The sequence below is a fragment of the Salmo salar genome, chromosome 02, assembly GCF_965601325.2.
Source record: "Salmo salar chromosome 02, fSalSal1, whole genome shotgun sequence".
In the NCBI taxonomy this organism is placed as follows: Eukaryota; Metazoa; Chordata; class Actinopteri; order Salmoniformes; family Salmonidae; genus Salmo; species Salmo salar.
In genome coordinates, this window is record NC_138292.1 from 11,009,606 (window position 1) to 11,077,492 (window position 67,887).

Here is a 67,887-nt window from a genome sequence, read left to right on the forward strand (position 1 = left end):
CTTGAACGCACGAACAAAACGCCGCTATTTGGATATAACTATGGATTATTTGGGACCAAACCAACATTTGTTATTGAAGTAGAAGTCCTGGGAGTGCATTCTGACGAAGAACAGCAAAGGTAATAAAAATTTTCTTATAGTAAATCTGACTTTGGTGAGTGCTAAACTTGCTGGGTGTCTAAATAGCTAGCCCTGTGATGCCGGGCTATCTACTGAGAATATTGCAAAATGTGCTTTCACCGAAAAGCTATTTTAAAATCGGACATAGCGAGTGCATAGAGGAGGTCTGTATCTATAATTCTTAAAATAATTGTTATGTTTTTTGTGAACGTTTATCGTGAGTAATTTAGTAAATTCACCGGAAGTGTTCGGTGGGAATGCTAGTCACATGCTAGTCACATGCTAATGTAAAAAGCTGGTTTTTGATATAAATATGAACTTGATTGAACAAAACATGCATGTATTGTATAATATAATGTCCTAGGGTTGTCATCTGATGAAGATCATCAAAGGTTAGTGCTGCATTTAGCTGTGGTTTGGGTTTATGTGACATTATATGCTAGCTTGAAAAATGGGTGTCTGATTATTTCTGGCTGGGTACTCTGCTGACATAATCTAATGTTTTGCTTTCGTTGTAAAGCCTTTTTGAAATCAGACAGTGTGGTTAGATTAAAGAGAGTCTTGTCTTTAAAATGGTGTAAAATAGTCATATGTTTGAAAAATTGAAGTTTTTGCATTTTTGAGGTTTTTGAATAACGCGCCACGGGATTACACTGGCTGTTACGTAGGTGGGACGATTTGGTGCCACCTACCCTAGAGAGGTTAAACTGCACCATTTGGAAACACAGTTTTGCTCTCCTGCGTCTGACTTCTTTGCCGCCAGTATGCACTCCTTACACCCGCGAACATGACAGAGGAAAGAAATGTAAACTAATGATGTAATGGAATGATGCAAAATTGAAGGAAACTACCACTAAAGTTACCGTTATAATTGTAAGGAAACTAACAATAAAGTGACATTCATAAATGTAAGGAAAGTAACACTAAAGTTACAGTTATAAATCAATGTGGGTATAATTGATGGTTGTTACCGATAGTGGCTATTATTTAACACCATACAAATTCTAAAAAATACTATGAAAAGTCTGGGCATATAATGGAAACCTTCTAGAAATCACAAATCACGTCGGTAGGTTTGGCGCTATACTGTCATTTGCGCATGGCTACAGAAGCCTATAGCTTGGGTCTCCAAATGTTATCCCTGCAAGTTAATAAGGCCAGAATTTCAGAAACTGCACTGTGGAAAAGGTGATAGATATGTTGATATGCTTCAGTTAATCAGTTTGCTGCCATATTAGTGGTTTCACATTTGTCTCTAGCGATCATAAGGTAAAATAGATCTAAAACAATTGTAATTTATATTTACAACCCCCTTACCCAAACAGCTTACTTGTTTACCAAGCTCTTATCAATAGTTCTCATCAATCTGTAAATTACAGTGCATGGAGAATGCTGTTATTTCTATCGGAAAAGATAAAGTAGATGGGGTTCACCGTTTCAGGTGGTGGAATTATGAGGGAGTTAAGTTAAGGTCAGAATAGGGCGTATCTGTAGACACACCTCCGCCACACCTTCATTTATTTGATCTCCACCACACACGATTAGCGGGTGAATACCACGCTGTTCTCATGCTTTAATTCAAGGGTGTAATACACGTAGAGAGAAAAGTGCTTAAAAAGGGTCAGAATTCTGCCATCCCCAAGCCCTGGAGTATCCCTGTCTCTAAGAGACATAGAACAGGCAGGCAATTCACCATGAGCTAAGTATCCTTACTTTCCTGCATGTTGTGCATCCATCCTCTGAAAGCAGTGATGATTATGTACTCTACAGTATTTCACATTATTTAGTCTTTAGGAAAGGCCAAAGTATGAGACAAGGCTGAATATCATAGAGCTCATTATAAGAATTAAATATGTGTTTAATCATGTTCCCAATATGTGTGTGTTCAGATTGAGTTCATGTACATATGAGCTGGTGATATCCTGGCAAGGCATTCAACGCACATAGTTCAACTTTGAGTTTGAATTAAGTTATAAATTAATTACTCCCATCGTACAGGTGTTGACTATCATTATTTTCTGAGGTTAAATCAAACATTGAGTCTTGCCAAATGTGGGGCTCAAACAGAGTACAGCTGCACAAAGTATTTGCAGAGAAAATATCTCTCGTCATTATCATCATCATAGTTGCTATATGGGTCTAGTCCTGTTCAGTGTGAGAAAGCAGAAAGAAGCTTTGCAGGAACAGTGGTCTCCTGACAGAACACAGAACCAGAACCAGAACCTGACTCACTTCATGAATCCATCCAATCCACAGTCATTAGTCGGAGTCAGGAGCAGTGATGACAAACATTCTAGAATCAGTTGAAGAGGTTCTGGGCTCCACAGTCTCCTAAACCCGACCCTAGGCAAGAGTGGGAGAAAACCATCTGCCTAGGAAGACTATAGGAGCTCCAGCATCACTGTTGATCCAAGAGAACCTGGCTGGATCAGCTTGGATCTGGTTAGCCAGCCAAGCTGCAAGTTTATAGGAAATTACATAAATTACGTAAATGAGTAAAAACAGTGGTTCGGCTTAATTTGCTTGCATAACAGGACCTCAATGACCAAGGGGCTCGCACTGTTCCAAGATACCCATGTGGACGTTACTACAGTGGGCATGACTACTACTGGACACAACCATCACCCTGGTGCCATGGCCCTGCCAGTGTTTAAATCAAGTGTTCACCACTAATGTAAGGATGCATGACTTGCCTGGACTAGAATGTATGCCCCTACTCGAGCACTACACTACAAGTCTTGTTGGACAGGGCTTTGCTTTTGACGACCCTGGAAATCACCATATAACACGGAGGTTGGCTGCATCTTAATTGGAGAGGACTGGCTCGTGGTAATAGCTGGAGCGGGATTGGTGGAACGGTTAAAATACATTCAACACATCGTTTCCAGGTCTTTGATGCCATTCCATTCCATTCCGTTCCAGCCATTATTATGAGTTGTCCTCCCCTCAGCAGCCTCCACTAATATACAAGTATGGGGATTATCTGATTTAAATGCACAGGATGCCACACTGTGCTGCTGCAGCAGTTTTGATGTTCAGCTGGCACTGCCCACCTTATCTGGGCTGGTGGTAATCCTCCATGAACAGGCTTCACATTATGCTGAGAGCAGTGTGGAAGTAACTGCAGAACAGGTGGTCTAGTCTCTCTCTCTCTCTCTCTCTCTCTCTCTCCTCTCTCTCTCTCTCTCTCTCTCTCTATATATATATATATATATATATATATATATATATATAGAGTACCAGTCAAAAGTTTGGACACACCTACTTATCCAAGGGTTTTTCTTTATTTTACTATTTTCTACATTGATTACAGCTTTGCACACTCTTGACATTATCTCAACCAGCTTCATGAGGTGGTCACCTGGAATGCATTTCAATTAACAGGTGTGCCTTGTTATAAGTTAATTTGTGGAATGTATTTCCTTTTGAATCTGCTTGAGCCAATCAGTTGTGTTGTGACAAGGTAGGGGGGGTATACAGAAGATAGCCCAATCTGGTAAAAGACCAAGTCCATATTATGTCAAGAACAGGTCAAATAAGCAAAGAGAAATGACAGTCCATCATTACTTTAAGACATTAAGGTCAGTCAATCCAGAACATTTCAAGAACTTTGAAAGTTTCTTCAAGTGCAGTTGCAAAAACCATCAAGCTCTAAGATGAAACTGGCTCACATGAGGACCGCCAAAGGAAAAGAAGACCCAGAGTTACCTCTACTGCAGAGGATAAGTCTATTAGAGTTAACTGCACCTCAGAAATTGCAACCCAAATAAATGCTTCACAGAGTTCAACTAACAGACACATCTCAACATCAACTTTTCAGAGGAGACTGCGTGAATCAGGCCTTCATGGTCGAATTGCTGCAAAGAAACCACTACTAAAGGACACCAATAAGAAGAAAAGACTTGCTTGGGCCAAGAAACATGAGCAATGGACATTAGACCGGTGGAAATCTGTCCTTTGTTCTAATGAGTTCAGATTTGAGATTTTTGGTTCCAACCGCCATGTCTTACTGTGGCGGTCCTCATGAGAGCCAGTTTCATCATAACGCTTGATGGTTTTTGTGACTGCACTTGAAGAAACTTTCAAAGTTCTTGAAATTTTCCGGATTGACTGACCTTCATGTCAAAGTACAGAGAGTAGGTGAACGGGTGATCTCCACATGTGTGGTTCCCACCGTGAAGCATGGAGGAGGAGGTGTGATGGTGTGGGGGTGCTTTGCTGGTGACACTATCAGTAATTTATTTCAAATTCAAGGGACACTTAACCAGCATAGCTACCACAGCATTCTGCAGCAATACGCCATCCCATCTGGTTTGCGCTTAATGGGACTATCATTTGTTTTTCAACAGGACAACAACCCAAAACACACCTCCAGTGCTGCATCAGATGACCTGGCCTCCACAATCACCCGACCTCAACCCAATTGAGATGGTTTGGGATGAGTTGGACCGCAGAGTGAAGGAAAAGCAGCCAACAAGTGCTCAGCATATGTGAGAGCTCCTTCAAGACTGTTTGAAAAGCTATCCTCATGAAGCTGGTTGAGAGAATGCCAAGAGTGTGCAAAGCTGTCATCAAGGCAAAGGGTGGCTACTCTCAAATATGAAATATATTTGTTTAACTTTTTTGGTTACTACATAAATCCATATGTGTTATTTGATAGTTTTGATGTCTTCTCTATTATTCTCAATGTATAAAATAGTCAAAATAAAGAAAAACCCTTGACTGGTACTGTATATATATTATTCTCTGTCTCTCATTCTCTCTCTCTCTCTCTCTCTACTTCTTTCGCTTTCTCAATTCAATACAATTCAAAGGGCTTCATTGGGATGGGAAACATATGTTTACATTGCCAAAGCAAGTGAAATAGATAATAAACAAAACTGAAATAAACAATATAAAATGAACAGTAAACATTACACTCACACAAGTTCCAAAGGAATAAAGATATTTCAAATGTCATATTATGGCTATATATACAGTGTTGTAACGATGTGCAAATAGTTAAAGTACAAAAGGGAAAATACATAAACATGGGTTGTATTTACATTTTCTCTCTCTCATTCTCTCTCCTACCCCCCCACAATACTAACTCTATTTATGGTAATGAAAATTGTTTCTGAAAACATAATGAACAATTCTAAACATCCACATTCATCCTATGACAAGTTAGTAGTCTGGGAGGAAACCAGAACAATGTGCAGCAGTTGCTACCCAGAAAACCAAAGCTGGTTCTGGGAAAGTTCCCAGAACATTCATTATGTCACGGCAAGGTTCATCTTCATTCTTCAGAGGACACATATCTTTTAGTATTTTTACAGATTTTCTGCTACATATAAATATATTTTACATACACATTTTACATAGATTGTACTTTTATAAACAGTAATCACATAACAATAATACATTACCAAACATCAGCTCTTTAATCCCACCCCTCTGCCACTCTCAGCCCATCCCACCTATCACCATAGACCACCCTCGATTGGTTTCCATATATATCTCAATTGTTCTGTGATGTTTTAGATACATTTTTAACCTTTCTAATTGTTTAGTATCCCCAGATTGTGAGCTAAAGATGAAATCCTTTCCTACAAATATTTGTATATTATTGATTGACTGACTATGACTGTTTTTAGAATTGTTCATTCTGTTTTTAGATACTCTTTTCATTACCATACATATAGTTTGCACTGTTCTATGAAAATGGCATGATTCTTGCACCTGTCAAACGCATGATAGTAAAATATACTAACCTATTACATACATAATATGCATCTATTATAACATCCTTGGAGAGCATTTTGGGGATTTTCCCAATCTGGAAGTTGAGATTGCACAGACCTGTGGAGCTTGATCAACTCAGAATAACACACGTTCTTCTCTTACAGTAACGCTACCTGTGTTGAAGAGCACAAGGAGAACACAGATCTCTGACTGTTCTCTCTGATATTATTTACGTCTGTATATTCATGTCTGTAAGACAACAGAAGGATCTCCTTTGTAAAGATGTCGTCATCACGTCTTCAAAAGACCCTGCTGTCCACAGTTGTTATCATTTATAAAATTGGATGGAGCAGACGATGCAATTCCTTGGACTGAGGGAAAATCAATAACAGATTGTCTGCAAACCTTTCTCTGGCATCGAGGACTCTGACAAAGGATTGTAACACCTCACTACTGGCTGGTAAATGCAGCAGGAAGAGCTCATGTTCTGTGTGCTTGGATGAGGGCTAAGCCCTCTTACTGTGCAAGGTATCTTGAATTGGCTTCAGGTGGCACGCTGAGCACAACAGTAGACGATGTTTGCTTCTATTTGGGGTGGAACCCACTGTGAGACGTTGGCTTGGGTTTCTCCTGCCGCAGAGTCGCAGACTCTCAACCTAAAGAGTTCTTACAAGTCAAAAAGAAATGAACGGCCCTTCATTGTCCATAATATGGGACAGCTGAATGTAAACTCCATACTCTCAACAAATCTCATTTGGATTTATTCTAAGAGGATATGACACTACTGAGAGTAAACCAGAGCGCTGGCATTTCTGGGCCTCCTGCACTACTGCTGTGATATCGTGACTAGTCAGACCTCTCCCTCCATCTTTGTTTGGGTCCCAAATAGCACCATATTCATTATATAGTGCACTCCTTTTGACATATGGTGCACTCCTTTTGACATATAGTGCACTCCTTTTGACATATAGTGCAGTCCCTTTGACATATAGTGCACTCCTTTTGACATATAGTGCACTCCTTTTGACATATAGTGCAGTCCCTTTGACATATAGTGCACTCCTTTTGACATATAGTGCACTGCTTTTGACCAGGGCCTATAGGGTAGTGCACAATATAGGGAATAGGGTTCCATTTGAGATGCAGCCTGTCAGGTGTCAGTCAGCAACACCCAAGCCTCCTGGGGAGAGATGAGAGCTGAAACTCACTGATGCTGGGCTTGGAGCAAGATGAGAGGGTCTGGAGGAGAGGGAGGAGAGGTAGGGTCTGCTTTCCATAAAGTCCTGGCATCCTATATGAGATAGAACCACTTCACATGCATAAATCGTGTCAGCGAGAGTCAGCGCTTAGGGCATTTGTCAATATAACAACAGGAAAATTCCCAGAAATAAAAAATGGTCATATTTGGCATAGGAGTTGTTCTCAAAAGTATGAAATCAATCATATTCCCACTAGAATGTCTAAAGGGAAGAAATACAGCGCATCCCGATGTCTTGAAAGGTTTCCGTTTTCGTGTATAATAAGATAATTGAAGAACAGAAAACCTACACTAGTCAGCGCAAAGTTAAACACCAGTTCGGGTCTGGATATAAAAATGACAAAGAATTTCACCTGCTTAGAGGAACCTGTTGGAATAGGCATCCCTGTTATTTTGGCATGTTATTGATATTTGGCTCAGTACAGTGGGCCTACTGAGTAGATAGAGGAAAATGTGAGTTGTGATGACTGTCTGTTCCCCCTCCATGTGCTGTCTGTCTGTGATAGCTGGGGCCTAGTTTTTTACCTCTCTGGCCCTGGACCGCTGCGTGCAGAGAGCTGAGGTCCGTATGCAGCCCCTTTCTCTCTGACTCTGGCTGGATGTGTCCTAGCCAGCACCAGCCCATGTGTGTAATGCTGTTTGTAATGAGAAATCTAAACAGGGAACAGCAGTGAGGCATTACAGGAATGTGTTCCATTGGAGAGAGTCGCTCCGCCGGCGCAAGAAAAAGAAAAGAAAGAAGAAGTAGCAGGAGAAGGAAAGAAAAAGCTCAGAGTACAGTAAAGGAAGGCAGCTAGCAGAGAGAGAGAGAGAGAGAGATATGTCCAGAAGGAGCACTCACTGGGCCAAGGCGGAAGACTAATGTTATTGTACATTGGCTGTCACTTTGCCAGCCCTCCCTCACCAATTGGTTCCTCATGCCCCCTTACCCCTCTCCCCCCTCTACTCTGCCCCCCCCCCCCCCCCCCCCCCCCCCCTGGTTCCCCGGGACTCTCTTTGCTCAGGTGGACAGTGACATGGTTTTTAAATGAGCCCAAGTCGTCCTCTCTCACTGTCTTTGTCTCTGTCTCTGTCTATCTGACTCTCTGTCTCGCTCTCTCTCTCTCTCTCTCAATTCAATTCAATTCAATTCAATTCAATTCAAAGGGCTTTTACATTGCCAAAGCAAATTAAATAGATCATAAACAAAAGTGAAATAAACTATATAAAATTAACAGTAAGCATTACACTCACAAAAGATTAAAAGGAATAGAGACATTTCAAATGTCATATTATAGCTGTGTACAGTGTTGTAACGATGTGCAAATTGTTAACGTACAAAATGGAAAATAAATAAGCATAAATATGGGTTGAATTTACAATGGTGTTAGTTTTTTACTGATTGCCCTTTTCTTGTGGCAACAGGTCACAAATCTTGCTGCTGTGATGGCACACTGTGGTATTTCACCTAATAGATATGGGAGTTTCTCAAAATTAGATTTGTTTTTGAAATTTTGGGGGGTCTGTGTAATCTGAGGGAAATACGTGTCTATAATATGGTTATACCTTTGGCAGGAGGTTAGGAAGTGCAGCTCAGTTTCCACCTCATTTTGTGGGCAGGGTGCACATACTGTATAATCAACATCACAGGCCTTTTTGGGTTGGAGGGTTTGTATTTTGCCCTGTAGCTCATCCAATGTAAATGGAGAATCCAGTGGGTTCTGGTAGTCTTTAAAAGCTGATTCTAAGTTTTTCTAATGATTATGTATGTGTTTGTTCTTGGTTCTTTGTTAAGGGCCAAAAAGGTTGGAGAAGTGTTTTATCCATACATCTCTGTTTTGGATAGATAGCTCTTCGTGTTGTTGTTTGTTTAGTGTGTTCCAATTTTTCCAGAAGTGATTTACGTCTATGGATTCTTCTGATTTCTGACGTGCTGTTCCTTCTTTTTTCGTAGTGTATTTCTGTATTGTTTTAGTGTTTCACCATTGTGAAGGTGTACATTCTGGTTTTCTGGGTCTCTAGGTTTTTGCATTCTTCATCAAACCATTTCTCATTGTTGTTGGTTTAAAATGTTATATGATAGCTGATAGGTCAAATATACTGTTCAGGCTTCCTACTGCTAAGTTCACACCTTCACTATCGCAGGGAAACCTCCACCAATTTTTTCCAGGAAGTTGTATAGTAAGGATTGGATGTTTTGTTGGCCAATAGTTTTTTGGTAGGTTTCTACACTACCGTCCTTCTATCTATAGCATTTCTTAATAACATGCAGTTTGTTCAGCTTCAATGCCTCATGGTTGAGTGTTGCTCTGTTCAAATAGATTGTTATTTTGCTGTGGTCTGATAGGTGTGTCAGTGGGCTGACTGTGAGCGCTCTGAGAGACTCTGGGTTGAGGTCAGTGATAAAGTAGTACAGTACTACTGCCAAGGGATGAGCTGTAGGTGTACCGTAGGAGTCCCCTCCAAGCCTACCATTGACTATGTACGACAGAGCTGCAGGAGTTGTGACACATTTTTGTAGGTTGTTTTGTCGTAGTTGTGTCTAGGAGGCATATTTTGGAGAGAATGCTGTCACCTCCAAGTAGGTGCTTGTCCCCCTGTGTGCTGAAGGTGTCAGGTTATTGTGTCAGGTTCTTGTTCAGTTCTGGCGTTTAGGTCACCACAGACTAGTACATGCCTCTCTCTCATTGTATGCATGGCTGTGGACTGTGTCATCAAGTCGGCGTCTGGAGGAGAGGAGAGGAGGGGAGAGGTGAGAGGAGAGGACAGGAGAGGAGAGGAGAGGAGAGGAGAGGAGAGGAGAGGAGCGGAGAGGAGAGGAGAGGAGAGGAGAGGAGAGGAGAGGAGAGGAGAGGAGAGGGAGGGGGGAGGGGAGGGAGGAGGAGGGAGAGGAGAGGAGAGGGAGAGGAGAGGAGAGGAGAGGAGAGGAGAGGAGAGGAGAGGAGAGGAGAGGAGAGGAGAGGAGAGGAGAGGAGAGGAGAGAGCTGGAAGGAGGCTCCACTGTGGGGTGGGATCATGACAGGAAGCAGCAGGACAAACACAGAGAAGAAAGAACAAGCAAATGAAGGGGTGCATGGACAGAGAGGGGAGGGGAAAGGAGGAGGGAGAGAGAGAGGGGAAAGGGGATGGAGAGGGGAGGGGGAAAGGGGGAGAGAGAAAGGAGGGGAAAGGGGGAGAGAGAGAGGGGAGCTGAAATGGGGATAGAGACAGAGAGAGGGGAGGGGAAGGGGAGAGAGAGAGAGAGAGAGAGAGAGAGAGAGAGAGAGAGAGAGAGAGAGAGGAGAGGGGAGAGATAGAGGGAGAGAGAGAGAGAGAGAGTGAGAGAGAGAGAGAGAGAGAGAGAGAGAGAGAGAGAGGGAAAGGGGATGGAGAGGGGAGGGGAAAGGGGAGAGAGAAAGGAGGGGAAAGGGGGAGAGAGAGAGGGGAGCTGAAATGGGGATAGAGACAGAGAGAGGGGAGGGGAAAGGGAGAGAGAGAGAGAGAGAGAGAGAGAGAGAGAGAGAGAGAGAGAGAGAGAGAGAGAGAGAGAGAGAGAGAGAGAGGAAGGGGAGAGATAGAGGGAGAGAGAGAGAGAGAGAGTGAGAGAGAGAGAGAGAGAGAGAGAGAGAGAGAGAGAGAGAGGAAGGGGAGAGAGAGAGAGGTAGAGAGAGAGAGGGAGGGGAAGGGAAGGGGAGAGAGAGAGAGAGAGAGAGAGAGAGAGAGAGAGAGAGAGAGGGAGGGGAAGGGAAAGGGGAGAGAGAGAGAGGGGGGGAGGGAGAGAGAGAGAGGGGGGAAAGGGAGTGATAGAGAGCAAAGGGGAGCGAGAGAAGGGGGAGAGCTAGGGAAAGAAAGGGAGAGAGATATGGGGGAAAAGGGAGTGATAGAGAGCAAAGGGGAGCGAGAAAAAGAGGGAGCGCTAGGGAAAGAAAGGGAGAGAGATATGGGGGAAAAGGGGGAAGTGGACCACCCGTTCTGAAAATGAGTGGGGGGCAGTTATGGTCCATAGAGGTTGTCTTGGTTTATGGTCTGCACTGTCTTGAAACAGTGCAACTTGGAGTTTATTTTATCATGCCACGCAGTCTCTGAAACTCTGTCAGGAACTCTCATTCTGCAAAGACTAATTACAGTATAAACACTACATCCAAGTCCTCAGGCCACTTCAACTGTAGTATTTACCTTTTCTTCCAAACAATCTTGACATCCATCTAAAGATTTATTTGGTACAAAGAAATGTCTTTTTCCCTGATGTATATATGTTTTGAAAAGCAAATATATGCTAACGTGTCTAGATTGAGACTAGCATGCAATTAATGCTGAACAAGATGGATTCAGTTTGAAATGTATGAGCGTATGGATATTGTATTATTAATGTCTATGTAACGGCCCTCGGTCGGAATGAGTGGACCAAAGCGCAGCGTGGAAAGTGTTCATGATTTTATTAGATCAAAAAACACTCGAACAAAGTAACAAACCAAAAAGCCAACAGTTCTGTCAGGTAACAGAATACTAAACAGAAAACAACCTCCCACAAAACTCAGGTGGAAAACAGGCTGCCTAAGTATGATTCCCAATCAGAGACAACGATAGACAGCTGCCTCTGATTGGGAACCACACTCAGCTCAAAACAAAGAAATAGAAAACATAGACTTTCCCACCTGAGTCACACCATGACCTAACCAAACATAGAGAATAAATAAGATCTCTAAGGTCAGGGCGTGACAGCCTACCTGTGAAAGAACATGGATTCACACATGAACACAGAAAAAATCTAAGCGGACATTTGTCCTATTGTTGAACTAATCCTCATTAGAATATCACTCAATCAATTATTGACATTTGACAACACTGGGGGAAGTGGACCAAGAATGTCATCCACAAACCTGAGTCTGAAAGGCTCTCCTAGTTCTCAGAGTACCAGTTGTTCCCCAGAACTATATGGTTGCTTAGTACTGAGGGAGTCCGATCACTCTAGGCCAGAGCCATATCACCACCTCCACCATCACTCTAGTCCAGAGCCATATCCCCACCTCCACCATCACTCTAGTCCAGAGCCATATCACCACCTCCACCATCACTCTAGTCCAGAGCCATATCACCACCTCCACCATCACTCCAGTCCAGAGCCATATCACCACCTCCACCATCACTCTAGTCCAGAGCCATATCACCACCTCCACCATCACTCTAGTCCAGAGCCATATCACCACCTCCACCATCACTCTAGTCCACAGCCATATCACCACCTCCACCATCCCTCTAGTCCAGAGCCATATCACCACCTCCACCATCACTCTAGTCCAGAGCCATATCACCACCTTCACCATCACTCTAGTCCAGAGCCATATCACCACCTCCACCATCACTCTAGTCCAGAGCCATATCACCACCTCCACCATCACTCTAGTCCAGAGCCATATCACCACCTCCACCATCACTCTAGTCCAGAGCCATATCACCACCTCCACCATCACTCTAGTCCAGAGCCATATCACCACCTCCACCATCACTCTAGTCCAGAGCCATATCACCACCTCCACCATCACTCTAGTCCACAGCCATATCACCACCTCCACCATCCCTCTAGTCCAGAGCCATATCACCACCTCCACCATCACTCTAGTCCAGAGCCATATCACCACCTCCACCATCACTCTAGTCCAGAGCCATATCACCACCTCCACCATCACTTTAGCATTATTACCCTTATAACACCCTTATAACAACCCTATAGCACCCCTATAGCAACTCGCCTGGCGGGTAGGAGCGTTGGGCCGGTAACCGAAAGGTTTCTGGATCGAATCCCCAAGCTTACAAGGTAAAAATCTGTCATTCTGCCACTGAGCAAGGCAGTTAACCCACTGTTCCCTGGGCATCGACGACGTGGATGTCGAATAAGGCAGCCACCCACACCTCTCTGATTCAGAGGGGTTGGGTTAAATGCGGAAGACACATTTCAGTTGAATCCATTCAGTTGTATGACTGACTAGGTATCCCCCTTTTCTTTTCCCTTTCCCTATAACACCCATATGACACCCCTGTAGCACCCCTATAGCACCCCTATAACACCCCTTATAACACCCCCTATAACACCCCTATAACACCCCTATAAAACCCCTATAACACCCCTATAGCACCCCTATAGCACCCCTATAACAACCCTATAGCACCCCTATAAAACCCCTATAACACCCCTATAGCACCCCTATAGCACCCCTATAACAACCCTATAGCACCCCTATAAAACCCCTATAACACCCCTATAGCACCCCTGTAGCACCCCTATAACAACCCTATAACAGCCCTATAGCACCCCTATAGCACCCCTATAACAACCCTATAACAGCCCTATAGCACCCATACAACACCCATATAACACCCCTATAGCACCCCTATAACAACCCTATAACAGCCCTATAGCACCCCTATAGCACCCCTATAACAACCCTATAGCACCCCTATAAAACCCCTATAACACCCCTATAGCACCCCTATAGCACCCCTATAACAACCCTATAACAACCCTATAGCACCCCTATAGCACCCCTATAACAACCCTATAACAGCCCTATAGCACCCATACAACACCCATATAACACCCCTATAGCACCCCTATAGCACCCCTATAATACCCCATAACACCCCTATAGCACCCCTATAGCACCCCATAACACCCCTATAGCACCCATATAACACACCTATAGCACCAATAGAACACCACTATAGCACCCCATAACACCCCTATAGGACCCATATAACACCCCTATAACACCGCTATAGCACGCCTATAACACCCCTATAGCAGCCATATAACACCCCTATAATACCCCTATAGTACCCCATAACACCCATATAACACCCCTATAACACCTCTATAGCACCCCTACAGCACCCCTACAACACCCCTATAATAACCCTATAATAACCCTATAGCACCCCATAGCATCCCTATAACACCACTAAAACAACCCTATAACAACCATATAACAACCCTATAGCACCTCTATAACACCCCAATAACACCCATATAGCACCCCTATAACACCCCTATAGCACACCTATAACACCCCTATAACACCCCTATAGCACCCATATAACACCCCTATAGCACCCCTATAGCACCCCTATAACACCCCTATAGCACCCATATAACACCCCTAATACACCCCTATAACAACCCTATAGCACCCCTATAACACTCCTAATACACCCCTATAACACCCCTATAGCACCCCTATAACACCCCTATAACACCCATATAACACCCATATAACACCCCTAATACACCCCTATAACACCCCTATAACACCCATATAACACCCATATAACACCCCATAACACCCCTATAGCACCCCTATAAAACCCCGTAACACCCCTATAGCACCCCATAACACCCCTATAGCACCCATATAACACACCTATAGCACCCATAGAACACCCCTATAGCACCCCATAACACCCCTATAGGAGCCATATAACACCCCTATAACACCCCTATAGCACCCCATAACACCCCTATAACACCCCTATAGCACCCTTATAACCCCCCTAATACACCACTATAACACCCCTATAGCACCCATATAACACCCCTAATACACCCCTATAACACCCCTATAACACCCATATAACACCCCTAATACACCCCTATAACACCCCTATAGCACCCCATAACACCCCTACAACACCCCATAGCACCCATATAACACCCCTAATACACCCCTATAACAACCCTATAGCACCCCTATAACCCCCCTAATACACCCCTATAACACCCCTATAACACCCCTATAGCACCCATATAACACCCCTAATACACCCCATAACACCCCTATAACACCCATATAACACCCATATAACACCCCTAATACACCCTATAACACCCCTATAGCACCCCTATAACCCCCCTAATACACCCCTATAACACCCCTATAACACCCCTAATACACCCCTATAACACCCATATAACACCCCTATAACACCCCTATAACACCCCATAGCACCCATATAACACCCCTATAACACCCCTATAGCACCCCTATAACACCCCTAATACACCCCTATAACAACCCTATAGCACCCCTATAACCCCCCTAATACACCCCTATAACACCCCTATAACACCCCTAATACACCCCTATAACACCCATATAACACCCCTATAACACCCATATAACACCCCTATAACACCTCTATAACACCTCTATAACACCCCTATAACACCTCTATAACACCCATATAACACCCCTAATACACCCCTATAACACCCATATAACACCCCTATAACACCCCTATAACACCTCTATAACACCTCTATAACACCCCTATAACACCCCTAATACACCCCTATAACACCCCTATAACACCCCTATAACACCCCCAATACACCTCTATAACACCTCTATAACACCCCTATAACACCCCTTAGCCAACAACCCACCAACCCTGCAAACAGTAAACACGTTGTCACACTCATTCACTACACTCAGAAAAAAAAGGTGCTATGTAGAACCTAAAAGGGTTCTTCAGCTGTCCCCATAGGAGAACCCTTTGAAGAACCATTGTTGGTTACAGGTATAACTATTTTCATTGCAAGTAGAACCATTGTGGGTTCCATGTAGAACCCTTTCCACATAGGGTTCTACATGGAACCCAAAACGGTTCAACCTGGAAACAAAACGGGTTCTCATATGGTGACAGCAGAAGAACCCTTTTGGAACCATTTTTTTCTAAGAATGCACAAGTAAATCAGGAAACCTTTGACATTTCCCAGGTTCAGTCACACTTCCGTGGGCAGTTCAAACCGGTCAGCCCACTCTCAGCCTGAGTGTTGGTCACCTGCGAAGCCTGAGCCTCACAACTTAATAATGACTTCCACATGGACCAAGGAGCCGGAAGGAAAAAGCTTTCAAGGTAACCTGCCTGAGAGTTATAGCCTCCCAGATCATTTAGCATATAAAATAAACCCAAGAGTTGCTACTGCCTGTCTGTGTGTGTGTGTGTGTGTGTGTGTGTGTGTGTGTGTGTGTGTGTGTGTGTGTGTGTGTGTGTGTGTGTGTGTGTGTGTGTGTGTGTGTGTGTGTGTGTGTGTGTGTGTGTTTTTTTGCGTGTGCGTGCACTTTCGTTTGTGCGCGCGCGTGTATGTGTGCATGTGTGTGTACACAGATCTCTGCCCAGATTTGATTGATAAAAAATTTCAAAATAAAAATACATTCAAAAGCAAAAACATTTAAAAGTTGTTGAAAACAAACACTACTTCTGATATCTCTATATAGTGACTCTTAGACAATGATAAGCACAATGCATTAGCTGTACAAATCTCAGTAGAGCGCAACACAAGGCAAGCATTTCACAGGCATCCTAGATGCAAGTATTTTCCATTCTTCTCCAAGTAAGATCTGTTTTTAACCGTTGTTGTAACACTCAAAATGGACACCTGAGGAAAAGTTGGGGTGTTAATTTCCAGCCGGACACTTTATTTGCTCAGCAGTCTGCAGGAAGATGTAGTAGGTTGTTGCACAAAGCATTGCAGGCAGGAAATGAGCCCTGGTATCAAGCTCAAATCAGCCACATCTGGACTCAATTATTCATTTTGGTTGTTTTTGGCTGGTGATGAATTATTTAGTCAAACCAGTGATAGCATTTTCTACAGGACAACTACAAGTCCAGTCTGCCCTCAGGTCAACATGAGATACCCCTGGCTCGTCTGGAGATTGTGGATCAGTTCCAAACCATATATTTAGAATATATTTAGAATATAGGGTAACACTTTATTTGGATAGTCCATCTGTAGATGCTCTACAGACTATCCACAGACCAGTACCATTTCAACTATCTACTAACCCTATCCCTAACCCTAACCTTAACCCTAACCCTTATTCTAAACCTAACCCTAACCTTAACCCTAACCCTTATTCTAAACCTAACCCTAACCTTAACCCTAACCCTTATTCTAAACCTAACCCTAACCTTAACCCTAACCCTTATTCTAAACCTAACCCTAACCTTAACCCTAACCCTTATTCTAAACCTAACCCTAACCTTAACCCTAACCCTTATTCTAAACCTAACCCTAACCTTAACCCTAACCCTTATTCTAAACCTAACCCTAACCTTAACCCTAACCCTTATTCTAAACCTAACCCTAACCTTAACCCTAACCCTTATTCTAAACCTAACCCTAACCTTAACCCTAACCCTTATTCTAAACCTAACCCTAACCTTAACCCTAACCCTTATTCTAAACCTAACCCTAACCTTAACCCTAACCCTTATTCTAAACCTAACCCTAACCTTAACCCTAACCCTTATTCTAAACCTAACCCTAACGGTAACCTTAGCAAGCAGTTGCTTGTCAACAGATAGGTTGTTGATAGTAGGACCATCTGTAGAGCATCTACAGATGAACTATCCAGACTATCCAAATAAAGTGGGACCAAATATATAATATATAAAATACACTGCGTGCACAATTATTAGTCAAGTGAGTATTCTGATCTTATCATTGTTTCTATTCACATTTTCCAACTCCAAACCATATAAACTGGAATGCTTATTGGATTTAATCATTTTCAGGTGATATGTATTTGTGTAATGAGGGAGGGTGTGGCGAAAGTGAATAACACCTTATATCAAGGTGTGCATAATTATTAGGCAGCCTCATTACCTCAGGTAAAATGGGCCAAAAAAGAAATTTACCTGACACTGAAAAGCCAAAAATGTAAAATGCCTTTCAGACGGATGCGACACTCTTTAAATAGCTAAACTATTGACGTGTGACCACCGGACATTAACTGCAAAAGACTTGAGAAGAATTAAACGTCAAACTACCAGGAACCCATTATCCTCCAGTGCCACCGTATTCCAGAACTGCAACCTACCTGGTGTTCAGAAGTACAAGGTGTGAAGTGCTCAGAGACATGGCCAAGGTCAAGAAGACTGAAACAAGACCCCCACTGAATAAGATTCACAAGTTGAAGCGTCAAGATTGGGCAAAGAAATACCTGAAGACAGATTTTTCAAAGGTTTTATGGACAGATGAAATGAAAGTGACTCTTGATGGACCAAATGGATGGGCCCGTGGCTGGATCAGTAATGGACACAGGGCACCACTTTGAGTCAGGTGCCAGCAAGGTGAAGTAGGGGTACTGGTATGGGCTGCTATCATTGAGGATGAGGTAGTTGGACCTTTTCGGGTTGAAGATGGACTGAAACTCAACTCCCAAACCTACTGCCAGTTTCTGGAAGATTATTTCGTCAAACAGTGGTACAGGAAGAAGTCCTCAGCATTCTAGAAGGCCATGATCTTTATGCAGGACAATGCTCCATCACAGGCATCCAGTACTCCACTGCTTGGCTAGCCAGCAAGGGCCTCAAAGATGCCTGAATAATGACCTGGCCCTCTTCCTCACCTGACTTAAATCCTATTGAGAACTTGTGGGCCCTTCTCAAACGTGAGATTTACAGTGATGGAAGACAATACACCTTTTTGAACAGCATTTGGGAGGCTGTGGTTGCTGCTTCAGTGAAAATTGATCGTGAACAGATCAAGAAACTGACAGACTCCATGGATGGAAGGCTCATGGCAGTTATTGAAAATAAGGGTGGCTATTTTGGTCACTGAATATTTTTGAAAGGCCAAAAATGTTATATAATTGTCATTTTGTGTTACTTATCTGTTACACTTACTCTAAACATTGAGAATAAACAAGTGAGTTGAGAGAAATTATTTTTGTAATTTAGTTGCCTAATAATTCCGCACACTAATAGTTGCCTAATAATTGTGCACACTTATATATTTCCCTGAGAAAGACAAAACTCACTTTTCCTTTGTTAAACATTCAGGTTTGAGGTTCAATAACATTTTGGATTGACTGAGAGCATTATGTTTGTTCAACAATAAAATGAATCCCGAGGAATACAATTTGCCTAATAATTGTGCACGCAGTGTATATCATATATGATATTTATAGAATATATGGCTCTCTATCAGCTAAGAGTTGGAGGTGATGGATAGTAAGACGACCTGACTGTTACAGATTTCATACTACCTTTGACCTGAATTCTAAAGGTTTGTGCGATTCTCACATGGGCTATCAAAAGCAAGAAGAATTTTCAGTGAAATAGCTATCTTGGCTTGGTAAATAAAGGGTTAAGGTTTAGTAAATAAAGTTAAAGAAAGAAAGTTAAGTAAAGCTTGGTAAGTTTGGCTCGTTAGATAAAAGGTTACATGTGAACATGGATTAGAAATGGTATAATGAATCACTTTATCTGAGACAGCATTGTTTTTGTTGTTATGACAACATTTGTGTTTTCTGCATTTTCACTGTAACATTAAACAACAAAGAAAATACATTAATTAAATGGCCGTGCGTTTATTTTTGACACAATGTTGACTTTGAAAGGAGTGTTTTGTTGCACTTGTACTCAGGGTTTGAGAAAGCGAAAACATTTAAATAACTTTTTGGTCCAAATGAAAAAATTGGCATTTCTGTCTGGGGGCCAAAAGAGTGAGTTTAATAGCCCCGTGGAGGTTATGAACTGTTGACGGTTAATAAGTCATACAGTGTCTCCTTAAAAGAGGATGCTAGATTCCATCTGCAGCGGTGGTAGTGGACTGGGATCTCTCAATGACGGCTGGTGTGTAGTCTCTCTCCTGACCAGATCTCTAAAGGTTTCCTGATATCTGCTGGTGTGGAGTCTCTCTCCAGACCAGATCTCTAAAGGTTTCCTGATATCTGTTGGTGTGGAGTCTCTCTCCAGACCAGATCTCTAAAGGTTTCCTGATATCTGTTGGTGTGGAGTCTCTCTCCAGACCAGATCTCTAAAGGTTTCCTGATATCTGTTGGTGTGGAGTCTCTCTCCAGACTAGATCGCTAAAGGTTTCCTGATATCTGTTGGTGTGGAGTCTCTCTCCAGACCAGATCTCTAAAGGTTTCCTGATATCTGTTGGTGTGGAGTCTCTCTCCAGACCAGATCACTAAAGGTTTCCTGATATCTGCTGGTATGGAGTTTCTCTCCTGACCAGATCTCTAAAGGTTTCCTGATATCTGTTGGTGTTGAGTCTCTCTCCAGACCAGATCACTAAAGGTTTCCTGATATCTGTTGGTGTGGAGTCTCTCTCCAGACCAGATCTCTAAAGGTTTCCTGATATCTGTTGGTGTGGAGTCTCTCTCCAGACCAGATCACTAAAGGTTTCCTGATATCTGCTGGTATGGAGTCTCTCTCTAGACTAGATCCCTAAAGGTTTCCTGATATCTAGAGAAAAAAGATACCAAATTACTGGGTCATTTACCCGTAAAGTGCACACAGAATAAAATAAAAAATGATCTCTTTGTGGCGTGCATGTGGACAGGACTGGATAGAGGCAGGTAGGCATATTACAGCTAGCAAGGCAACTGACCATCACCTTGGTGATTACACTTCATATTATTGTACTTGTCATCTGTTTTCTTTGGTCTTCGTGGCAGTTGTCATGGTTACGGCACACAGTGGGCCCTACCGGCTGACCAAGCTGTCCTCTGCATTTCCCAGCATGCCCCATGATGAATGGATGCCTCTACGCACAGGATCACTTCCCCCTGATGAGGAGGGTTCTCAGTTTCCGCTCCAGGTCCCTGGCCCTGTGCCCCGCCCCCCCCTCCCTCCCCCCTCCGTGCCCCATCCTGCTCCTAGGGCATCCCTCCGTGATTAGGAATCCTATTTTCTGAGCTCTGTGACCAAGCTGCCAAATTATACCCCTGATTACCCAAATTGCCTTGTGGGACCCCTCTACCACCACCACATCTCTCTCCCACTCTCCCACCAAGTGCAACAGGCAGGAGGGGGAGTCTTCTCGGTCTGTCAGCGGCCGGCCCGAGAGCACTGCTTGACGTTTTGTTTGATGGTGCTTGCCAGAAAGCATGACCGGCCCATGTTATTTCTGGGCTGGTGTTCCCTGTCCCCCAGTGTGGAGGCAGAGCAGCGTGGGTGCAGGGCTGGCTGGGCTGGCTGGGCTGGGTGGCTGGCTGGCTGGCTGGCTGGGCTGGCTGGGCTAGCAGGGCTGGCTGGGCTGGCTGGGCTGCAGACTGTACTCACTGGCCGGGGTAGGCCGTCATTGTAAAATAAGAATTTGTTCTTAACTGACTTGTCTAGTTAAATAAGGTTAAGTAAAAAATGTATGAATAAAAAAAATACAATCACTGCTGCTCTCTCTGCTTGGACAGGTGGCCAGGCAGGCAGGCCACACCAACGGGACTGTAGACATGGACTATACAGCTTTACCTCCCAGCTCCTAGGTTTGGGTTCTGACTGGAGGTTTGGGTTCTGACTGGAGGTTTGGGTTCTGACTGGGAGTTTGGGTTCTGACTGGAGGTTTGGGTTCTGACTGGGGGTTTGGGTTCTGACTGGAGGTTTGGGTTCTGACTAGAGGTTTGGGTTCTGAGTGGGGGTTTGGGTTCTGACTGGAGGTTTGGGTTCTGACTGGGGGTTTGGGTTCTGACTGGAGGTTTGTGTTCTGACTGGGAGTTTGGGTTCTGACTGGAGGTTTGGGTTCTGACTAGAGGTTTGGGTTCTGAGTGGGGGTTTGGGTTCTGACTGGAGGTTTGGGTTCTGACTGGAGGTTTGGGTTCTGACTGGAGGTTTGTGTTCTGACTGGGAGTTTGGGTTCTGACTGGAGGTTTGGGTTCTGACTGGGAGTTTGGGTTCTGACTGGAGGTTTATGTTCTGACTGGGGATTTGGGTTCTGACTGGAGGTTTGGGTTCTGACTGGAGGTTTGGGTTCTGAGTGGGAGTTTGGGTTCTGACTGGAGGTTTGGGATCTGACTGGGGGTTTGGGTTCTGACTGGAGGATTGTGTTCTGACTGGGAGTTTGTGTTCTAACTGGGGATTTGGGTTCTGACTGGGAGTTTGGGTTCTGACTAGAGGTTTGTGTTCTGACTGGGGGTTTGTGTTCTGACCGGAGGTTTGTGTTCTGACTGGAGGTTTGGGTTCAGTCTGGGTGTTTGGGTTCTGACTGGAGGTTTGTGTTCTGACTGGGGGTTTGGGTTCTGACTGGAGGTTTGGGTTCTGACTGGAGGTTTGGGTTCTGACTGGAGGTTTGTGTTCTGACTGGAGGTTTGGGTTCTGACTGGAGGTTTGGGTTCTGACTGGGGGTTTGGGTTCTGACTGGAGGTTTGTGTTCTGACTGGGGTTTTGGTTCTGACTGGGGTTTTGGGTTCTGACTGGAGGTTTGGGTTCTGACTGGGGGTTTGGGTTCTGACTGGGGGTTTGGGTTCTGACTGGAGGTTTGTGTTCTGACTGGGAGTTTGGGTTCTGACTGGAGGTTTGGGTTCTGACTGGGGTTTTGGTTCTGACTGGGGTTTTGGGTTCTGACTGGAGGTTTGGGTTCTGACTGGGGGTTTGGGTTCTGACTGGAGGTTTGGGTTCTGACTGGGGTTTTGGTTCTGACTGCGGTTTTGGGTTCTGACTGGAGGTTTGGGTTCTGACTGGGGGTTTGGGTTCTGACTGGAGGTTTGGGTTCTGACTGGGGGTTTGGGTTCTGACTGGGGTTTTGGTTCTGACTGGGGTTTTGGGTTCTGACTGGAGGTTTGTGTTCTGACCGGAGGTTTGTGTTCTGACTGGAGGTTTGGGTTCTGACTGGGGATTGGGTTCTGACTGGAGGTTTGTGTTCTGACTGGGGGTTTGGGTTCTGACTGGGGGTTTGGGTTCTGACTGGAGGTTTGTGTTCTGACTGGGGTTTTGGTTCTGACTGGGGTTTTGGTTCTGACTGGGGTTTTGGGTTCTGACTGGGGGTTTGGGTTCTGACTGGAGGTTTGGGTTCTGACTGGGGGTTTGGGTTCTGACTGGAGGTTTGGGTTCTGACTGGGGGTTTGGGTTCTGACTGGGGTTTTGGTTCTGACTGGGGGTTTGGGTTCTGACTGGAGGTTTGGGTTCTGACTGGGGGTTTGGGTTCTGACTGGGGTTTTGGTTCTGACTGGGGGTTTGGGTTCTGACTGGAGGTTTGGGTTCTGACTGGGGTTTTGGTTCTGACTGCGGTTTTGGGTTCTGACTGGAGGTTTGGGTTCTGACTGGGGGTTTGGGTTCTGACTGGAGGTTTGGGTTCTGACTGGGGGTTTGGGTTCTGACTGGGGTTTTGGTTCTGACTGGGGTTTTGGGTTCTGACTGGGGGTTTTGTGATGAAGATAAACAATGATGAAGCCTGATCAATGTACTGGGACCTGAGACCTGCTGGACTGTGTCCCAAATAGCTCATATTCCCTATGCATTGCACTACTTTTGACCAGGGTCCATAGGGTTCTGGTCAAAAGTAGTGCACTATATAGGGAATAAGGTGCCGTTTGGGACACACTCCTGTCCCCCCCCCGTCAATCAGATTCTGACTTAAAATAAAAAATTATCCTAAAGTAACAAATGTTTGCATATGGTTTAAAGTAACAGTTGTGATGACAGTAGCATACTACCTGGACTACTATAGTGTCATCATAGACAATATAAATTAAAATAGCAGCAAGCATTGAGTCAAAGCATGTTTTGACTTGATACAGTATGCTGTTTCCCCTTGACGTTCAGCTAAAGGCAGTCCAAAACAGGGCTGTAGCCTAGCCACTGGGACCCAGTCATTACAATAACAACCAAGAATTGCAGGAATGGATACATTCTAGTGGGAATTATTACAATCCAGGCAGTCAAGAAAGAAACTCAGCTGTGTCATTGGGTTGTCATTTAAAACGACTGGGCAGAATCAAGGTCAAAGAAACACCCTAGTATCACTGCTAGGGCGGTGACTTGTTAGGGCGGTGACTTGTTAGGGCGGTGACTTGTTAGGGCGGTGACTTGGCCATTTGGCCAACTAAACAGAGTGACTCCGAGGTGTTTTTGTGTACTTTTTCATGTACTACCTTTTGAAATACATGTTTAGTAAACGTATACAATTATCATTGACAACATAGTGAGGACTGTTGATGTTGTTGTTCAGCCAGCTAGTTGAGCAATTCTTCAATACAAATAATACTACTTTTATAATAATAGAAATAAAAAGATTAAAACCAAAACCAATTAGAAAGTTGGGCTGTTTTCTTGACATTTCACCACTGTACATTTTACAACATGATGACAAAACGTCCATTGCGGGTTTGGAATGAGTACCCCAGTCAGATGCTGTGATGATATTTACCAGTTGACCTGATTCTATCTTCCAAATATTATTCTAGTGCAACAGGGGCAGTCTTTAGAACAACAAAACGTTTTTTAAAGAAAAAATGCACTGCCAAAGAAAAACGTGCACATAAACTGTCCTCCCTTTATGTCCTGGGGGGTTGAAAGGAGAAAACTATTTACAAAGCAGGAAGATATTTGATCACCAGAGCCAAGGTCCAGAGTGTTTTAATGACCTGGTCCTATAGGTCCTGGGCTGGCTGCAGGCGAACTCAAACTGCAGAGGACCCAAATGGCATCCTCTTCCCTTTATAGTACACTACTTTTGACCAGAGCCCTATGTGCCCTATGGTCCCTGGTCAAAAGTAGTGCCCTATAAAGGGAATAGGGAGCCATTTGGGCAGCCTGCCAACCCTTGGGTCAGCGTTGAGGTGAAACAGATAAGACCATTGACTCTAATGAAAACCAGAGGGCCGGGTCCCAAGTCCGGCTAGCTAGAGGACTGGCCAAGTTTGCCATCTCCTTTCTCCTGGCTTTTTGTTTAGGGGGAGGGGGAGGGGTTGGAGGTTTCCATCCATGTTGAGCCTGAATTTGAAGAGAGAGAGGAGTTGGTGTGGAAGTTATTCCTTTACTGAGACCCTTCATTCAAACCAAGACCAGGGGTGGCTGGGCTGACTACACCACCAGACCCAGGGGTGGCTGGGCTGACTACACCACCAGGCCCAGGGGTGGCTGGGCTGACTACACCACCAGGCCCAGGGGTGGCTGGGCTGACTACACCACCAGACCCAGGGGTGGCAGGGCTGACTACACCACCAGGCCCAGGACTAGGGGTGGCTGGGCTGACTACACCACCAGGCCCAGGACTAGGGGTGGCTGGGCTGACTATACCACCAGGCCCAGGGCTGGCTGGGCTGACTACACCACCAGGCCCAGGACCAGGACCAGCCACTGCTGGGCTGACTACACACCCAAAGTAGTTCTACTTTGTAAACTCACTTTTGAGAAAAGGGCCTTTGAATGTTTGATACCTACTAGAGAGCTCTCCTTTGTCTACACACTTTCTTAAGCCAGCCCCACCCATCTCTTTAAGGATTCACATTATTACAATTTTTTGTTTAACTAGGCAAGTCAGTTAAGAACAAACTCTTATTTACAATGACGGCCTAGGAACAGTGGGTTAACTGCCTTGTTCAGGGGCAGAACGACAGATTTGACTTTGTCAGCTCAGTGATTGGATCTAACAACCTTTCGGTTACTGGCCCAACGCTCTAACCCCCAGGCTACCTGCCGCCCCATGACATGTGAGGTCATATGCTAAACAGTGACTAGTGTAGTAAAGATTAAGACTAACAGTGGTAGTAGCCTACAATAAGGAACAATTCCAGGTAAACAGAAAGTGTCCAGATAAAAATACTTTATAAATATTAGATGACGCTTACCCAGACACACTTGTCTAAATTGATGGGTCATGTGACATAAATGCTTTAACCCCAAGCCACATCCAGGGGTGGAAAAAAGTACTAAATTGTCATACTTGAGTAAAAGTATAAATCATTTCAAATTCCTTATATTAAACCAGACGGCACAATTGTATTTTTTTATTTATTATTTATTTATTGACGGAGAGCCAGGGGCACAATCAAAAGTAAAAGTAATTAATAGTAATTTCAAATTGATTATATTAAGCAAACCAGACGGCACAATTGTATATTCTCAATATTTATGTACGGATAGCCAGGGGCACACTCCAACACTCAGACATAATTTACAAACAAAGCATGTGTGTTTAGTGAGTCTGCCAGATCAGAGGCAGTAGGGATGACCAGGGATGTTCTCTTGATAAGTGTGTGAATTGGACAATTTTCCTGTCAAAATGTACTTTTGGGTGTCAAGTAAAATATATGGAGTAAAAAGTACATTATTTTCTTTAGGAATGTATTGAAGTAAAAGTTGCCAAAAATATAAATAGTAAAGTAATGTACAGACACTCCAAAAAACTACTTAAGTAGTACCAATTTGTAAGTCGCTCTGGATAAGAGCGTCTGCTAAATGACTTAAATGTAAATGTAAATGTACTTTAAAGTATTTTTACTTAAGTACTGGGCTGACTACACCACCAGGCCCAGGTTTGGCTGGGCTGACTTCACCACCAGACCCAGGACTAGGGGTGGCTGGGCTGACTACACCACCAGGCCCAGGACTAGGGGTGGCTGGGCTGACTACACCACCAGACCCAGGACTAGGGGTGGCTGGGCTGACTACACCACCAGGCCCAGGACTAGGGGTGGCTGGGCTGACTACACCACCAGACCCAGGACTAGGGGTGGCTGGGCTGGCTACACCACCAGACCCAGGACTAGGGGTGGCTGGGCTGACTACACCACCAGACCCAGGACTAGGGGTGGCTGGGCTGACTACACCACCAGGCCCAGGACTAGGGGTGGCTGGGCTGACTACACCACCAGGCCCAGGACTAGGGGTGGCTGGGCTGACTACACCACCAGACCCAGGACTAGGGGTGGCTGGGCTGACTACACCACCAGACCCAGGACTAGGGGTGGCTGGGCTGACTATACCACCAGGCCCAGGACTAGGGGTGGCTGGGCTGACTATACCACCAGGCCCAGGACTAGGGGTGGCTGGGCTGACTATACCACCAGGCCCAGGACTAGGGGTGGCTGGGCTGACTACACCACCAGACCCAGGACTAGGGGTGGCTGGGCTGATTACACCACCAGGCCCAGGACTAGGGGTGGCTGGGCTGACTACACCACCAGACCCAGGACTAGGGGTGGCTGGGCTGACTACACCACCAGGCCCAGGACCAGGGGTGGCTGGGCTGATTACACCACCAGGCCCAGGACTAGGGGTGGCTGGGCTGACTACACCTCCAGGCCCAGGACTAGGGGTGGCTGGGCTGACTATACCACCAGACCCAGGACTAGGGGTGGCTGGGCTGACTACACCACCAGGCCCAGGACCAGGGGTGGCTGGGCTGATTACACCACCAGGCCCAGGACTAGGGGTGGCTGGGCTGACTACACCTCCAGGCCCAGGACTAGGGGTGGCTGGGCTGACTAGACCACCAGACCCAGGACCAGGAGTGGCTGGGCTGACTACACCACCAGGCCTGGTAGTCCAGTTGAGCTCTGATACTGTTTGAAGTTCTGTGAGTGTTCCGCCGCCACACTGTTGGCCTGCTGGGCTTGGTTGCCATGACTACCCTAATTACCACACTTTACTGCCAAACTTTACAACACAGGAAAGGAGCCATTATATGTTTTGCTGGGCATTCGCCTCCCTTCTGGGGCACATGTCAAAGGTCATGCAATGGAACCCCAAATAATTTCACTTTGAGACATTCACTAGGTATCATATAGTACAAACACAACACTAACGAGAAGAGGGAGAGTTTGTATTTTATGCGTGATGTGGGAGAATGAAAGGAAATAATTGGGTACAAAGTAGAACTTTGATAACATCAACAGTTTTGGATGTTTGTTTTTCGTCTGTAGTTACTCAACTACACTGATGTCAATGGGAGATTTTTGCTGTTGACAAATTATTATCTGTAAGTCATTGTATATTTTTAGTCTGAATTCACCTCAATCAAACATCAATCAAAAACAGAGTATGTTGTGTTATATATTACAGGTGACATGCATGATGTCAAACATCTCTTAAAAGGGCCTGGTCCACTTACTCTGAGAAGGGGAACAAAGGGGTCCTACATGAAACGTACCCTTATAACAACAATCACACATCCACTTTCTTTGATTGTCAGGTTTATTTTGGCTACATCAAAGATCTACACGTCATTTAACCCAAATGACAAACTAATTAAGGGAAATACAGAGATGAGACCTATTCACAATCATTTACTTCTCAAAACCACTGAGAGAGGCTCTAGTATGAGCAAACCTCTCAATAACACTTACCCATAAAACTGCTTTTTCATCTAATGTAAAACATTAAATAATTGACCCAGAACTGAGTAATATACTAGAAATGAGTAACAGCACTGTTTTCCCATACAACTTCCGCTTCCAGTATATTCAGACATAGCCCATCGAGAGTTAATGCTGTGTGACACAGAAACAGAGTCATAATTGCATGTTTACTTCTGCTCGTGTAATGGCTGTGTAATGCTGTGGTACCCTACAGATGTAGGATCTTAATTTGATCAGTCTTTTGTTGCTGATAATTTCCCTACATATCTTCCTGCACAGCAGGAAATGCAAACTTGTATTTTAAGTTTAAAAAGGCTTCTAAAGTTTGTAATTTCCACTTTGAAATGTCAGACTTGATTTGCCCTAACAGAAAATATATCAACCACGAACAATAAAAGTCCATTAATTAGAATTCACATAATAATCCACATTTCATGTTGCTGCAGGATTATTTTCTTGCTGTAGAAAACTGGTCCAAATATCTGTCCCCTATCTCTCTCCGCAACCTAATCTAGACAATCAGTCGTACCACACTGTTTAGTTCCCAACCAGCGGAACATTAGACCCAGGATACTGCTGTTGCTGCTGTTGGTTCAACCAGCAGAACATTAGACCCAGGATACTATTGCTGCTGCTGTTGGTACAACCAGCAGAATATTAGACCCAGGATACTACTGCTGGTGCTGTTGATTCAACCAGTAGAACATTAGACCCAGAATACTACTGCTGCTGCTGTTGGTTCAACCAGCAGAACATTAGACCCAGGATACTACTGCTGTTGCTGTTGATTCAACCAGCGGAACATTCGACCCAGGATACTACCGCTGCTGCTGTTGGTACAACCAGCGGAACATTAGACCCAGGATACTACTGCTGTTGCTGTTGGTTCAACCAGCGGAACATTAGACCCAGGGTACTACTACTGCTGCTGTTGGTTCAACCAGTAGAACATTAGACGTACTACTGCTGCTGCTGTTGGTTCAACCAGCGGAAGATTAGACCCAGGATACTACTGCTGCTGCAGTTGGTTCAACCAGCGGAACATTAGACCCAGGATACTACTGCTGTTGCTGTTGGTTCAACCAGCGGAACATTAGACTCAGGATACTACTGCTGCTGCTGTTGGTACAACCAGCAGAATATTGGACCCAGGATACTACTGCTGCTGCTGTTGGTTCAACCAGTAGAACATTAGACCCAGGATACTACTGCTGTTGCTGTTGGATCAACCAGCAGAACATTAGACCCAGGATACTAATGCTGTTGCTGTTGGTACAACCAGCAGAATATTAGACCCAGGATACTACTGCTGCTGCTGTTGGTTCAACCAGTAGAACATTAGACCCAGGATACTAATGCTGCCGCTGTTGGTTCAACCAGCGGAACAGTCGACCCAGGATACTACTGCTGTTGCTGTTGGTTCAACCAGCGGAACATTAGACCCAGGATACTACTGCTGCTGCTGTTGGTACAACCAGCAGAACATTAGACCCAGGGTACTACTACTGCTGCTGTTGGTTCAACCAGTAGAACATTAGACGTACTACTGCTGCTGTTGTTGGTTCAACCAGCGGAACATTAGACCCAGGATACTACTGCTGTTGCTCTTGGTTCAACAGCGGAACATTAGACCCAGGATACTACTGCTGTTGCTGTTGGTTCAACCAGCGGAACATTCGGCCCAGGATACTACTGCTGCTGCTGTTGGTACAACCAGCAGCATATTAGACCCAGGATACTACTGCTGCTGCTGTTGATTCAACCAGTAGAACATTAGACCCAGGATACTACTGCTGCTGCTGTTGGTTCAACCAGTAGAACATTAGACCCAGGATACTACTGCTGTTGCTGTTGGTTCAACCAGCGGAACATTAGACCCAGGGTACTACTACTGCTGCTGTTGGTTCAACCAGTAGAACATTAGACGTACTACTGCTGCTGCTGTTGGTTCAACCAGCGGAAGATTAGACCCAGGATACTACTGCTGCTGCAATTGGTTCAACCAGCGGAACATTAGACCCAGGATACTACTGCTGTTGCTGTTGGTTCAACCAGCGGAACATTAGACTCAGGATACTACTGCTGCTGCTGTTGGTACAACCAGCAGAATATTGGACCCAGGATACTACTGCTGCTGCTGTTGGTTCAACCAGTAGAACATTAGACCCAGGATACTACTGCTGTTGCTGTTGGATCAACCAGCAGAACATTAGACCCAGGATACTAATGCTGTTGCTGTTGGTACAACCAGCAGAATATTAGACCCAGGATACTACTGCCGCTGCTGTTGGTTCAACCAGTAGAACATTAGACCCAGGATACTACTGCTGTTGCTGTTGGATCAACCAGCAGAACATTAGACCCAGGATACTAATGCTGTTGCTGTTGGTACAACCAGCAGAACATTCGGCCCAGGATACTACTGCTGCTGCTGTTGGTACAACCAGCAGCATATTAGACCCAGGATACTACTGCTGCTGCTGTTGATTCAACCAGTAGAACATTAGACCCAGGATACTACTGCTGCTGCTGTTGGTTCAACCAGTAGAACATTAGACCCAGGATACTACTGCTGTTGCTGTTGATTCAACCAGTGGAACATTAGACCCAGGATACTACCGCTGCTGCTGTTGATTCAACCAGTGGAACATTAGACCCAGGATACTACCGCTGCTGCTGTTGGTTCAACCCGCAGAATATTAGACCCAGGATACTACTGCTGCTGCTGTTGGTTCAACCAGCGGAACATTAGACTCAGGATACTACTGCTGCTGCTGTTGGTTCAACCAGCAGAATATTAGACCCAGGATACTACTGCTGCTGCTGTTGGTTCAACCAGCGGAACATTCGACCCAGGATATACCATCAAAGGGTAAATTGACAAGATGGGGTAAAATGCATTATGGAGAATGGTCTATAGAAAAGGATTTGATTAAAATATAATAAAATAGATTTGATTATACTGTAAATTAATAGAGCAACTCAAAGGAACTTGGAGCTAATTCATTACCAATGCTTTGAGACATTTCTCCTGATGAATTAATTAATTAATGACATTTTTATTTTCGTGTCAAATCGCCAATTGGCAACTCATCCCTTATGGGATTAATTGACACATAAACAAATATTACAACAATTCACTATGGTAATTAAATTATCATTATTCTTCCGGTGTTCTCTGCATTGTGCATCACATAAAGAGTGAAAAAAAAGTAAGGTAAAAATCACTACATAATAGTAAATTACATCCCCAGAGCAGTAAAATAATATACATACATAAATAAAAAGATAAATAAATACAGAATTTTTTTAAAAAAAGAAACAGAAGTCTGGCACAAAGAGAAGATTCATATGGGAGACAATACACAATCTACATACACACGCCACTAACCACATAGTAGCAAAATCTTTTTTGGGGTTATGATTTAATTATAGGTAGCCTTTTTTAAATTTTATTACAGGCTTTATTTAAATATTCCGCAAACGGAATATTTACACTGTACACTGATAGCCATAAACAGCCATTATTTCAGTCCTACAGTACCAGAACGTTTAATAGATCTTATTGCTACTCCTCTAGCCTCCGTTGAAACTCCAGACCTTCATAAAACATTCATCCACCGTGACACCAAGGTCAGTAGAATTAATAAGGGAAGGGTGAAACTGTTTATCCAAGTGTGGCTTCATGTCACATGGACTCCTCAGGAATCTAAGTCTGTTTCCCAAATGTCACCCTATTCCCTATATACTGCATTACTTTAGACCAAGGGCCTAGGACCCATTGGGCTCTGGTCAAAAGTAGTGCACTATAAATGAAATAGGTTTCCATTTGGGATGCACACAAACTCTTCTTGGTTAGTGTTTCATATAACATTACTCTAATCTGATTTCTGTAATTTACTGGAATGGTGGTGGATGGGCGGGGGGTGGGGGTCTATGTGTGATGTTGCCTCAACACATTTGAATAGTGAATGCTATCCATGACAGGTATGAGACTAGCAAACGCAAACAGCCAAGATGTAATAATAAGACAACTGAACAAGTGAGATTGAAAGTGAACTGGGCCAGGGTGTAAGGTGATATCTGTCAGGGTGTAAGGTGAGATCTGTCAGGGTGTAAGGTGATAACTGTTAGGGTGTAAGGTGATATCTGTCAGCGTGCAACCCTCTGCTTTGAACTTGATTTATCACACAGGTTTACAAACAGCAAGGCTGTTCCCTCCAGCAGGACGGAGCCAGCACCCTGGTGACACGGTGATTGGCGAGGGAGATAAGTCAAGCTTTATGTCGTCCTGCAACGTTAAAGCAGGGAGATACCAGGGTCCTCGTAACGGGTCAGCGTCCCAAATGGCACCCTATTCCCTATATAGTACACTATTTTGACCGGAACCCTATGGGCCACTACATAGGGAAAAGGTATGTAGTGCACTATAAAGGGAATAGGGTGCCATTTGAGAGGCAGATGGGTTTCCTGCAGGGATCAGGGTACAGACACATGACACTGTGGTATTATGTCTAAGAGGTTTTGGGTTGTTTAACGAGACTGAACACTTTCAACTCTCAACTTCTGTGACCCCCCGGATTAGTTTCACAAACATTTCAATCTAATATAGATGATACAGTTATCGGGTCATCGTACATAGATGTTCAGTAGTTAAAACAGCCTTCAATGTCTTTAATATTGTAAAACCAAATCTTGTTACAAAACTTTTTGAAGATAACTTCTCATCAAGCACCAAACATTAATATTTGCAATAAAATGTGCCAACATACATTTTCTCTAAATAAATACAAGAAAAGCAAAAATGGGTATTTACAAACTACACCATAATCAAAAAAATACTTGTAAAACATAACATCTATAAATATACTCCTAAAAAGAAAGTGTGTGCAATTTCACTTTTGTAACTAGTGATCATCCACCCATTATTTTGTGGATATCAATTCCTAAATATTGCATCATTGCAAACTTGTCCATGTTAGCTTCAGTATGACTGTTGTTTGTGTCATAAAGTTCTCCATGCTATTCTATCATGTAGTATCATTTTGCATGTATGAGTATCACATCAGTATTCCACACGGTCTCATCTGGAGAAGTTCATTGATGTGGGCCTATTTGTTGTGAGGAACTGTGGTCCTCTCCAGCCCTGTTTAGTCCAGAAGCAGATACACCAGGACATCCATTGGTAGATTCAGTCGGACCTCAATGGAAACTTGCAGTCAGGATCATAGCTCTTACACCATCCAATCAACTGTTGTTTGTTTCTTGTTGTTGTTGTTGTTGTTGTTGTCAGGGTCACCTGACCAGGTGGCAGATGATGAGGACTATATCCTGTGCAGTGTCATCTTGGCAGAGGGACACGGTTCTGGGGCCATGTGTGATGAGTCAGCCTGTTGACGACCTGCTTCACAAACGCCCCTGCTGGGAAATGAGGACAGAGATGCTGGTGACTCATAGATACTAGAACACTAAAGCCTGGCTTGTCGCCCTAACGACCACTCAAAACAAAGAACAAAAGCTAAAACGTCCCCCCAAAAATAATGGTAAGAACTACACTGGAAGACACTTCCAATCCCCAATTTTTTTGCAAATATATATATATATATATATATATATATATATATATATATATATATATATATATATATATATATATATATATATATATATACATACATACATACAGTTGAAGTCATTAAAACTCTTGTTAATAAACTATAGTTTTGGCAAGTCGTTTAGGACATCTACTTTGTGCATGACACAAGTAATTTTACCAATAATTGTTTACAGACAGATTATTTCACTTATAATTCACTGTATCACAATTCCAGTGGGTCAGAAGTTTACATACACTAAGTTGACTGTGCCTTTAAACAGCCTGGAAAATTCCAGAAAATGATGTCATGGCTTTAGAAGCTTCTGATAGGCTAATTGACATCATTTGAGTAAATTGGAGGTGTACCTGTGGATGTATTTCAAGGCCTACCTCCAAACTCAGTGCCTCTTTGCTTGACATCATGGGAAAATCAAAAGAAATCAGCCAAGACCTCAGAATTCTTTTTTTGCAAATGGGTCTTCCAAATGAACAATGACCCCAAGCAGACTTCCAAAGTTGTGGACTTCGACTTCAACTGTACATACATACACACACACACACACACACACACACACACACACACACACACACACACACACACACACACACACACACACACACACACACACACACACACACACACACACACACACACACATACATACATACATACATACATACATTTGAAGTCGGAAGTTTACATACACCTTAGCCAAATACATTTAAACTCAATTTTTCACAATTCCTGACATTTAATCCAAGTAAAAATTCCCTGTCTTAGGTCAGTTAGGATCACCACTTTATTTTAAGAATGTGAAATGTCAGAATAATAGTAGAGATAATGATTTATTTCAGCTTTTATTTCTTTCATCACATTCCCAGTGGGTCAGAAGTTTACATACACTCAATTAGTATTTGGTAGCATTGCCTTTAAATTGTTTAACTCAGGTCAAACTTTTCGGGTAGCCTTCCACAAGCGTCCCACAATAAATTGGGTGAATTTTGGCCCATTCCTCCTGACAGAGCTGGTGTAACTGAGTCAGGTTTGTAGGCCTCCTTGCTCACACACGCTTTTTCAGTTCTGCCCACAAATTTCTATGGGATTGAGGTCAGGGCTTTGTGATGGCCACTCCAATACCTTGACTTTATTGTCCTTAAGCCATTTTTCCACAACTTTGGAAGTATGCTTGGGATCATTGTCCATTTGGAAGACCCATTTGCGACCAAGCTTTAACTTCCTGACCAATGTCTTGAGATGTTGCTTCAATATATCCACATAATGTTCCTCCCTCATGATGCCATCTATTTTATGAAGTGCACCAGTCCCTCCTGCAGCAAAGCACCCCCACAACATGATGCTGCCACCCCCGTGCTTCACGGTTGGGATGGTGTTCTTCAGCTTGTAAGCCTCCCCCTTTTTCCTCCAAAACGATGGTCATTATGGCCAAACAGTTCTATTTTTGTTTCATCAAACCAGTGGACATTTCTCCAAAAAGTAAGATCTTTGTCCCCATGTGCAGTTGCAAACCGTAGTCTGTTTTTTTATGGCGGTTTTGGAGCAGTGGCTTCTTCCTTGCTGAGCGGCCTTTCAGGTTATGTTGATATAGGACTTGTTGTACTGTGTATATAGATACTTTTGTACCTGTTTCCTCCAGCATCTTCACAAGGTCCTTTGCTGTTGTTCTGGGATTGATTTGCACTTTTCGCACCAAAGTACATTCATCTCTAGGAGACAGAACGCATCTCCTTCCTGAGCGGTATGACGGCTGTGTGGTCCCATGGTGTTTATACTTGCATACTATTGTTTGTACAGATGAACGTGGTACCTTCAGGCGTTTTTTTAATGCACTGCTTCTAAGTGCTAGAGGCATCACCACAGACCCTGGTTCGATTCCAGGCTGTATCACAACTGCCTGTTATTGGGAGTCCCATAGAGCGGAGCACAATTGGCCCAGCGTCGTCCGGGTTAGGGTTTGGCTGGGGTAGGCCATCATTGTAAATGAGAATTTTATCTTAACTGACTTGCCTGGTTAAATAAATAAAATAAAAAACATACCATTGACTATTTTCCATCATCACTCAAACAACGTCCTTGCGTTTATAACTCTCAAACAAGCCTCTGCATAAGATCAAGATGCCGCAGCTCAGCTCATGCCTGCCTCAATTTTCTCTGCTTCCTCTAATACTCCCCCATTTGTTGAGATTGGTTCCAAATTAGCTCGCAATTAAAGTTCCCTGACATGTTAGGAGGACGGAAGAAGGAGATCATTGTAATGCTGTAACAACACATCAGTTATCAGGGTGACATGAGTATCACTGTGTGCTGTGTTGTGGGGGACGCTGGGCCGGCAGGTTAATGAAGGCAGGGGGATTAGCACCCGGGGAGAGAAAGAGAGAGAGAGCGGAACCTAAGGGATAGGGGGGCCATGGCCGCTGTCATTACACTAGCTAATACCCCCAGGCCAGGACAGGGCCGGGCTAAAGCAGGACAGGAAGAGAGGGGGCCAGAACAGGGCTATAGCAGGACAGGAAGAGAGCTGGCCAGGAAACTAATATTACTATACGGTAGAAACTACCTCGCCAACAAACTGATATTACTCTACGGTAGAAGCTACCTCACTAACAAACTAATATTACTGTACGATTGAAACTACCTCACTAACAAACTAATACTACTGTAAGATTGAAACTACCTCACTAACAAACGAATACTAATTTACAGTAGAAACTACCTCACTAACAAACGAATACTACTGTACGGTAGAAACTACCTGACTGATAAACTAATACTACTGTACGATAAAAACTACCTCAATGCCAAACTAATATTACTGTATGGTAGGAACTACCTCACTAACAAACTAATACTACTGTACGATAGAAACTACCTCACTAACAAACTAATATTACTGTACGGTAGAAACTACCTACCTCACTAACAAACTAATATTACTGTATGGTTGAACCTACCTCACTAACAAACTAATATTACTGTACTGTAGAAACTACCTCACTAACTGTCAGAGTCTAGGTGATGTGGGTAAGGCGGAGTCAGGCGCAGGACACAGAGATGAGTAATAATAGTAACTTTACTCAAAAATAATCCTCCAACAAGGAGAACGATAATCCAGAATCACATAAATGAGACAACTGACAACAATAAACACGCACAAAACCATGATGGCTCCAGAGGGTTAAATAGGGAAATAATTGAAACTAAATGGGAACCAGGTGTGTACAATACAGACAAAACAAATGGAAAAATAAATGTAGATCGATGGAGGCTAGAAAGCCGGTGACGTCGACCGCCGAACGCCACCCGAACAAGGAGAGGCACCAACTTCGGCGGAAGTCATGACAGTACCCCCCTTGACGCGCGGCTCCAGCAGCGAGCTGACACCGGCATCGGGGACGACCCAGAGGACGAGGCGCAGGACGATCTGGGAGGAGACGTTGAAATTCCTGCAGTAAGGAAGGATCCAGGATGTCCTCCACCGGCACCCAGCATCTCTCCTCCGGACCGTACCCCTCCCACTCCACGAGGTACTGAAGGCCCCTCGCCCGACGGCTTGAGTCCATAATGGCTCGCACAGTATACGCTGGGGCCCCCCCGATGTCCAGAGGGGGTGGAGGAACCTCCCGCACCTCAGACTGCTGGAGCGGGCCAGCCACCACTGGCCTGAGGAGAGACACATGGAACGAGGGGTTAATACGGTAATCAGGGGGAGCTGTAACCTATAACAAACCTTGTTCAGTCTCCTCAGGACTTTGAATGGCCCCACAAACCGCGGACCCAGCTTCCGGCAGGGCAGGCGAAGGGGTAGGTTTCGGGTCGAGAGCCAGACCTGATTCCCCGGTGCATACACCGGGGCCTATCTGCGGTGGTGGTTGGCGCTCGCCTTCTGCCGCTTGATGGCCCGTTGCAGGCACACATGAGCAGTGTCCCATGTTTCTTCCGAGCGCGGAAACCATTCGTCAACCGCAGGTGCTTCAATCTGGCTCTGATGGAACGGTGCCAGGACCGGCTGATAACCCAGAACACATTGAAAAGGAGATAGGTTAGTGGAGGAGTGGCAGAGGGAGTTTTGGGCCATCTCTGCCCAGGGGATGAAAGCCGCCCACTCCCCCGGCCGGTCCTGGCAATAGGACTGCAGAAACCTACCCACATCCTGGTTAACTCTCTCCACCTGCCCTTTACTCTCGGGGTGAAAACCTGAGGTGAGGCTGACCGAGACCCCCAGGTGTTCCATAAACACCCTCCAGACCCTAGACGTGAACCGGGGACCCCGATCAGAAACTATATCCTCAGGCACCCCGTAGTGCCGGAAGACGTGGGTGAACAGGGCCTCCGCAGTCTGTAAAGCCGTAGGGAGACCGGGCAAAGGAAGGAGACGGCAGGACTTAGAAAACCGATCCAAAACAACCAGGATTGTGGTGTTTCACTGTGACGGAGGAAGATACGTCATGAAATCCCCCGATAGGTGTGACCACGGCCGTTGTGGAATGGGTAGGGGTTGTAATTTCCCTTTGGGCAGGTGTCTAGCTGCCTTGCACTGGGCGCACACCGAGCAGGAGGAAACATAAACCCTCACGTCCTTAGCTAAAGTGGGCCACCAGTACTTCCCACTAAGACAGCGCACTGTCTGACCGATGCCAGGATGACCAGACGAGGGTGACATGTGAACCCAACAGATCAAACGATCGCGGACATCAGACGGAACGTACAGACGCCCAACTGGACACTGGTTGGTAGTGGGCTCTGTACGTAACGCCCACTCGATGTCCGTGACCACCTCCCATACCACTGGTGCCACCAGGCATGAAGCCGGAAGTATGGGAGTGGGATCCGTGGACCGCTCCTCTGTGTCATACATCCGGGACAGTGCATCTGCCTTAGCGTTCTGGGAACCTGGTCTGTAGGAAAGGGTGAAAACAAAAGGGGTGAAAAACATGGCCCACCTTGCCTGACGAGGGTTCAGTCTCCTCGCCGCCCAGATGTACTCCAGATTGCGGTGGTCAGTCCAAATGAGGAAAGGGTGTTTAGCCCCCTCAAGCCAATGCCTCCACGCCTTCAGAGCCCTGACAACAGCCAACAGTTCCTGATCACCCACATCATAGTTTCGCTCCGCCGGGCTGAGCTTCTTCGGAAAAAAAGCACAGGGGCGGAGCTTTGGTGGCGTACCCTGGCGCTGAGACAGCACAGCTCCTATCCCAGCCTCGGACACGTCCACCTCACCTATAAATGCCAAAGAGGGATCAGGATGAGCCAGCACGGGAGCCGAGGTAAACAGAGCCTTCAGGTGACCAAAAGCCCTGTCCGCCCCAGCTGACCACTGCAGTCGCACCGGTCCCCCCTTTAGCAAAGAGGTAATGGGAGCCGCTACCTGACCAAAGCCCCGGATAAACCTCCGGTAGTAGTTGGCAAACTCTAAAAACTGCTGCACCTCCTTTACCGTGGTGGGAGTTGGCCAATTACGCACGGCTGAAATGTGGTCCTTCTCCATCTCCACCCCTGTCACGGACAGGCGGTACCCTAGGAAGGAGACCGACTGTTGGAAGAACAGACATTTCTCAGCCTTGATGTACAGGTCATGCTCCAACAGTCGACCAAGCACCTTGCGCACCAGGGACACATGCTCGGCACGTGTAGCGGAGTATATTAGAATGTCGTCAATATACACCACTACACCCTGCCCGTGCAGGTCCCAGAAAATCTCATCTACAAAGGATTGAAAGACTGATGGAGCATTCATCAACCCGTACGGCATGACAAGGTACTCATAGTGCCCAGAGGTGGTACTAAATGCCGTCTTCCACTCATCCCCCTCCCGGATACGCACCAGGTTGTACGCGCTCCTGAGATTCAATTTTGTGAAGAAGCGCGCCCCGTGCAATGACTCTGTCACACTGGTTATGAGAGGCAGCGGGTAACTGTACTTCACTGTGATCTGATTTATACCTCGATAGTCAATACACGGGCGTAAACCTCCATCCTTCTTCTTCACAAAAAACAAACTCGAGGAGGCAGGTGAAGTGGAAGGCCGAATGTATCCCTGTCCCAGAGATTTGGAGACATATGTTTCCATAGCCGCCGCCTCCTCCTGTGACAAAGGATACACATGACTCCTGGGAAGTGCTGCGTCTACCCTGAGATTTATCGCACAATCCCCCCGTCGATGGGGTGGTAATTGAGTCGCATTCTTTTTACAGAAGGCGAGAGCCAAATCGGCATATTCAGGGGGGATGTGCATGGTGGAGACCTGGTTTGGATTCTCCACCGTAGTTGCACCTATGGAAACACCTACACACTTAGCACTGACGTGACCATCCCTTGAGAGCCCCCTGTTTCTACGAAATAGTGGGGTCATGATTGGCCAACCACAGGAAACGCAGGTGAATCGATCAGAAAGAGACTAATTCTCTCCTTATGATCCCCCTGCGTTATCATACATAGTGGAGCTGTGACCTCCCTGATCAGTCCTGACCCTAAAGGACGACTATCTAAGGCATGTTCAGGGAAGGGCACATCAATAGGGATCCCTAATCTAATTGCAAATGAACGATCAATAAAGTTCCCAGCTGCACCTGAATCTACTAGCACCTTATACTGGGAATGCGGGGAAAACTCAGGAAATTCTACACATACACACGTGTGCGAAACAGGAAGCTCTGGGTGAGTCGGGTGCCTACTCACCTGGGATGATCCACCAGTGCCCTGCCTGCTGCCTCGACTCCATGGAGAACCTCCCCAGCACCGACCAGCAGTGTGCCCTCTGCGGCCACAGGTGGTGCAGGGAGTGCCCCCTCCCCCCTCCGGTCCCCCTCATAGCAGCACCTCCTAGCTCCATCGGCGTCGGATCTGAGGTGCTGGGAGATGGAACTGACGAACCCCGATCCGGACGTCCGCAGGAGGCCAAAAGGTTATCCAGTCTGATGGATAGGTCCACCAGCTGGTCAAAGGTAAGGTTGGTGTCCCTGCAGGCTAGCTTCCTACGAACGTCCTCGCGTAGACCACACCTGTAGTGGTCAATCAGGGCCCGCTCATTCCATCCCGCGCCGGCAGCCAGAGTTCGAAAGTCCAGAGCGAAGTCTTGTGCGCTCCTCATCCCCTGTTTGAGATGATACAAGCGTTCCCCCGCCGCTCTCCCTTCAGGTGGATGATCGAAAACCACCCGGAAGCGGCGGGTAAAATCCTCATAATTGTCCAACGTCGGTCCTTCCCTTCCCCAGGCTACGTTGGCCCATTTCAGTGCTCTACCAGTCAGACAGGAGATGAGGGCGTTTACACTCTCGTGTCCCGGAGGAGCTGGGTGAACGGTTGCCAGGTAGAGCCCAAGCTGGAGTAGCCGTTCCATCGTATACCCTCGGGAGCGCGAGCCGGATCCCACTGGATCCAGATGAAGGAGGGGTGGACAGCGGTGTGGGTTGTTGTGGGAGCTGGGGTGATGATGATGCTATTGCTGGTAAACCCCGTCTCTCCCATCGCTCCATGGTTTGCAGCACGCAATCCATGGCTGTGCCGAGACTTTGCAACATAGTCGCGTGCTGCTGGACGCGCTCCTCCATAGGTAGAGGAGGGCTGTGTGCACCTGCTGACTCCATTGAAGGTGCGTGTTTTTGTCAGAGTCTAGGTGATGTGGGTAAGGCGGAGTCAGGCGCAGGACACAGAGATGAGTAATAATAGTAACTTTACTCAAAAATAATCCTCCAACAAGGAGAACGAAAATCCAGAATCACATAAATGAAACAACTGACAACAATAAACACGCACAAAACCATGATGGCTCCAGAGGGCTAAATAGGGAAATAATTAAAACGAAATGGGAACCAGGTCTGTACAATACAGACAAAACAAATGGAAAAAGAAATGTAGATCGGTGGAGGCTAGAAAGCCGGTGACGTCGACCGCCGAACGCCGCCCGAACAAGGAGAGGCACCAACTTCGGCGGAAGTCGTGACACTAACAAACTAATATTACTGTGTGGTAGAAACTACCTCACTAACAAACTAATATTACTGTATGGAAGAAACTACCTCACTAACAAACTAATATTACTGTATGGAAGAAACTACCTCACTAACAAACTAATATTACTGTATGGAAGAAACTACCTCACTAACAAACTAATATTACTGTATGGAAGAAACTACCTCACTAACAAACTAATATTACTGTACGGTTGAAACTACCTCATTAACAAACTAATATTCCTGTACGGTAGGCACCCCATTTGACATTCTAATGGCCGACCCTGAGGCACTTGTTCAGTAAGATACATCACAGGCCCATGTTAAAGGTAAAAATCTGTTGTTCTGCCACTGAGCAAGGCAGTTAACCCACTGTTCCCCGGGCGCCGAAGACGTGGATGTCGATTAAGGCAGCCCCCCGCACCTCTCTGATTCAGAGGAGTTGGGTTAAATGCGGAAGACACATTTCAGTTGAAGGCATTCAGTTGTACAACTGAGTAGGTATCCCCCTTTCCATTTCCCTAAGGTGACTTCCTTTAAATTCTTAAAATATAGTGCACATGTGACATGATCTGATTTGACGACAAATGCATTGGAAACATGATTCAAACCATAGCCAAATGTGTTGTAGGACTAGGGGCCTTGTGCGGAGCCTGGCTGGATGTGAAGGTGGTATGATAACACAGCCAAAAGACTGAAACAGTTTTGAGAGCCAAACAGTTTACATTTACCAAGGAGGTGTTTCTCTCTGCTTCCTCAGAAAATAAGATTTCTGCTACGCTCTCAAAACTGTAACTCTGGTTAAATATATAGCAGCCTATATTAATCATGATTGGACATAAACAGGAACATTTTAAATCATTGTGTTTGGGGCTGAAACCGCTTTTCCCTTCATATGTGTGTTTATGCCTCCTATGAGGGGCCCTGTAGTTACGGACAACCGGAGAACACAAATAATCATCCCCCTTAAATGAAAAATCAGCATTTATCATCCATGAACGTCTGCAGTGCCATTGTGTACTCTCGTGCTGCCTCCTGATTGCTTGTTTATTATTCCAGGATGGCCTCTGAGCCAATGGGGGACGAGCCAGCTACCTCAAGGTGCCAAGTCATTCCCAGCCATTTCCTGTCTGTGACATCATTGTGTATTCCCCAGAAAGCACCCTGATCCGTGTCTTGTCTGCAGCCTGGGTGGCACACGGCGCACACAGCTAGCGTAAACACAAGGTGCAGTGGTGAACCAGTCATTTAGCCTGTTCTCTGGACAGCTATGAAGGGAGAACTCAGGGCTCTGGACGCAATCTGATGCCACGTTTCAATTACTCAGTCACTTTGGATTACCAATGTACCATTCATTGTGATGAAACACTGACCTGTTATGATTTTATTCAGACGTTTTATTCTTAGTGAATTGTTGAGCTGGAATCTGTCATTTGCCAACTCAAACATACTGTGTGCCTTCAGATTCAAATGAGGGGCCAAATGAATTGGCCTTTCCTCTGACAAGCAAATTAAGTATGCAAATCTTTCTTTAGTCAATTCTCTCTCAACATAGCTCATTAAACTAACCAATGCAAAGTGTAGCAAGAAAGTATTTAATTTACCATAACTTTATACATCGACTGCCAAACTAGATTGTATTGGTTATTTGAGACCTACCTGAAAGTCATATAAAAGGCGTATCTCTGTTGACTTTTCCTCAAAAAGCCTAATTTGATCATCTATTTCTGGAACATTTCTCTAAATATTTCTGTATTCTTTGATTGAATTGTAAGGACATATGACTTATAAAAAGACAAGTCTAACTGGTCTCTGTTTCATTTTCTCTCTTCACACTGATGAAGGCTGCAAAGCCAAAATGTCCATGTACGCTATTTCTGATGCAGTGAAAAATAATTTAAAAAATGAAGTAAGCTTCATGCGACATGGATTTGAGTGCAAACCCATCACACCTTTTGCTTGTCAGAATTCACAATTAGGCACCAGCCAAGCTTCTGGGAGAGCGCCATGATCCCCTTTTGATTAACTCTCTCACCAACCCACCTGAGAGAAAAGCAGCTCTCCCTCCCCAGCTATACATCGATTCACAAATCCAAGGGCAATCCTAATGAAAACAAGCTTTCCTCCAAGGCTGAGATGATATGGGAGCTCGGTCAATAAATTACACCCAATTCCCTACATAGTGCACTACTTTTGACACGAGCACTATGAGCCCTGGTCAAAAGTAGTGCACTGCAGTATATGGTAATATGGGGCCATTTGGAACTGACTCAATATGGTTTCAGTTACACTGAAACAATGATCTGAGATCTGTAAATCAAACATGAAAAGGCCTTGGAGGAAAAGACAGAATAGATTTTTCATTGGTCATCCAGTCAGGCATTACTTTGTCCATCTCTTCAGGAATGGAAAGGTTCAGTCATCCCCATCTGTAGTATTGTACAGCACTGCTTTCCTGAATACGCCTTCTTATCAAAATGACTACTACTTTCAAACATTCTCCAGTTGAATGAAACAATAAAGATATAAGATTTAGTCTCAGTGCTGAAATCGTACATTTAGTGTACTGTGGATGTGCAACTCTACTCATTTCCAGCTTCCAATGGGCTCATTCAATCACTGTCCTATCCTCCTCCCCAAGTTGTTGTAACTCATGTCGCTCATCACTCATGGCACTCTTCATTGACTACAGCTCAGCGTTCAACACCATAATACCCTCAAAGCTCATCACTAAGCTAAGGATCCTGGGACTAAACACCTCCCTCTGCAACTGGATCCTGGACTTCCTGACGGGCCGCCCCCAGGTGGTGAGGGTAGGTAGCAACACATCTGCCACGTTGATCCTCAACACTGGAGCTCCTCAGGGGTGCGTGCTCAGTCCCCTCCTGTACTCCATGTTCACCCACAACTGAATGGCCAGGCACGACTCCAACACCATCATTAAGTTTGCAGACGACGTAGGCCTGATCACTGACAATGATGTGACAGCCTATAGGGAGGAAGTCAGAGACCTGGCCGGGTGGTGCCAGAATAACAACCTATCCCTCAACGTAACCAAGACTAAGGAGATTATTGTGAACTACAGGAAAAGGAGGACCGAGCACGCCCCTATTCTCATCGACGGGGCTGCAGTGGAGCAGGTTGAGAGCTTCAAGTTCCTTTGGTGTCCACATCAACAACAAACTAGAATGGTCCAAACACACCAAGACAATCGTGAAGAGGGCACGACAAAGCCTATTCACCCTCAGGAAACTAAAAATATTTGGCATGGGTCCTGAGATCCTCAAAAGGTTCTACAGCTGCAACATCGAGAGCATCCTGACTGGTTGCATCACTGCCTGGTACGGCAACTGCTCGGCCTCTGACTGCAAGGCACTACAGAGGGTAGTGCGTACGGCCTAGTACATCACTGGGGCTAAGCTGCCTGCCATCCAGGACCTCTACACCAGGCGGTGTCAGAGGAAGGCCCTAAAAATCGTCAAAGACCCCAGCCACCCCAGTCATAGACTGTTCTCTCTACTACCGCATGGCAAGCGGTACCGGAGTGCCAAGTCTAGGACAAAAAGGCTTCTCAACAGTTTTTACCCCCAAGCCATAAGACTCCTGAACAGGTAATCAAATGGCTACCCGGACTATTTGCATTGTGTGCCCCCCCCCCCCCCCCAACCCTCTTTTTACGCTGCTGCTACTCTCTGTTTATCATATGTGCATAGTCACTTTAACTATACATTCATGTACATACTACCTCAATTGGGCTGACCAACCAGTGCTCCCGCACATTGGCTAACCAGGCTAGCTGCATTGTGTCCCGCCACCCACCACCCGCCAACCCCTCTTTTACGCTACTGCTACTCTCTGTTCATCATATATGCATAGTCACTTCAACCATATCTACATATACATACTACCTCAATCACCGGTGTCTGTATGTAGCCTTGCTACTTTTATAGCCTCGCTACTGTATATAGCCTGTCTTTTTACTGTTGTTTTATTTCTTTACCTACCTATTGTTCACCTAATACCTTTTTTGCATTATTGGTTAGAGCCTGTAAGTAAGCATTTCACTGTAAGGTCTACACCTGTTGTGTTCAGCGCACGTGACAAATAAACTTTGATTTGAAAACTACATGTTTTCAAACACCTTACCTGGTAAATGCATGTAAGTAAGTGAATAAATACAGAAACAACTCATGCCATGTCAGAGCTTATTTCACTTAGTAAACCTCATAGACATCTTGCCTTGCCACACAGCTCTCAGGGTTTTTCACTGTAAAGCACAAGGCAGCTAGAGGTTGAGTCTCAAATGGAACACTATTCCCTATATCGTGCACAACTTTTAACCAGGTCAAAAATAATACACTATAACGCCAATAGGGAGACATTTGGCACGCATCCACACTGTTCCGACAACAGCAAAGCTAAACAGATTCAACAAGCCCTCCCCTTACATTCTAGAACAGTACCGAGCTACAGGGGATATGGTGTGAGTCTCAAATGGCCCTCTATTCCCTATATAGTGCAATACTTTTGACCAGGACCCATAGGTAAAAGGGGTGCACTATATAGGCAACAGGGTTCCATTTGGGATGCAGCCAGGGGCCTTACTCTTCATTTCTGCTGGATGAGTCTCACTTTGTCTGTAATAATAATTATGGCCAGCCTTTTAGCTTTGTGTCTCTGTCTTACCTTCCATAATATACAGCTAAGAGTTCAGGCACCAATGGGACTGGTCCTTTCTTTTTCAGAGACCCTGAGGTGATCTCTCTGACACTGGAGGATGTGTCAATGTAAGCTGGTGTATAGCAACTATATGTGGACAACACCAAATTAATTGTTGCAATTTTAGATATTTATCTTGTAGATCAGCACATCTGGACTGAATATGAGGGGTTTCGTTCATTAATTATTCATAGATTTTCAGTATTCAAACAATCAGCAGACTTACAACCTCAGGGTGTGTGTGTGTGTGTGTGTGTGTGTGTGTGTGTGTGTGTGTGTGTGTGTGTGTGTGTGTGTGTGTGTGTGTGTGTGTGTGTTGTGTGTGTGTGTGTGTGTGTGTGTGTGTGTGTGTGTGTGTGTGTGTGTGTGTGTGTGTGTGTGTGTGTGTGTGTGTGTGTGTGTGTGTGTGTGTGTTGGTCTCCTGTCTACCAAAGCCTTGTCTGGATTGAAATACTGTATCTTTGATCGTATCTCCAGCCCTGGTCTGGCCTGCACCGCTCCTTTGTTGAATCCTCACATAGTTGGAGTGCTTTGCAGTCTGCACCTGTTTCCTATTGGGATGCCACTAGGTCTTAGCTCTGCAGTCTGCACCTGTTTCTTATCGGGATCCCACTAGGTCTTAGCTCTGCAGTCTGCACATGTTTCCTATTGGGATGCCACTAGGTCTTAGCTCTGCAGTCTGCACATGTTTCCTGTTGGGATGCCACTAGGTCTTAGCTCTGCAGTCTGCACATGTTTCTAATTGGGATGCCACTAGGTCTTAGCTCTGCAGTCTGCACCTGTTTCTTATTGGGATGCCACTAGGTCTTAGCTCTGCAGTCTGCACATGTTTCCTATTGGGATGCCACTAGGTCTTAGCTCTGCAGTCTGCACATGTTTCTAATTGGGATGCCACTAGGTCTTAGCTCTGCAGTCTGCACATGTTTCCTATCGGGATGCCACTAGGTCTTAGCTCTGCAGTCTGCACATGTTTCCTATCGGGATGCCACTAGGTCTTAGCTCTGCAGTCTGCACATGTTTCCTATCGGGATGCCACTAGGTCTTAGCTCTGCAGTCTGCACATGTTTCCTATCGGGATGCCACTAGGTCTTAGCTCTGCAGTCTGCACATGTTTCCTATCGGGATGCCACTAGGTCTTAGCTCTGCAGTCTGCACCTGTTTCTTATCGGGATGCCACTAGGTCTTAGCTCTGCAGTCTGCACATGTTTCCTATTGGGATGCCACTAGGTCTTAGCTCTGCAGTCTGCACATGTTTCTAATTGGGATGCCACTAGGTCTTAGCTCTGCAGTCTGCACCTGTTTCTTATCGGGATGCCACTAGGTCTTAGCTCTGCAGTCTGCACATGTTTCTAATTGGGATGCCACTAGGTCTTAGCGCTGCAGTCTGCACATGATTCCTGTTGGGATGCCACTAGGTCTTAGCTCTGCTGTCTGCACCTGTGGCCCACAGTTAAATCCACCAAACAAAATATTGTCAAGTCCATTGCCCTGCAATATATCCATAGTGTATTCGTCATCGCAATGTATTCTGTCAGATATTTCCATGCAATCTAAATTGTTAAATTCGTCAATCAATCATATTTTTCAATCATATTATCACTTTACATATTATTGCTGAATAATCAGCGAGGGTGTAGTGGAAATTGAAGTTTCCCACTGGTCACAAACTGGTTGAATCAATGTTGTTTCAACGTAATTTGTCAAGGTATTGTGATTTGGAATCTATGTGGAAAATACGTTGGATTTGAAAAAAGTTATGAACTGTTGTTTTAAGGGTGAAATTTCAACTACAGGACTATGTCATCATGGTAAACAAACTTCAACATAGACAAACCTTGGATAAAATATGTAATGAACATGTACCTTTAAAACAACGTCAGATGTTCAACTTAACTCCTCTGGCCAGCACCTCCTAGTGGAGAATTGATGTATCTATCTACAGCTACCCTTTGGTCTCCCATCCAGGGTTTTAACCAAGATCTAAGTTAAAGAATAGGCCTAAATCAAATCAAACTTTTTAAAGTGCATTTAAAGTTTGATTTTCTTTGATTTAGTCCTATTCTTTAAATTAGATTTTTGGATGAAATGGAGACGTGAATACAACATATTAATTATTAATTGTAGACAACTGTAATTAAAGCCAGACTAAGTCAATGGCCCAGATGAAACTATCCAAGCAGAATGTACATTTCTCATATGTTGATATTTGGTTGTGTTGACAACCAAAGACTAATCAATATCACTTTTGAAATACAACAAATTGCATATTCATTTGTCCACACGTTAACAAATTACACTGTATGTTGGATTCACCTCTCTAACTCAACCAAAAATCCAAGTTAAAGAATGTGATGACGCCAGTGGTTCAGATGGAACTGTCCAAGCACTAGATACATCGCCTTTAAATGTTGATATCTGGTTGCGTTGTCAACCAAAGACAATTCAATATTACATTTGTAATATTAAGTTAAGGCTATTTTACAAACTAATGTAACATTCAACCTTAAAATGAGTAACACATCCTTGGCCACATTGAGGTTACTGTAACTATACTCGGTCATTCGGTTGTGCTAATATATTAATTAAACACAGTGATAACACATTAATGCTGAATAAATAAACAAAATATTTGACGTTGAATTCCCATTTTAATTTTGCTGTGGTTTAAAACATTTTTAAGTGCATAGACATTTGGTTGACAATTCAACCAAAACATCTGACACTGTTTTCGATTGGAACTTCGTGGTCCGTCCTTACTTCCTGACTGACTTTATTGTCCCCATGGGGAAATGGTGTTGCACTGTCATGTACACGTTTAAAGTGGCGTTTAAATACAAAACAAAATTGACAATAAACTTTCATAACAGTTACATACCAATATTATTTTTTTAAAGACTAGCCTGCTGGCCTTACTGAGTCGATAGGAACATTAGCCCGAGCTATTTAGGAGGGATATCACACCTGGCACAAATGATTGTCTAGTTGTGTTTTCCTGCTGAGGGGTGCTCTATACCTGCGCCCAGAGGGGAGTAGTTAAAGTCCGGGTACAGGGGGTGGCTTGGGCCTAAAATGATTTTGGACGTTTAGATGGTTGAAAGCATAGTGACAACACATTGGAAATTCAACTAACTTTTGGGTGTATTTTTGAGTGGGTGAATAAAGGTTGTAATCTCATCAACGTCTCAACCAAATATTACCCCACTGTCCACGATGAAATGACGTGGCGTGCCCAGTGGGTTGTCAATATTATGATCAAGTTGCATCTACCGACTCACTTCATGTTACAGCAATGCTTATTGCATTAACTATTCATTAAATTATAGAAAACATATAATACAACATTCACAACAGAACGGTATAACAATCATAAAGAAAAAGGAAAGGAAAAATACAAGTAGGCCTTTACCACGGAAGGTTTTGATGCGGCCCGGAACGACTTGGCCATTGAGAATGTTTATATGTTACACAACAATTATAATGGTAGTGTACATATTTAGCCATTGAAAATAGCGTCATTGGAATAGTAGTTTATGCTATTTATGAAAGGATTGTGTGCTATTAGGAAAGCGGCCTGTGGTAGAATAGGTCTATATTCCACCTGTTCTCATGCATGTCACAGCCATTCTTTAAACTGTCCACTTGACCTAGTCCCCTGCTATACCAGAACTCAGGCACCACTCGCCCCATTTGGGTGTCAAGTATATAATAATAATAATAATAATAATAATGATAATAATAATAACAATCCTAATATTCATTATAATAAATTGTGTATAATTATAAATAACAATTTGATCAAATGTATTTTAGGCCAAAATATTATTTTATGTAATTTACCATGGGCCAATTGTTAAGAAACGAATGAACTGAATATAGAATAGTACAGATAGTATCAGAATGCCATATATCCTCGAAGGAAGGAATGCATTCTGGAGATAAAGAACAGCTGTTACCAATGTATGCAGTTACTTATTCAACACTCATTTTCTGATGCAGATATTTGCACCCAGTGATATAAACCGAGACTACAGGGATGAGGGATTATTTCAGATTTTTCTTTTAAAAACACGTTATTTCATTCTTACATTGCATTTAAATGATACATTCGGTAGGCCTATAATTTGCTTATTAGGAACATCACAATTACTTCAACCCTTATAGAAAACATTCAGTTATTGGTCAACACAGACAATAGTCTATATTATATTGATTTATGATTGATTTTATTTTCTTGTCCTTTTCAAAACCACATATTTGTCATCGAACATTTTACATCCCCATTTTCTAACAAAAAGGTAGCGTTTTGCATCCCGATTTTCTAAGAAAAGATACTCTGCAAAGTATTGGCTAAGGTTTATCAGTCAACGAAGAGCAGGAAACTCACTGCAGGTCGGATTGAAGGCCCATATCAGACTAACCTTTTGTACCAAGGTTCAATTCCACACAGGCCTGGCCAATATTATATTCAATATCTCAATAGATACGCGCGTTTCAATAACTATCAGACGTTATTTGGCGTCTTTCCAACAACCACTAGGCTACGGTATTGCATCCTGCCATTATCAAAACAACTTACATAATACTGGTTAATAACAATGACGTCGATTGCTGTAGGCCTTCTCCCAGCACATATAAAAAATGCTATATTCTCTTACCCCCATCTCCAGCAAATTCCTGCGCGGTTGGAACCGTCCATTTTAGTTTGCTAGATTTCCTATGGGACTAGGCCGAGGTTCCATCGCAGGTGAGGCCCGTGGTAATCTATTATCACCCACACGATGTGCTTAGTCGTTTTTTGTTGTGAATAGAACGCTATTGCTTCTCTCCGATCTTATTTCGAAGCCTTTCTGTCGAGGAATGCTCTCGAACTAAGGCGAGTCCCTGTTCCACAAGAACATCTGTTCATTTCACGTGACTTTTGTAAAATACTAACATCTGTTCAAAATAGGTTTCATTCGGTGCCTCTCTCTGCATCGTGTCAGTTGCCAACTCCTCTCCGCAAACACAGGAACGTATACTTGCTCTTAGTTGTATTACATTTCTGAGTTGGAGAGAGTTTTTCTGACTTAAAATTAAGCTATTTTGCTTGTCAACTGGAACAGCTTGGATGTTCATATAAGCAAGTTGTGTTCTTAGGTAGGCTAAGGACTAGGTTTATCTTTTGCATTCAGGTTTTTAGTTTGCACATAACTCTATTTTGCGTTTTGGAACTTTTCTTGTGATTCTGCAGTGACTGTGTCCATAAAAACAAGCTGTGTATAGGACACTTTCACATATGCTGGCTGTATACTCCACCACCTCCCACTAGCCTACAGGGCCTACCAAAGGCGCCTTGAATTTCATAGACATCTGGGAATTCCATACATGCCTCACAAGCCAATTGCACACCTTCAAACGGACACGTGCTTTGAATGAAACGACTTCAGGAGGGTTGAAGAGTCCAACATGCTTTACCAGATTCAACAAACGGATGGACAGATTAAGCGTCCAGGGGCAGTAATTGCAGGCTATGCAATACTTTGATTGAACATGTATTCTGAGGGAACACGCCTGCGATCGACGATTGACAATCAGTTATTCTGCGTTATTTGCTTTAAAGGGACATGTTTACACAGCATCTACAACTGATGCACATGGCCTTTAATACATTCTAATGCTAATAATCAATCAACACCCGTTCACGTCAAAGAAATCGGTGAAGAATATGGGGATCAATTCATTGGACGTGCTTTGATTTACAGGCGGTTTGCAGGAGCTTTAGCCTAAACGCTTGCTATTATAGCCCGCCATATGGGAAATAACGTGCGCTCATCAGTTCGACTTATTAAATAGTTTATGTTTATATGAAAGCCACAGACAGAAAATAAAACACGCCAACAATATTTGTTAACTTAAGCTTAATATTTTACTCTGTCTCGCATCAGTAGCCTATTACATTTAGCAAAGTAACATGACTGTTTGTGAATAGATTAGAAGTAGCCTAAGATAATACAGACAGTCAATTACAATAGGCCTGCTACACCGTCTAGGCTACATACTAGGCTATATTCAATATCATGATTTAAGGTGTTATGAATCGCATATCAATATATATATCACAATTGAATAGGTCTATATTAATTTAGTATGTTTCAGCTTTTGCAAAACTATTCTCCATTTCTCATTAAAGAAAGAAGCAAGTTCACGCAACTGATCAATCATGTCGAATTGCAACCTCATTTATCAGGAAGACTGAATAACCTCATTTATCAGGAAATGGAGTAACTTCATTTATCAGGAACATGGAATAGCCTCACTTATCAGGAACACAGAATAATCGAATTTATCAGGAACATGGAATAATCTCATTAACAGGAACGTGGAATAACCTAATTTATCAGGAACATGGTATAACCTAATTTAACAGGAAAACAGAATAACCGCATTTATGAGGAAAACAGAATATTCTCCTTTATCATGGAACATAGAATAACCTCATTTATCAGGAACGTGGAATAACCTCCTTTATCAGGAACGTAGAATAACCTAATTTGTCAGGAAATTGAATAATCTCATTTATCAGGAACATAGAATAACCTCATTTATCAGGAACGTAGAATAACCTAATTTGTCAGGAAATGGAATAATCTCATTTATCAGGAACATGGAATAACCTAATTTATCAGGAACACTGAATAACCTCATTTATCAGGAAAATGGAATAACCTCATTTATCAGGAACATGGAATAACCTCATTTATCAGGAACATGGAATAACCTCATTCATCAAGAACATGGAATAACCTAATTTATCAGGAACATGGAATAACCTCCTTCATCAGGAACATGGAATAACCTCATTCATCAGGAACATGGAATAACCTCATTCATCAGGAACATGGAATAACCTCCTTCATCAGGAACATGGAATAACCTCCTTCATCAGGAACATGGAATAACCTCCTTCATCAGGAACATGGAATAACCTCATTCATCAGGAACATGGAATAACCTCCTTCATCAGGAACATGGAATAACCTCCTTCATCAGGAACATGGAATAACCTCCTTCATCAGGAACATGGAATAACCTCATTCATCAGGAACATGGAATAACCTCCTTCATCAGGAACATGGAATAACCTCATTCATCAGGAACATGGAATAACCTCCTTCATCAGGAACATGGAATAACCTCCTTCATCAGGAACATGGAATAACCTCATTCATCAGGAACATGGAATAACCTCCTTCATCAGGAACATGGAATAACCTCCTTCATCAGGAACATGGAATAACCTCATTCATCAGGCACATGTAATATTAGCAAATGTCAACACTATAGGCTTTAGTGACGCACAAAGTATTGCCACACAATTATAAACGGCAAAGTTTGCCTACTACTATACAATAATAATTAAAGTAGTAGTCTGGTTTATTTTACAAATAGGATAATAATAATATTGTTCATAATAATAATAATATGAATAATACATTATTCCAACAATGTCCGTTCATTACTACAAAACAAACATAATAAATATTATGATTATTTAGTCTTTCATAACCCTCAGTCCCATTGGGTCGAGAGAAATACGATATTCGGAGGCATTTCAGGAGTATGTTGGTTTAAGATGAAGCGTGATTATGTTGATTATAAGACCATGCCAAAAACAACCGTGAAACGTTTCCCAGGTGGACACAGTTTTAACACATTTCATACACCCCTCTTACTGAATGATCTCTGCGAAAGTTGTTGTCGTAAATGTGAATGTTAAGCATGGTCCACTTGTGGATTGGAGCAGGACACATTATAAACATTCCCTTCAATGTGAAGACTTACTGACAATTTATTAACTCTTTGTGTCAGAATAAAAGTCGAAGTAGCCTAACTGGTAGCCCATCAGATAACTCTGCTGCATAACATTGCATGTTTGCATCAAAAGAGGGACTTACTAAAGTATTTGACAGTTGTTCGATCCTACGACATTTAGATTTGTATATTCATACCATATTTGTTTGGTTAAAACTTAATTCATGAAGTAACCAAAACTTAATTAATGAAGTAAAAAGGGCAATAATTTTGTTTTATCATTTACTTTATTGCGGAAAATATACAATTATTTACACAACAATAATAAAAATAGGAATGCATTTCAGACATAATATCTATTCCTCATGTAACATGTGTCATCAATAAATAAATAAATGTATTCTGAAAAGAATAACCTCAATTCTTTTTGCACAGGTTGGCGACACATTATTTCAACCCATTAGCCTATAATACCGCAGTCAGTCCTCATCGAAAGTCTCACACGGAAACTGAGACAAATGCGTCGATGCTGCCCTTTAACCTCCACAGAATACGGTCCACAGAGTCAAAGACATGCATAAAAACATACATTTCCAAGTAACATTAGTCGTCAACAATAAAAAAAACTAACGTATATCAGAATGTAGTAGTGTAGTAGCCTAGCACTTGAATGCAGATCCAGGTCGTCCAAAAGCGGGCCTTTCCCAGGCAAAGTGCTCTCCCCACGCCCTGTCCTCTGGTTTTAAATAGTTGTCAAAGTTTGCTCCCATAACCCGCAGCTCTGTGTGTTTCCAGCATTATTCTCCAGAATTGCCCCGTTGTCATATTGATAAGCAGAATCAGCTGTCACCTGCAGATCAGAACATTTATAAAAAGACGATTAATTATTAACCCCAGACTACGAAAAAGTTCAACAAAACACAGCAACCTAGACTTGTTTGTGTCTGCAGTATGACTCACAGATCCAGGAAAGTACAATAGTCTATTAAAGTAGAACACTATTTAAGCTGATACTGTTAAAAAAATGTAGTAGGCCCATAGGCCTAAAGTGATTGTTTTTGTATTTAGCCATTTTTGTACAACGAACATCAACTGAAATGGTTGCTATGTAGTACGGTCTTAAAAAGTAAGACAATAAGTTGGAAAACAGAGCATACCATTTTGGACTACAGCTCTTCGGCCGTGAGCTAGTGAGATGCTGACATGGACCAAGCGCCCTCCATCCTCCATACAGAAAACGCATAGCTTAATCTCTCATGAGCCACATAACTACAACTTGCCATTTTGGAGTCCAATTCATCGCTCTGCAGAACTTGGTACAGGAAATCGATGTACCTGGCAGCAAGTTTTAAGGTTTGTATTTTGCTCAGTTTGTCTGAGGGCAAAGTGGGGATAATTTTCCGCAAAGACGAGAAAGCTTCGTTGAGTGACTGCGTCCTCTGCCGCTCGCGCACGTTCGCCATGACTCGTTGCGTCTGTAGGTCTTCGAAAGAATGTGGACTGCTGCTGCTTGACTTTTTCCCTCTTTTCCCAGGGGTAGGGCTATCTGAATCCTCCCCGTTTTTCCTGCTTGATGTCCTTTTCCTCCCACATCTCTTCGGTTGCCTATCCAGTTCCCCCTCACTGTTGCTGAGACTGTCTAGTGGAGAGCCTGGGGAGCTCGACTCTTCCCCGGTCATTTCCTCAGACATCACCGCTCAGTTAGAAGACAGACAAGCGACAGTCAGTCCGAATGATCCTCGCATCAACTTAACGGTTAATTCCAGTTGCGCCTTCGATTCACCGCCTTTGAAGACACCAATAATAAAGTATCCATACATGGGATCCCGAGACAAGAAATGTTTTCTGATACTTGAGAAAGTTACGGAGTTCTTATAGCCTGTATGGCGTAAAGATTTGGAGAGAGAGAGGATTGGCCAATAAAGTATATTACGTGTAAAGAGGGGTGGGCGCGAGCAAGGAACTATGAGGAACTCCTCTCGCTGCATGGTCTGCTGAAAACAAAGTCGCAGACCGCTGAAAGCGTACTTCATCAATGGCGGGATTGGTATTGTATAGCCTAGAATATAAATTGGACAGGTTTATCAAAGCAACACATTTTGTTTGATTTTAATCTCGTTTAATAGGCTTATGTGTAATGACACTATTAGGTAAAACATAAATAAGGTTAAGCGTTGAATGCAATATTTGTTTTTATGCACAACAAACAATCTAGATTTTAACTCAACGTATGCCATGCACCATGTTGTAATTCAAGATGAAATGAAACACTAAAGTAAAACAGTAACACGATATGGAGCCAAACGATGAATATCTAAACGTTATTCTTATATTCCTCTAGTTTGGATAAACATGATCATTATACGCTGGCTCATTCATGCGCACAAGTGGCGCGTATCCAATTGACCACACACACACCACCTGTAAACATTCAACTGGAAACCCTCTGCTGACCCAACCTTTAATTTGCCTAAACAGTTTTCGAGGTAATTATCCTGGATGAGAATTATCCTGGATGAGAGTATACCGATATATTTTTTCTTTAAGGGCATTGAAATGTGTCCTTAACTGGAATCCATGTATTTATGTATTAATATGAGACTTAGCCCATACTTTCTGTTGACTAGGCTACTGCAGTACTACGTTTAGCCCCTTATTCTGGAAACTAGAGATGCGTTTGAGTCCAACAATATCATAGTCCTCTATAGCCACAATTCTTCAGTGTTGTTGAAACTCCAATTCTACATGGGCATCAGTGTTGTTGAAGCTCTCTTGAGAAGACTGTAACTACATTGTCCACAAGAGGGCATATTCCTCTATCGTTATCTTTATCTCTAGACTCTAGAGCAGAGCTCTCCAACCCTGTTCCTGGAGAGCTACCCTCCTGTAGGTTTTCACTCCAACTCTGTTCCTGGAGAGTTACCCTCCTGTAGGTTTTAACTCCAACCCTTTTCCTGGAAAGTTACCCTGCTGTAGGTTTTAACTCCAACCCTGTTCCTGGAGAGCTACCCTCCTGTAGGTTTTCACTCCAACTCTGTTCCTGGAGAGTTACCCTCCTGTAGGTTTTCACTCCAACCCTGTTCCTGGAGAGTTACCCTCCTGTAGGTTTTCACTCCAACCCTGTTCCTGGAGAGTTACCCTCCTGTAGGTTTTAACTCCAACCCTGTTCCTGGAGAGTTACCCTCCTGTAGGTTTTAACTCCAACCCTGTTCCTGGAGAGATAACCTCCTGTAGGTTTTAACTCCAACCCTGTTCCTGGAGAGCTACCATCCTGTAGGTTTTAACTCCAACCCTGTTCCTGGAGAGTTACCCTCCTGTAGGTTTTAACTCCAACTCTGTTCCTGGAGAGACACCCTCCTGTAGGTTTTAACTCCAACTCTGTTCCTGGAGAGCTGCCCTCCTGTAGTCTATAGTCTCTAGACCAGGGTTCCCCAACTGGCACGTTTTTAAAATTATTTATTCATATTTTTATTTATTTATTATTGTTGGACATAAAATACTGTTCCCAAGTATTTCCTCGCATGCGATCAATACAAATGTAAGCAAGGTTTGAAATGATTACGTTTTAGTGAAATATTATATCTGTTTGGGCTTCTTGGGGTCACTTTGCAGTCTACTAATGATTAGTAATTATGTTCCGGCCCCCCGACCAAAAATCATCCCTTGGCTGAATCTAGTTTGATGATCCCTGCTCTATAGCGTTTCTAATTGGAAGATATTCCCCCATGCTATAAAAGTGATGTCTCATTTACAGTAATTTAGCATAATACAGAAATCTAAACAAAAAACAGCTATCTCATAAATACTGCAATCAAATATGAATGAAGTCAATCACATTTATTCCATTTTGTAACATACAGTATGAATACTTAGTCGTGGTTAAAGTTGTAGCCTAGGCTAAATGTGGGCTCCCATATAAAAGGTTAACACTGCTGCTACCTCGCCCTCTAACCAAGGTGAATTGAGGAGCAAACTGAAGTGCAGAGGAAATTCTGCAACTCTTGGAGGACAGTTCCTCTATATAAAAGGCCTCTCTGTCTGTAAGAAATATTTACCAGGATGTGGGGGTGGTAAACAATAAACAATATCCATCTTGTGTCATAGTAAGAGGATTACCTTCTCTGGGTTCTAGAATCCCCAGGAGCACCAATAGGGGAGCAGGAAGCAGGAGGGCAGGCAGGGTTAGAGGTCACAACACCAGTGACCATTCATTGAAACCAGCGTCCAGCCAGGGCCCAGGGCTCAGAGTGAATCATTGTTCTGACTGGGGGACAGACAGGGAGACACCTTAGGGCATACCTTACTTACACAGAGGTTGGTTAACTGTGACCTGTCCTGACCAATCATTTCATTTCATCTGTTTGACATGTTAGGGGCCAAACTGAAGTACCAGGATCCAGGAACATCCATACATTTGGACTTTAAATCTTATTGCGATTTGCCAACAATTTAAGGGCTCATTTGAAAAAGAGGCCTGGGTCCCAATGGGACTCCCTGTCAAAATAAAGATTCACTAAAATATTGCAGCGACCCGCACAGACAGCTGTGTGTTATGTGTTAGGCTATTAGTTGGTTGTGTTGTACTTACCAGTACCCAGTGTTTGCGGCATCTGCCATGCCAATCAACCAGCTATCTGCCAACCATGGGAATGCCTGGAATGTTCTGATGCCGGGCATCCTGGTGGTTGGCAGAGTGGCTTGGAGGGGGGTTGGGCAGGGGGATGGAGCATTGGAAGTTAAGACCAGGTTTAGCCATTGTTCTCTCTCTTACGTCTGGCCTTCAAAAGAGAAGGTCACGGTTGTTTTATAGGGTATCCTTCATTTATTTGGCGTGGGCTACAGCCAAATAGTAGCCTGTGTGAAGTTGGGTTAATAAACCATACATTCGTAAACTCAAACCTCTATCTGGACAATTGTTCCTTTATGATCTAGTCAGGTCATTACAATAAATATTTTTTTCTCCAGAATCATAAACGTTTTCATAATGATTTAGCACTGAGACTAAAGATTCTACCCATGATATTTCATTAGATTTGAAGACTTTAGGAGCACCAGGTCCCCTCACCAGGTGACTTCACCTGCCTGTGTAGCCCTGTCCATGGTGCTGATCCTTACAGCATTACTTAGCCTGATGTAGTAGTCAGTGTACAGTAAATTATGTCGAGCTATTATCTTGATTATGGAAAACATCACATTCTGCAGTGAGGAGGCAGACAATAATATTACGCTGTTTTGCTTAAGGTGAGGGCTTTCCTTTGATGTTGATATAAATAGGTGCCAAAACCTACAATGTTAACAAAGCAGTAAACTGGACAAAAAGAAGAGCAACATAAACTGGTTTGAAAGTCAGCAGTAGTCTAACCCAGCATTTCTTAAAGTATGGGTCGCGACCCAAAGTGCGTCGCGGACCTGGTAATAGTGAGTATCGACGTGTCAGAGTAAATGTATAAATATTTAACTAATTACTGGAATTGATTTGGTCAAGTGCAACTGCTCACTGTTTAGCAGCGGTGTCTCAGCTGTTTGGCAGCTGCTCGAATGGGAGGAAGATGTGTGCTTCGTCGTTTTCGTGAAGATCACTCAGCGACCCACACGCTGCAGCTCTGTTGTTCAGCAGCAGATGATGTGCTGTCAGCCACTGACTTGTCATTCCCACTCGCCATCACTTACCATTGTCATCAAATGGACTCAAACTAGCCACAAGTTCTGACTGAGCTCAATCGTCATGAAACGCAAATACAGCGATGAGTTTCTCACTCTTGGTTTTGTACAAACTTTGAGAAATAACGAGGATCGCCCGCAATGTGTTTTGTGCAGGGAAGTGCTTAGTATTGATTCTCTCAAAACGAACAAATGAAAACGACACGTCCTGACCAAACATCCACAGTATGACGGTAAACCCAGGGAGTTCTTTCAGAACAGGGAAGAATGCTTCAGGAAACAGTGCTTCGACAGCGGAAGAGTAAGTCAGCTAGCAAGGCATTTTTGTCATTTTATAACAGGTGATGATAAGCAGAAATAAGGGAGCACGATTTCTCATAGAAGTAGATGCGAGTTTCTCTTTCCAACAATCCCCTCGTACCCAGCTAATAGCTAACGTTACCCAAAGCAAGCTAGCTAGATACTGATAGTGCAGCCCTAAGTAACAGTACAGATGAAGATGACAAATTCAGTCCTATTGTACATCTTACTGTAGAAATGATTGTTGAAAACAAGTCTAGGTTGAAACTGTTGCTGTTAAAATACAAGTATTTTTTAAAATTCTAAATAAAATGATTTAACACATCATAGTCTAACACTCCATAATGCCTGATTGATGGTCAGATCAGTAGTCTAACCCAGGACTCCATAATGCCTGATTGATAGTCAGATCAGTAGTCTAACCCAGGACTCCATAATGCCTGATTGATGGTCAGATCAGTAGTCTAACCCAGGACTCCATAATGCCTGATTGATAGTCAGATCAGTAGTCTAACCCAGGACTCCATAATGCCTGATTGATAGTCAGATCAGTAGTCTAACCCAGGACTCCATAATGCCTGATTGATAGTCAGATCAGTAGTCTAACCCAGGACTCCATAATGCCTGATTGATGGTCAGATCAGTAGTCTAACCCAGGACTCCATAATGCCTGATTGATAGTCAGATCAGTAGTTTAACCCAGGACTCCATAATGCCTGATTGATAGTCAGAGCAGTAGTCTAACCCAGGACTCCATAATGCCTGATTGTGACAGAACCGTTGTTTAAAGGTCCCTGACAGGTCCTGGTACAGCTACAACAATCCCCAGTTTACCAGAAACATATTATATAACTCCCATAGTTACACAACAATGTAATGAAATGTTGAACCACTGCATGGAAATCATAGTATGTGTCCCAAATGTCACCCTGTTCCCTACATGTAGTGTACCATGGGCCCTGGTCAAAAGTAGTGCACAATATAGGGAATAGGGTGCCATTCGGGACTCAACCATAGGACTAGTATAAAGGGTAATATCTATTTGAGTCTTTTTGGCAGATCTCCCCCTCAGTGTTCCCCTCACCGTGGCAGAAGAAGTGACTCTGAGAAAACACAGCTGTTTCATGAGAATATGATGTCATCAGAGGACACACAGACAGTCTGGTGTTGATGTTTAATAAAGACAGGCCTTTAGGAGCCTAATAACCTTTAAAATGAGATAGCATCTGTCAGTGGTGGATATTACTAGAGGTAGTAGGTTAGTCATGTCATTAGGACACTGAATAGGGACCAAGATAAGTCCTGTCCTGTCATGCTTATTTTGCTAACAGCTACACAGAATGAGGCTCCATAAACTCAAGCTGCTCCCTTCAGGGTTAAAGTATGTTCATAGTATTTTCTTTCTGAATATTACTGCTGACTTTGTGGTGATTCTTTGCAAGTGGATATGAGCTCCGACCCAATATGTCTGTCCAGCCAACTTTTTAAGTTCGACAAGGGCATTCTGGGTTTTGATAAGATAAGAGGTTTGCACATCTAACAGTTATATATTCATTTTTCTTAATTGTTTTCCTTCTAAATTTTTCATTGTGTGGTAAAAATGGTTTCAGGATGTAACTCTCCTACACTACAGGTTACATAAAGGAATAACACAAACTGAGTGTCCCATCCCTCACCACCATGATACAAACCCACTCTTTGTCTTTATGAGTGGTGAGTAGGAGGGGTGATTGTCTGAATGTATAATGGTGATTCATGCAACTTGACAGTCCTGAGTGACCCAGCCCAGAGGATTACTAACAGCCCCCCCCCCACCAGGTCACTCAGGTCCATCCAGCCTGCAGTCAGAACCGGGTCCAAGCTCCACTGCCAGAGTCAGATCCACAAGGACTGGTGACCTCCAGCCTGCAGTCAGAACCGGGTCCAGCCTCCACCACCACAGCCAGCCCACAGGGACTAGTGTCCTTTCCTCTGTAATTAATCTATCTGCTGAGCCTCATCTCTCTCTCTCTCTCTTAACCTACTCACATATCTGTAGAAATAACAAACCCTGCATGGTCTCTCCATAACAAACATCTCCCCATAATTGCCAGTGATATTCGTGTTCACTCCATTAAGTTGACCACACCGAGTGGGACGCCAGAGAGGGAAGATGGATCAGCTGCTAGCGTTGAGAAAAGACAGGGGCCTTGTCTTCAAAGAGGCAGGCAGAGCTTGGAGGATAAAGTCCCCTCGGGCCTCGCCGACTAACAAGGTCAGGCTCTTGTGTTGGATGACAGCAGTTTTCCACCTCAAATTCATTCAACCAAATGACCTCAATAGTCTCAAAACGTGGCGTTCCGAGGAGAAACTCAGACATCATATCTGGGTGTTTGATAGCGGCCAGTCTGGCAGTCGGTCGGGGGAGAGAGGAGAGGATGTGGGGTTTAGATTAGAGCGAGGCGAAGATGAAGACAGGCTTTTATAACCAGTCTGGATGTGAGCCGGGGCCAGAGCTCCTGAAGTAAGCTGTTAAAGAAGCCTTTTAAAAACACAGGGCTTTGATGCTGGGAGAGGATAATCATTTTGGTTGGCTATGTATCGCTTTAGCAGAACTCTAAAGAAGTCCCAGACAGACTGCCCAAGAAAAAGACCCTCAGATCTGGCATGGCTCAGAGTACCTACTGCATTGGACACAAAGAGACACCTCAACCTAGTCAGTCACCAATCAGTCATATGGCATAGTACCTGTATGGTTAGTAGATCTTGGTAGACTAGAATCTACTCTATGGTTGGTAGATCTTGGTAGACTAGAATCTACTCTATGGTTAGTAGATCTTGGTAGAATATAATCTACACTATACCTGTATGGTTTGTAGATCTTGGTAGACTAGAATCTACTCTATGCCTGTATGGTTAGTAGATCTTGGTAGACTAGAATCTACTCTATGCCTGTATGGTTAGTAGATCTTGGTAGACTAGAATCTACTCTAAACCTGTATGGTTTGTAAATCTTGGGAGACTAGAATCTACTCTATGGTTTATAGATCTTGGTAGAATAGACTCTACCATATCTGCATGGTTTGTAGATCTTGGTAGAATAGACTCTACCATATCTGTGTAGAGCAGTAGGAAGATGTCTAGTCTCTATCGACAGCAGCCTGTGCTTATAATGGCTCACTGGGATCTCAGACAGCTCTACCATACATCAACACCTTATTGGCCACCGAACCCCAACAAACCTCTAGCATGTTTTCACAGCTTGGAAGCCAGAGGTGAGGGGAGGTCTGGGAAGAGCTGGGATCCCCACGGTATGCTTTCCCCCTTTTACTTTGGAACACACACACACACACACTCACGCACGCACGCACACACACACACACACACACTTGTGGAATTCACACAAACACATTTTTGGAATTCACTCACACAAATTATTTATGAAATTATTTTATAAAGCCTTTTTTTACATCAGCAGATGTCACAAAGTGCTATACAGAAACCCAGCCTTAAACCCCAAACAGCAATGCAGATGTTGAAGCACATGCATGTACACACACTTTGGAATTCACACACATACCGACTGTCATGCACGCTGTCACGCACACACACACATTTTGAATGTCACACACACACGCACGCACGCACGCACGCACGCACGCACGCACGCACACACACACACACACACACACACACACACACACACACACACACACACACACACACACAGAGAGAAAGGCTTTCCCCTAAGGGTGTTTGAAGCTGCCTCTCCAGCCCATGTTTATTATTCCTGAGTGATTCTCTCCACAGAGACAATAGATTTGAAGGGGCACATGACCCTCTTCCTCAAAATCTTTGTTTATATGTTTTCCCCAACAAAGTAAACATGCCTTGAGAAAACAAGGCAGATCGGGTTAGGGCTACACGTTACATCATGGACACACAGCGAGGCAGTATAGTCACTATTTGTGCCTTCTGACAATTGTGAGGAGTTAACAATGAACCATTCTTGCACCTGCTCTAAACTTGCTTGGTAACATTGGAAACATTCATATTTTCGACCATAGCATGTGATGAATGGGAATGTGAATGTGGTGAGTTTCCAACATGATCAAAAGTAGTGCACTACATAGGGAATAGGGTGCCATTTGGGAAACATTCTAAGAGAACAAGGGCCTCTCAACCACTGAACCATCCTGCTCAGCCTTCTGCTACCCATGAAGCACTCTGCCTGCCACCAGGCAGACCCCACACACCTTGCCATCCTCCCATCCTCTGGCTCCTGCAGGAGGCCAAGGCACTGACCCACGGAGGGAAACAGACTCACTACAGATAACTATTTTAGACCACAACAGGAGCTACTGATGTTTTACTGTGCGATGACTGAAAACCTTATTTGAGTGAAGTAGCTAGATGTTTCTGTAGCAGTCACTTCAGGGCAGGAAATCATTACATCAATATTGGTTATGATGTCATGTAATAGCAGGCTGTAGCCATAGCAACATAACCTATAGCTACCGTACCATAAAGCCTTACATTTAAGAACTACATATTTCATTTGTTGTCTAGTACTGTGAGGTGAGGACTCAGAGTATCTCAATGTGAGCTCTGTGAGAGGAGAGGAGGTCACACAGAGTGTCTGCAGCTGCAGTCCAGGATGAATGGTGGACAGGGGGATAAAGATGGGTAGGGGGATGCATGGGGGGGCAGGGGGTGCTCTTGGCCAAAAACAAGAGAGGGACCGAGGCCGACCCACCACTCAGAGAGACAGAGACATTATGGTGTCCCACCTAACCTGTAGTTCTGCTCCTACAAGAAGAGAGAGACAGACAGACACACTGACAGACACAGACAGACAGACAAACATGGACAGACAGACAGAGTATTTGCACACAGTGAACTATTTGGACATAATATGACATTTGAAATGTTACTTTTGTGAGTGTAATGTTTAATGTTAATTTGTATTGTTTATTTAACTTTTGTTATCTACCTCACATGCTATGGCAATGTTAACATATGTTTCCCATGCCAATAAAGCCCTTCCATTGAATTGAATTGACAGACAGTCAGCAGACTGTCAGCAGACTCTCACACAAAGAGAGAGAGAATTCCTCCCTGGTTTCTCAGGTCAACGTGATAAGTATTGTGAATTATGTGGAGTTAAGTGAGAGGAGTCATCCTCCTGTATATCTGAGGAGGGTGAGGTGGCTCTCAGCCAACAACCATAAACACTAGGAGCAATAGAACCATTTACACCATGAGCAATAGAACCATTTACACCATGAGAAATATAACCATTTACACCATGAGAAATATAACCATTTACACCATGAGAAATAGAACCATTTACACCATGAGAAATAGAACCATTTACACCATGAGAAATAGAACCATCTACACCATGAGAAATAGAACCATTTACACCATGAGAAATAGAACCATCTACACCATGAGAAATAGAACCATTTACACCATGAGAAATAGAACCATTTACACCATGAGAAATAGAACCATTTACACCATGAGAAATAGAACCATTTACACCATGAGAAATAGAACCATTTACACCATGAGAAATATCAAAGAGATCCCAAAAATGTATCCTAGCAGTCCATCTTAATTATGTGAGACGGTGACACCACCACTTCTCCCCTGAACTGCAGCTGTGATCTTCACTCTGTGTCACAAATGGCACCCTATTCCCTACATAGTGCCCTATGCCCTACATAGTGCTCTATTCCCTATCCTCTACATAGTGTCCTATTCCCTATTCCTTACACAGTGCACTAATAGTAGTAAATAGGATGCCATTTGGTACGCAGACTAAGTTTCCGTCTCCAACTAAAATCCAGTTCCCCTCCCCTCTCATCTCCTCTCGGCTCTTCCAAACTTGTCAGAGAGGTGACCTCCTCCTCCCCAAGTTAGACCAATCTGTCATGACACAATGGGCTTCCTCTCCTCTCCTCTCCTCTCCTCCTCTCCTCTCCTCTCCTCTCCTCTCCTCTCCTCTCCTCTCCTCTCCTCTCCTCTCCTCTCCTCTCCTCTCCTCTCCTCTCCTCTCCCTCCCTCCTCTCCTCTCCTACCGTGTTGTTTTTGGAACGCAGACCCCCTCATCCTGTCGAGGGCGTCCCAAATGGAGCTTTATTCCGGGAATAGGGTGTCATTTGGGAGGCACTCTTACCTTATTCTCCCTCTGTTGACTGACAGACGTTAGTGTCCGGCGAGGAGTCGAGGGACAGCGCTATGTGGGATTTATCTTCACTCTCCTCAGTTCACACTCATGAAGTCCATTTCACAATGTGTTTCTAAGGAGCTGTTGATTGGAACACATTAATGTGGTGACCGTGGAATCGCCTCTCTAGTGGTCCAGTGATCCTGTCTGACCACCCAGCTTAGACAGCCTCTCTAGTGGTCCAGTGATCCTGTCTGACCACCCAGCTTAGACAGCCTCTCTAGTGGTCCAGTGATCCTGTCTGACCACCCAGCTTAGACAGCCTCTCTAGTGGTCCAGTGATCCTGTCTGACCACCCAGCTTAGACAGCCTCTCTAGTGGTCCAGTGATCCTGTCTGACCACCCAGCTTAGACAGCCTCTCTAGTGGTCCAGTGATCCTGTCTGACCACCCAGCTTAGACAGCCTCTCTAGTGGTCCAGTGATCCTGTCTGACCACCCAGCTTAGACAGCCTCTCTAGTGGTCCAGTGATCCTGTCTGACCGCCCAGCTTAGACAGCCTGTCTAGTGGTCCAGTGATCCTGTCTGACCACCCAGCTTAGACAGCCTCTCTAGTGGTCCAGTGATCCTGTCTGACCACCCAGCTTAGACAGCCTCTCTAGTGGTCCAGTGGTCCTGTCTGACCACCCAGCTTAGACAGCCTCTCTAGTGGTCCAGTGATCCTGTCTGACCACCCAGCTTCGACAGCCTCTCTAGTGGTCCAGTGATCCTGTCTGACCACCCAGCTTCGACAGCCTCTCTAGTGGTCCAGTGATCCTGTCTGACCACCCAGCTTAGACAGCCTCTCTAGTGGTCCAGTGATCCTGTCTGACCACCCAGCTTAGACAGCCTCTCTAGTGGTCCAGTGATCCTGTCTGACCACCCAGCTTCGACAGCCTCTCTAGTGGTCCAGTGATCCTGTCTGACCACCCAGCTTAGACAGCCTCTCTAGTGGTCCAGTGATCCTGTCTGACCACCCAGCTTAGACAGCATCTCTAAGGTGTGTCATACAGGATGCACCCTGTTCCCTATTTAGTGCACAAGGCCAGAGCCATTGTCCAAAGTAATGAGCTACATAGGGAATAGGGTGCATTTGTGGACAAGGACACAGTCAGCTAACATGTAGACCGTTTCACATTTACAGTATGAATAGAGGAATTACATTGATTCTGTACCTGTACACATCATTTGACATGATCCTCAAGCCATGGCCACTCAAGAAGCAACAACTCTGGCCATTAGGTTTTAATAAAAACACATGGGTTTTATAAACTGCTTTTCATGGACTCTTAGATGCTCCTTCAAACCAACAAAGTGCATCACCAGCTATGTACTATGTCCTTACGTCTATTATCAAACAGTAGTGGAGGTCTGGGTCTAGTGAACACAGAGCAGTGTGAAGGTCTGGGTCTAGTGAACACAGAGCAGTGTGAAGGTCTGGGTCTAGTGAACACAGAGCAGTGTGAAGGTCTGGGTCTAGTGAACACAGAGCAGTGTGAAGGTCTGGGTCTAGTGAAC

General features: G+C 44.0%; 1 protein-coding gene and 1 long non-coding RNA gene across 2 annotated transcripts; both read right to left on the reverse strand.

The window, feature by feature from the left end:
• Window positions 1-32,802: 32,802 nt before the first annotated feature.
• On the reverse strand, window positions 32,803-51,780 carry LOC123727831 (uncharacterized). The gene is made up of 2 exons (XR_006759758.2): window positions 51,082-51,780; window positions 32,803-33,564 (listed from the first exon to the last, which is right to left on the reverse strand). It is a non-coding gene; the product is annotated as an uncharacterized LOC123727831 (long non-coding RNA).
• A 2,714-nt stretch (window positions 51,781-54,494) lies between these two features.
• Window positions 54,495-56,150, reverse strand: twst2 (Twist-related protein 2). The gene is given in 2 exon segments (NM_001140940.2): window positions 54,495-55,067; window positions 55,375-56,150. A coding segment is annotated over 1 exon segment (504 nt). The 5' UTR covers window positions 55,909-56,150; the 3' UTR covers window positions 54,495-55,067; window positions 55,375-55,404.
• Window positions 56,151-67,887: the final 11,737 nt, after the last annotated feature.